Consider the following 70,398-nt stretch of genomic DNA (forward strand, 5'->3'; position numbering starts at 1 on the left):
ACCCCATCGGAAACGTGTAATTGCGGATAGCGCCCTCTAGCCAGTGTTGTAGATAAGATGATAAGGGTTATTGAAAATAACCCTTATTTTCAAGGTAATGATATACCCTTATCTTGTGGCTAGTCCAAGATAAGGCCCTTAATATGCTTATTGATTGCATCAAGTAACAGGTCACGGCTGCACAGCCGCCTGTCAGCATGGGTGCTGGGCCACATTTACAGAGGAGGGTTGGCTAATGGAGCTGTTGCTGGCAGAATACAGTGGTAAGGAACTTGATGATGGTGCAATGGAGGGCTCAGGCAATGATCACAACCTTTAAATGAGCTTCAAACCTTGGTGTCCCAAAAAGGAAATTCCCTTAATAAGACCCTTATTATCAGGACCCTTAATAAGGGCAAATTCCATAATAAGCCCTTATCTTGGAGACTGACCCTTATTAAGACCCTTATCTACAACACTGCCTCTAGCTGTGAATATAACGGCGACAACACCCCCGATTGTCCGGGGTTGTTGAAGTCGTTGGGGAGTGGATATGTGTAGTATTGATTGAGCCCGCTAGGGGTCACAGTGGCCGGCTGACCGTTGAGCGGAGGGCTTGTAAACCGAGAGAGATCGGCCAGAGTCCCAGATTGTTGAGGACCCGTCGCACCCAAGGGTGATAAAAGCTGCTGAGCAGCCTGAGCTCCACGAGTAACGCCACCAGGAGCCTCCTCAATGCTTGCCTGGGGACTCGGAACAGGCTTAACATGGCTCGCCCCAGCGGGCCTTCTCCCAGCTGAGGACCTCTGACTCCGTGTATTGCTCTGGGGAGAACTCGTCGACATGACTCCGACTCAGCGGTGGGTGAGGAAAGACGGAATATGCTGTCTGCTTTTATAGTCCTCCGGGCCGCGTGTGGCACCTCCGTTGGACCCACAAGTGGGGGCAGGGTGACTAGGTACAAGTCATTTCGGCGTGGAATCTTGATTGGTGTGGACAAATATGAGCTTGACTCGTCGCTCGTGAGATCTTGAGGAGGACACTAGAAACTCATAGAAGTTTTTCGGCGTCTCTGAATTGTCTGCGAAGTCCAAGATTGACTGCAGACGCGAGCTAGGTCGTTAGCAATCATCTCTTGAACCGTAGTCCGTGTGTCTTGTCAAGCCGCCCATACCAGTAGCACGCGTTTCGTGAAGTTACAAAGAGCGAGTGGAAGAACAGTTAGAAGACGCGCCTGTGACATAACGCCGCCACTTCAATTGTCTTTCCACCCCCCACGCGCAATCGGCGCTGTTGACAACAAAAACCTTTCGAGAAACAACGTGCCCACAACGGCGAGCGTCGTATCGTCGGGTCCTGGTGACGATGCGGATCACACTGGTCCTCTTCTTCCCTTTACCGTCAACACCATTGCCATCCGCTTCCTCCCTCCGCCGCTTGCAGTGCGACACACTCACAGCCCGCGGCATGCCCGTCGTATCACAACTCAAAGGCCGTGGGGCGACAGCTGGACGGGGATAGACGAAGAAACGTGCGATTTCACTCGTCTTGGCTCATATTCGCGACTGACTTCCGGCGTAGCATCCAGTACCCCAGCTCTACGCTCGGGCTTTCTTGTCATCAAAACGACCTGCACACCCAACGACGGCGGGACAATTTTGCCACAGGATGGGCAAACCGCTACCACGAGAGGACGAAGGAGCCTCCTTCGTGGCGGTTTGCAGCGACCATCGTGGGGCGGGACTGTAAAGGGGGAAGCTTGACGAGGAGTGGCTTTGGAGCCTGCGGTCAACGAGGACGTCTAGATTCAGGTGCATGAATAGCCCCCTCTTCGCTTGACGTTGCTCACTCTTCCCGCCACAGAGGCTAGCTCGCAGAAACTCTTTGCTCTTGCCGATTTCCTTCCCCGCCACCACCACAACGACCCCGAATGTATCTGCAAGCCCAACTACTGTGGCGACTTTACCCATGCAGGCGGGTCTACCCACCCTCGGTAGTCGGCAACGGGTGCGAGTGTAGCTTGTCGTTGCGTTTATGGAGTCATGAGGTATGTCTGCTATCTCTATCTTCTCCCCGACTCGTTTTCTGACCTCAGTCACATATTCAGTACCCATGGCTTTTCGAGCAGAGTTGCGCCACCATCCGAAGTCAAGATCGCTGCAACTTGAGAGGGGGTAATGCTGGTGAGTCAAATATTCGCGCGTGTGTGCCAAACAACTCATATTTCTCTCTCTCAAAGCCGACAACGGGTCTTCACCCGCTCCAAAATCTCCATCTCAATCTTCCCCTCCCCTCCTTCCGTCGCCGGCTCCATTGAAGCTTCCCGCTCACTGCAAACGGCACTGCCCATCCCGGCCTACTTCCCTCGCGCAACAACTCTGTGCACAAACATGCTCCGGCAGACAATGAATAGGCTTTGTTCTCTTGCTCGTCCACGCTGTCCTGTCTGCATGCAGCACATACTCTTCGCCACCGAATGCTTGGCTTTCTTAACGCACACGTTCTGCGGCCCTTCACGATTCGTCCGCGCGAACAAGACCGGCGCGTCGTCCATTTCCTCCCCGACCTTTTCCCCGCGCCGGCGGTCACGTGCTCATCGCTCCTTTAAAGACGGCGATAAAACTCTGCCACCTCCTCTCTTATGGCGATATCGACCGTATCTAGTGCTGTACGGCCATCTACAGATGCCATATATGTCGTATCTTTCGGGCACGGCGGGGAGAAGGCCTTTGGATAACGCGCTTTCGCTCGCAAATGGACTTTGGTCGCGAAGTTTGGAACAGGTGGCGGGACGATTGGATGTGCTTGACCGATCAGATGTCGATTTGAAGTCGCTGGCGGGTGGGTTGTTGCGGGACAGGTACATGTCTCTGCCCAATATTAGCTAACTTGCGGAAGAACGGGCTGGTATGGGCAGACACGTTGGCCGTTGTTGCTGAACGAACAGCCAATGACGCGCGGATGGGTGGATAGTGGGTGTGGTTTTTACGAGCTTGTGTCCCGCTACCTAGTAACAACCGTCTTCAGCCCTTTTTACTTGTGTGCAAGTCTCGCCGCAACATACCATCTACACAGCTAAGCTGCTCAAGCTCCTACGGTCAACCCTCAAACATGAATAAGACAGATAGTTGCCGCAAACTTCAGTGCTCCCTATAAATCGACTAAAGCCGGTCTAAATCCTTTCTCCAGATATCTTTGGCCTCTGCCATACCAGCCGCCACCCAGGCCTCTCTGTGTCATCAATGTCGCGATTACGCCACTTCAGGAAAATATGTTGGCGAGACTCACTATGGACGAGGTTTTCCGTTTGGGGTCCGTGGAGTAGATTTGGAGCTGTTGTGGATGTGCTGCAGATCAGTACTAGTCAAGACCACGACGAAACGGATGGAGGCCTCACACTTGCTCGTCACCTTTACCTCTGCCGCGCAAATTTCATGCGACGCCAAGTGACTGGCGCCGCCGTATACCTACTTACTTCGTTTCTAGGCAGAGTACTATGTCTCTACATGTCTAATACCATCATTGTGTTTCCCGCGTCTCCTCCAAAAATTCGCGTCTATGTTGAAATAATAACTACTAGTATTGGGTCTCTATTAGAAGCACAAACTGATTGTTCTTCTCCCACTCCCGGAATTCTGCTTGCAGGTCTTCGCCCAGAGGACACCGTACGCCTGTTGTGAGTTTCAAACTAAGATGGAAGAGATATGCAGAGTGGATTGCATCTAGATGCAGCTTCCTACACTGTGCAAACTTCTGCAAGACTCCCTCTGTGAATGCGAAACGACCAGCGAGTGAAAATAAACCAAGGCGGGGGCACCAGTGCCGGACCGGGAGCGACACGATCATTGCCGGGCCAGCTGGGAGTCGTCGTGTGGAAGGTGGAAGTGTCGGTAGACTCGGCTCGACATCACTTTCGTCATCGGAAGGCTCTTCAATTCGCTGTTCGCCGATCCATCGAGCAAGTTCTGTGCGCCATCCCTCATCACTCTGAACCAAGAGCCTTCCGCGCTCTGTCTCTTCCTCATCCTCCTGGTCACCGAGCAGGTCAGCGTAGCGCGGAGACTCCAAGAGCTTTTCGATGTTCTTGTGATTCTTTCGTTCGTTTCGTGGTTTGAGAAGCCCTTGTCGACGGTGCTCGTCCTTAATTGACGCACGTGCCTGCGAAAACATTAGAGAGTGAATACTCGACAAGTCTAATAGACCTTCGTGAGTTTCTCCAACTTGTCTAGCCCTAACTAGGCAATGGCACGGGTAGGCCATACCCGCGCGGGTACGCGGGTTTTACCCGCGCGGGTACGGGTACGGGTCAGCGGCGGCCTTACCCGTGGCTTGATGACTCAGCTGGCCTTGCTCCCTTGGGGTGTCCAAGATGCTCTGCGTTCGACTCTGCTCTCGCGCAGCATTTTTATCCCACCTTCCGGACAATAACCAAGATGTCTCTTCCTCCTTGCCTGCCCAAACCATGGGTAAATCCATACCCGTACCCGCGGGTATGAGTACTGTGGCTGTGCGGGTACGGGTGCGGGCAGGCCCTCGGATACCCGTGGGTATACCCGTGCCATTCCCTAGCCCTAACCGAGCTCGCCGGTCAGTCTGGATGAATTTTGCCGCCGCCGAAAATGCACGTTCAACCCCAGCCTGATTTACGACAACCTTTGTTAGTGTTCTGACGAGCCACACAAACTCCTTGAGGTCCTCGTAGGCCGCATAGTTCTCCCATACATCGTCCAGGCCAGTCTGCGTTGAGTTGATCAGTGATAGGTCAAAGCAATGACTAATCTTACCCAGATAGGCCCGAATACTTCAAGATCTTCCGCGAGAGTGTTGAAGCCAATACTTTACGCGCTATGTCACATTGGTAGTATAAGTGCTGCGTCATGACGGTCACTGCTCTTTAGCATTGACCGCTACGACGCAGGTATGTACTTCAGCTAGAATAGTCAATAACACAGCATTGACCGCTACGACGCAGTCTCTCGTCAGGATTCTTCCGGCGCTCAACAGGTTATGGGCCCCGCGATATAATCCTTAGACACGCTCGCATATTCATTCACTCTTCCAATCCTGTCGTCACTTCGCAATGCCTTTCGACGCTTCAAAGAAGACCTTTGAAAGCTTACACAGCTCACCCAGCAACTACAGTAAATGGAAACTTGATATTGAAGCTACAGCCAAGACCTACTGTAGTATTTTACTCGATTCGAATGACATTTTACGTGTGACATCGCATACGAAAATTTAAATTCGTATAACTGCCTAATTAGGCAACTCTTGGCGCCGGAGGCGCCCGGAAATGTCAATAATTACCATTTTAGGACGTGATTTTGCTGAAATTCGTGTGACATGCGAAAAAAATTCGTATAATAGCGGCAGTGTGACGCGTGACATTCGAAATGAGTAAAATACTACAGTACGGCACATGGCGCCACATTGAAGGACGCACCCGCGAATCCGAATTTGCGGACCCAAGCGCACCAACGGAGGAGGAACTTGAGAAGCATGAGCGGTGGGAGGACCTTCGAGACCAAGCTGCTGGCATGCTGTGGTTATGCTTGGATGAAGACGAACAAGAACATGTCAGGGATGTCCGCCAAAACCCAGTGAAAATTTGGGCCACACTCAAGGCTGTCCACGAATCCCCAACGGCCGCCCCCCGTTTTGCTGTTCTCATGGCAATGCTCAACACCACTATCGACGAGGGCGAGAAACTGGGACAATTCCTCGGGCGCATAACAAAACTTGGCGGCAACTGGCGAAATCTCCTCCCCGAAACTCTCACCATTCCCCAACTTGTCGAAGAACTCCAGTGTATCATTGCCATCCGCGGCATCTCAGAGACCCACAACAATGTTGCTTCGCATCTTCTGCAAAACAATCAGAAGCAATTATTCCTCACGACAGTCCGCAGCATCATTCTTCACCGAAGATAACCGTCCAAAAATCGGCGACAGCTCTGGAAGCAGTGCGACAGCAATGCATGGGGCAAGTACTTATACTCCATCGCTCTCTGGCCCGACCTCATTGTCAACTCCACTGCCGACTCCGCCACCAGGTCTAAAGGAGTGCAACTTCTGTGGCCGTCGTGGGCATGTTGAAGAAGAGTGTTGGGACGAAACAAAAGGCGTCTAAAATGGCAAAGGAGGGAAAAGGCAAGAAGAAGGACAAAGAGAAAGTCGAATCTGCAAGCATTGCAAGTACCGTTGCATCCTACGTCTGCACTCTAATTGACTGGATCGTCGACACAGGCGCGAGCCGTCATATGACCTTCCTCCGGCATCTCTTCATCTCGTATAAACCGTGCTCAATACCGGTTCGGCTGGCAGACAACTCAGTGGTATATGCTGAAGGAGTGGGCTCGGTGTTGATGCGTTTGAAAAATGGAAAAGATGTGGAGATAACCGAAGTCCTTCATGTACCCGCACTCCGCTCGAATCTTTTTTCCGCTCTGTTCCTTGTCCGAAAGAAAGGGTTCATGCTTCAAGCAGATACCGTGGGTCTGTCATTCATGAAGGGCGATATCACCATGACTGCAAAGTATACTGATGAAGATACGGCCACCTTGGAATGCCCAACACTTGTTCCACAATCAATTCGGGCCGACTATGCTACACAGAAAAGCACCTTGGCAGAGAACGAAAACCTTTGGCATCGCCGATTTGCGCATCTGAATGTTGATCGTGTTCGCAATGCGATTCAGAAAGAGCTGGTCAGCGGTGCGTCAATAACTGACAATGGCGCCTCAGACCCTATCTGTGAACCATGTATTGCTGGAAAAACAGCACCGTTCAGTCTCCCGCTTGCCACGCACACGTGCATCACGTCCTCTCGAACTTATCCACTCTGACCTGAAGGGACCCTTCCCAGTACAAAGTCGAGAAGGCCATCGCTACTGGGTAACATTTATTGACGACAACACTGCGGTTCAGAGCATTTACTTCCTCAGGCAAAAGAGTGACACTGAATCAGCATTCTGGGACTATAAAGCACATGCGGAAGCAAAACACCCAGGCCTTAAAATCGCTTACCTGCAAGAAGATGGGGGAGGGGAATACATCAGTGCAGAGTTCAAGAGAAAACTGGCTGCAAACGGGGTGGTTACTCGCGAAACAGAACCAGGAGAGCCACATCAAAATGGTGTTGCCGAACGAGCAAATCGCACATTAGAAGAAGGCGCAACCGCACTTCTTCAAGAATCCAAACTCCCACCTTACCTCTGGGAACACGCCCGTCAGCGCCCTAAACTATGCCTATAACCGTCTCCCAACCAGCAGCTCCCCTTCTGTTACCCCTTCAGAGTCGTGGAATCACCAAAAGCCTGATGTCAGCCATTTACGGATTTTTGGATGCCTTGCTTATGTGCTCATCCCAAAGAAAAAGCGAAAACCGTTTGAGTCGAAAACTCAGCTGATGATATTCATTGGGTATCCGGTCGGTACAAAAGCATGGAAGTTTTGGGACACGCGTCGTAAACGTGTTGTTGTCTCATCGCATGCGACCTTCGATGAGCGTGTATTTCCAGGAAACCAATGGCCGCTCGCAAATCCATTTGATCTACCACCCCCGAAACATCCCTTCTTGCATCAACTCAGCAATGTCCCCAACACTGCGAATGACACAGTGCCGTTTGACAATTTACCAGATTCAGGGGGAGAAACAAACTACGAATCTGGAAAATCCAAACAAAAGGTCACTGACACCGAACCGGCACCACAGCTATCACCTCCACCACAGCTATCATCTCCACTCCTCCCAGAAGTCCAGACACCACCACTGTCCCCAATGTCAACGCTCACAGACCTACCATCTGACTTTGAATCCAACTCGGATCAATCAACTCCACCCCCACTTCCGAAACGCCCACTCGCACCACAAGAATTCGATATTTCCGGCAAAGGCGGGCTCTATCGCATGCCCCCCGGCCTTGGACGTGGTCAGCGACTCAAACTAAACCAATTAAACCAAAAGGCACCGTGGAACTACCAAGGCACCTGGGCAGCAAACGCTCAACTTGAATCCGAGCCGTCAGATTTCGTATATCTCAGCCCTCTAGAAGCATTCAAATTCGCTTACCAAAATGCGATGCTATCAGCCCTCTCGACATCGACAGCCGGTCCCAACTCGTACGAGGAGGCAATGCGACTCTCCAAGGAGGAAGCAGAGAAATGGCATGCTGCTGCGCTTCGGGAGTTAGAATCATTAATCGAGATGGGAGTGTTTGAACTGGTCGAACTCCCCGAAGGACGAAAGGCAATTGGCAGCCGCTGGGTATTTCGTGTGAAGCTTAACGGAGACGGATCCATCGAACAATATAAAGCCCGACTTGTGGCAAAAGGTTACTCTCAGCGCCCCGGATTCGACTTCACGGAAACCTTTGCCCCAACCCCGAAGTGGGCGACACTCCGCTTTGTCCTCGCCACTTGCCGCAATGGAGGATCTCGAACTCTGGAGTGTCGATATCTCATCCGCGTACCTATATGGCGACTTATCCGAAGACGTCTACATGCAACTACCCGAAGGGTCCACAATCATACCTCCGGGTCAGGCGCTGAAACTTCTCAAATCGCTCTACGGCTTACGACAAGCAGGCCATCAATGGCACCTCAAACTTCACGAAGTCCTTACCTCGATGGGGTTCGAACGAGTTCGCTGCGAGCACAGCGTTTGGGTGTACACGAGCAAAGGATCAGGTACACGCATCATTGTACCGGTGTTCATCGACGACATGACGATTGCTGCAAAATCAAGCGCTGAAGCACATGCATTTATCGACGAACTCGGAAAGCACTTCAAACCACGTGACCTAGGACCCTCGAGTTGGCTGCTGGGAGTAAAGATTGTGCGCGACCGCCAAGCCCGTACAATATCCATGTGCCAGGATCAGTACATCCGCGACATCCTCGAACGAGCGGGCATGTCCAACTGTAACTCGGTAACAACGCCGATGGACCCAAAAGTACGCTTAAGCGCCGCCGACTGCCCGGAATCCTCGGAAGACCAGAAGGCAATGAAGAATGTACCTTACCTCCACATTCTTGGCGCCATCGCCTACCTTGCCGTCGCCACGAGACCCGACATTGCATACGCTGTTGGTGTGCTCTCCCGGTTCTCTCAAAATCCCGGTAAAACTCATTGGCAGGCTCTCAAACGAGTACTGCGCTATCTCAAGGGGACCATCGATCGAAAATTGACTTTCGGGGGGAAAATCAACCAGGGGGAGCTTTTCACCACATACAGCGACGCCGACCATGGCGGTAATCCAGATAACGGACGCTCAACATCAGCGTATGTCGTCATGATGGGCGGCGGCGCAATAAGTTGGTCGAGCCGCCTACAACCTTTCGTCACGCTCTCGACAACAGAGGCGGAGTATGTGGCGGCGGTATCAGCAGGCCAGGAAATACGTTGGCTACAGAATCTGGCACATGAGCTGGGGTACAATCAACCAGAAGCATCTACACTCTTCATCGACAACCAGTCAGCTATTGCCGTCGCACGAAATCCAGACCATCACGGTCGCGTCAAACATCTCGACCTACGATTCTACTGGTTGAGGGAGGTAGTCGCAGCAAAGTGGATCGTGATCGAGCACTGCAGCACATTGGACATGGTCGCTGATGGGCTTACAAAACCACTCGGAAGCGAGAAATTCCTCAAGATGGTGCAATCACTCGGCTTAACGTGACAAGACGCGCCGCATTGAGGGGGAGTGTTGAAGCCAATACTTTACGCGCTATGTCACATTGGTAGTATAAGTGCTGCGTCGTGACGGTCACTGCTCTTTAGCATTGACCGCTACGACGCAGGTATGTACTTCAGCTAGAATAGTCAATAACACAGCATTGACCGCTACGACGCAGTCTCTCGTCAGGATTCTTCCGCGCTCAACAGAGAGTGCTAAAGCGACCTGTTCCCGAAATATAATGCTTGAAGGCACGGACAACCTGTTGCTCCTTCACATTACGCTCTCCGTCGGTGTCAGTATTTGAAGGATGTTTCGATATACGACGATACATCTATATGGCATATAAGAGATATTAATATGCAGTCGGAATTGAGACGCACCCAGGTAACCATCTTCATAAGGTCAGCAGCAGAAAGGTTTGGGTAAATAGATATGGACGTGCTTTTCCAAGCAGCTTCCGGCCTTTGAGCGACCCGCCATCAGCGTCGGTGCAGAACGCGATGACTTGGAACCCTTTCGTCCTCTCGACCTCGTCGATTTTACGCGCAAATAGAGCACACAGAGAAGGTCCATCCTTGTTCTGGGCCGTGACCTCCTCAAGTTCCAGAAAGAAGCACTGCGCGACAATTAGTGTATAGGTAGTACAATGCAAATGACGCACCTTGTAGTCGACGTTGGCGTTCATGCCATTGAGGCTGTTTTTCGTACGATCTTTCCAGGCGTCAATGCTTCAATCTTCGATCAGCACAAGCAGCTTATGCGGGGACTGACAACTCACTACAGAGAAATCTGCTTCCCTCTCAACGCCTTATCCGTACGCTCGTCAACCTTCTCTGCTGCTGCGTTCAGCAAACGTCCAGCCAGGAGCTTTGGCGATGGCATAACATCAGCAGCATGCTGTCGAAACATCTGCAAGAGGCGAACGACTTCAATGTCGTGCCAAAACTCAAATGAACAGCCTGTCGAGACCGTTGCGCGTTCAAACTGCGTGTAGAACGGCTCGATTGCAGAGGGAGGGAATGGCATTTCGTGGGGTGCAGCGGTATAGTTCTCGATGCTTGCTTGGCCGGTATTCTGGCGCTTTGCTGGAGTTGGATTACTTTCATCATCGGCGGCACGCTTCTGAGCTGCAGCGGTGTCCTTCTTCGCTTGTGCGGCAGCTTGGGTAGCTCTACGACAGGCACGAGCCGCTTTGCGAGCAGCGTCTGTGGCGAGAGAGCATGGCTGGCTCTTGTGGTCGAGCGTCCCAAGAACATGGTTGACCATCCGGTCTTCGACCCCACGGATGGGAGCCACGAACTCGCGAGCTTCAAAAAGATTAGATGGAATGGAGTTGTTTGAGTGAGCACGCACCGGCTACTTTCCGCTCGGCCCTTGCTCGAGAAAGCGCCACCTCGTCAAGCCCCGTCTCGTCCAATGGATGTTGCTCGAGGTACGCGTCCAGCTCTCCCTTGCACCAGGCCTTCTTGTGCGACGAGTTGATGAGCGCATCGGACCCGTTTCCAGGCAGCTTCTCGAAGTAATGCCACATCTTGCTTTCGGGCATCGTGGCGGTGGGAAGGAAATTTTCAGTTGCCGGTTTGACGTGTGAAGGTTTCGGATTTCTGCGGACCGGAGGTCATGTGACACATTAAGGCCTTAAATAACCCCCATTGAAGAGCGGTGAGTGTCCTAACCCTTAGATTAACCCCACCTAAGGGGGCTTAGGTTAATAAGACCTTACGCCTTAGGGCGAACACTGCATTGCCCGACGCGTACAGTGTGAGGCATGCCAAAAGCTCATCCGTCACGAGTGGCGGACAAGGGGGGTTCATCATTCGAATCACAGATATAGGGTCGGAAAGTTTTTTTCCGACCCTCTGGGGACCCCCCCCTCCCCCCCTCCTGCCATATATAGTAATATGTTCTCACGATCAGCATCATGTGACCACTGATGCGATCAAAAGGTGGCATAAAAAATTCAATCTTTGGAAAACTTTTTTTTTTTGAAATTTTTTATGTATGGGTATGTGTATAGGTATAGGTATGTATGTACCTGAAACCTTTAAACACCCATGGAAGGCCATATCGAGTTATGAGTATGCTCACCTGCCTGATGATGACCAGGTCACACCATGATCAGACCTTGGGCTTTCCAAGCTTATAGGCCTGGAAGTTGATGTATATAATTAATTTACAAGTATGAGGGCTGAGAACTATAGGAATTGAAGTATATGGACTGTATTTTTGATGTCCCTATCCCTATATAAGCCTGAAATCTTTCATATATAAAAAGTTTTTTTTACCCCCTGGGGACCCCCCCCCTCCCCCCCACCCTATGTGCCTGATAAGGATCTTGAACCCCCCTTGGTGGCGGAAGGTCAGCCTGAGTCTCGTACGAGTCTACAAGGTACAAGTCCTCCAGAACTTCAAGTTGTGCAAGAATATTGCAGAGGTCGCTTATCGCTAAAGGTAGGCCAATACTGAGGGATGATAGAGATTTTCCGAGCTCCGAACGCTGGACGAAGCTGCAGAATTCCGCTTGGTTCCAACATGGGTGGATCGTTGTTACCGGCGAATGTTCCTTCAGTACCAATCGTGTCAGCTCGGGAAAGCAGAACGAAGCGAGCACGCGTCCCAGACTGTGGGTGGTATCTGGGATGTCTGCTGTCCGAACCCGCAGCGTCAGCAGCTTACTCGCCACCCTTTGCGGCTGTATCAGCGCCGTCGGCGGGTTGTTATTCAGCCCCAGATATAAGTCCAGCAGTAATGTGCTGCCAGATGGAAGGCTGTCCAGGCACAAAAAGCGGAGATGGGCCGGATCGAAGGCCGTCTTATGCGTGTAGAACGAGAAGTGTTGCAATTGGCTCCATGGGAGCGCGACGATGGAATTTGCCAGTCCGGTATAGAGCACCTTTTGTAGCCGCGGGGCATTCGAGAAATAGTCGATTGCGGGGGAGGGTGGCGACTGCAAATATTTCGGGGTGGTAATATCTAGAATTTCTAGGCAGTCTAGACGGTTTTGGATAGAAATAAGCAGCGGTGCTGTCTTGGCGTTGAAATCCAGAGTGATGTTCCTCCACCGGGGTGATTGCTTTATGAGTGCCTCTAGCAACCGACAAAGATGAGTATATCCAGCGCTATCCGTCCAGATGGAGGCGCATATTGCTTTGACCTGTAGAATCAGCGGATATCGACCGCCTCGAGACAAAGCTGTTTCAACTAACTTCAAGGAGGTTTCCAACACAGCTGTTGACATAGTCAAAAGACGGCCATTGACAATAAGCTGGCTCCAAAGACTTGGCGTTGCTAGTGCTACTTCCCGCCAGCGCGAGCAAACCTGGAGGGAATCAGCGTTTGCCAATGCCACCGTTAATTAGCCTTACTTGCATGGGAGCGTGAAGGTTTTGATTGACCACCTTTCTCAATGCCTCTTGAGAGTCTTGGATTGCATCCATAGTGTCGCACATCTCCGCAGGCGACACGAGTACACATAGCTCAAAGATGTAGGCTAGAGTCTCGAAGGGAAGCTGGCGGATAGGCGACGTCAGGAGGCTTTTGCACTGAGCTTCGTATAACACAGCTCGGGCGCGTTCTTCCTTGGCCGTCCGAACCAGTGCTTCGAGCCGAGTAATGTGAGCGTCATAGTCGGCAATAGTCGCAGCCACAGCCTCGAGTTTAGCAGGAATATCCGGAGGAGTTGGCAGATTCAAGCGGGTTACGGAGCAGAGGTTTTCGATTTGGGAGGCAGAAGGCAGGCCGAGCGCCTCTGGGCGGAACGAACAGACAAAGCAGTTTGTCATGGCGGTTAATGGTGAAAGTGTGATCCGTGACACATTCTTCTTCCGCACCTCCACCACAGCCGTTCCAGCCCCGAGGACCCGTCCACCCCTTCTCCTCGATTCATATACTCATCGTACACCAGCTATGCGACCAGCTAGGTGCGTTTCACGGTTCGCCACGCGAGGTTTAGCTGACTTTGCTCCGCCTCAGCAGACTCTACTTCTGCCTTATGCTGCGCGGCACTATTGCCCCGACCAGCGAGGGGCGCAAGCTCTTGGGCGACGGGAACTCAGTGTGTCCTGGTTGGATAGTGAATCGCTGGTCTTTATGGTGCGTCAAAGCACGATCTTGTCTTCCTCGCTTTCGTTGACACTCTTTCTGCACATATTCCCTTCCAATCCCCGTACGATGACCACAACGGGGGCAGCACATTCAATCCCGCCAACTTGCGAGCTCTACGCTGCCAGGAAATACTCGCAGGTCCCATGACAAGGACCAGTGACATGCCGACAGCAGGTGGAGGCCGCCAACTTCCTGTGCAAGGCGGAGTGGAGGGAAACGAGGAAAAGCGGGACGGCCTGGGGCTAAAGGCGAGCTGTCGGTGGTTGTGGTGCGTTTTCGGCACCTTCTCTACTGAATTGCACCACTTACTCCCTCTTCCTGCCTCAGCCTATCCGACTCTGTCAAGCCCAATGACAAATGACAAGAATACACACTATGGGGCCAACTTAGGTGGGAATACCACCCTTCTTAGGAGGGTTTCCCTCTTTTCACCTATTTTAGGCTGGTTTTAGGTTGCTTGTATAGACCTCATTTTTATAAAGATTACATCATAATTTTTTTCAACCTAAGAGTTAGGTGGTTTTTTATTGCCTAAAAGACCAATCAACCTAGATAGGTTCATTTGCCACCTATTTAGGTTGAAGAAAATATAGGGGGAAAATGGTTAAAAATAATTGAAATAAATCCTATCTGTGATGATTATACATCATATCATTAATCTAATAAGCTATCTGTCTGACTATTGCTAGTGAAGTACCTTAGAAGACATCTATCTAAAAACCTGCCTAACTAGGTCTGTTTTCAACCTATATAGGCAACCATATTAAAATAGTCACTAGTACTATATAGCAGTTCATATGCTTGTAATTGGAAGTCTTATGCTGACATATGCAAAGTAAATGATACCTTATAGTAAGAGACAATGTCAAGATAGTGCAAAAGTTTGAATATCAGATATAGTATTATAGCTTAGTGGTTAGCACAATTTTGTACTTAATATATAAAGACTGCCAGTTCAACTCCCCTGACTGCCATATTTAAATCATTACTTGTAAAGATATCTATAAACATCAGTAATACAATCCTATAACAAGACTACAGTATAAGGCTAAGAACAATCAGTAACATACAAATTGATACAATACCTACTACATCCTTTCTTTTCAGCACTGATACTCTAAAACAACCTAAGGAACCACCTATTCCTCTGGTTGTAAGGCTTAGGTGAGATGTGGCCGATTTAGGTCGGTTTTCCATCACCCCTATAGGTTGATTTATCACCCTGAAAAGCAACCTATGTAGGTGGTATATCAACCTGAGATAGGTGGGATCCCAACCTGATATAGGTGGTTCTATAGGTTAGAAACCCACCTGCTGGGCCTCCACAGAGACAAGAATATATATGTCGGAGGAAGAGCTTGAGTTGCAAATGGCTCATTGTCACAGCTTCCGAGGACCTGGCTGTGTCTCAAAAACCCACAAGCAGCCAATAACCTGGCAAGACATTGCTCGTTCTTCCCCTGCGCTAAACGCCAATCTATAGTAGCCCATTCGCTCCCGAACGGACTGTCAAGCCCTCGAAAGCGATATCAACCGACCCGCGCACACAATTTCTCCCACCTACTCGCAACGTTCCCCCCCCATCCACACTCACCAGATTGGCTCGCCCAAAAATGGAAGTCACGTGCGCGACATCCCTTCCACAGACGTCGAAGTATTGTCGTGCACGCGCCACCTAGCGCTATATCGACCGTATCTCCACCTCCACCCCACTCTCCTTATGCTACCCAATTCTTTCCGCCCCCACTATTCGACACGCTAGGTCGTTGTCAGACGCGTTTACGGCGCAGTCTATCCGGACGGCATGAGCTTGGTCTCAAGGGCGAGGAGCGAGATTTGCGGAAACGCAGGTGTATACTCTGACTCTGTGGATGAAAAAGAGGATCTTACGCATGTCTAGAGTGACACTGTCATTAACTTGGCTGTATTAGCCTCGTTTCTCGCGCAAACTATCGACGTCAATTCGATCTTCTCAACCCTCAACAACCTTCCGCACCTTGGCGACACTGTCCTTCCCTCGAGGTACCGGCAATCCAAACCTCGCATCTGGGCTTTCAAGGCCGTCGTCGAGCCCATTTATGTGTTTGCATTTGCGCGACACAAACGACATCCTTCGTTGACATCTGTCGCGAGTATTTGGTCCACTGCATGACACTCTCAAGGGCTATATGTCGCGAGCTTGAATCTGGCTGGACTGGACGTCGGGGAATTATTGGGTGTCGAGCAAACCGTCTTTCAAGCATACATCGAGCCGTAGTGGTAGTATTTTTGAAATATACTCCGGTTATAACCAGGGGACCCGATTGAAATATCCCTGGAAATAACCAGGTCCTGGTTGCAACCACAATTTGAATAAACATTCATTTAAAATAATGGCCGTAAGCAGAATCGAACCGGCAACTGTTCTGAGTGATCCGGAATGTCTGCTACTAAGCCAAGAGTGAATTGAATGTAAGGTGATTTGTATGCAGTCCTGCTTGCTCTGATCTGCCCTGTCTGAAGATTGCGGCGCCGGCCGGGGTCTTCCACCCCAGACCCCGACCAGGGCTTTGCCCTGGACCCACCCTGCCGGGGGCAGCAAATTTTTTTCTTAATTTTTTCTTAATTTTTTCCTTATTTTTTCCAGTAATTTCCTCCTGAATAAGCTCTGGGCATACTAGGTTGCGGCGCTGGCCGCGGCGGCCGGGGGTTTTCCACCCCGGACCCCGACTGCCGCGAGTCAGGTCCGTTTCAATCCGATTCCCTGGTTCCAACCAGGCACTTTTCAAATGGATTACAGGCAGGGGTGACGTTTGGACTATGTATCTGTGGACTGTCAGGGGAACCTCCCTTTCGGCCCGGAGACGCGCCCGATTCCGGTCCGACTCCGGTTCCGACTCCGGTCCGGCCCTCCATCTCGCCCGCACAATCACCGATCCGTCAACACCCTCCCGACGGTCGCCCTGGGACCTCGCCTGCGACGCCGCCCAAGCCTTCTGTGCCCGACAGCGGCAGCTACGGACAAGCAGTATATAGTCAGCTACCTAGCAGGCGGACCCTTAGAGTTTCTTCTCTTTGGATCCTCCCCTGCTAGGTCAGCTTCATTTGTATTCGCTTACCAATGTTCACGCTTTGGATCCTCCCCTGCTAGGACCTTGATCTCAGGCCTCCGGGGTTGCCCTTACATGGACTCAAATCCAAATCTTCTGTCGTTATGTCGCTGCTTACTAGTATATTCACTTTACTTATTCATTCTATCAGTATGGATGAGCATTTTGTTGTCTGTGATACACTATAATATCCTGGTCCTTCATCGTCAATGCCACGCCTTCCAGGCTGGGTATCCAGCGGGCATTGTGACCTTCACTTGCGTCGTCTGCTGTAGGAGTTTCAAGTCGCGTGTCTCTTCATAAGATAGTACAGATGGCGACAAGTCGAGATTGAATTGAGTAAGTTTCATGTCCGCGCCTGCAACACCCGTATTGTGAGCGCGCATGGCGATGCCGTCAATGAATGGGCGGAGGATCGAGCTTATAGTTGCCATATACACCATTTCAGGCGTGATGCGGAGGGTGAATGATTCGAGGTTTGGGAGGTTGCGGAGGTTTCCCAGGTCTGTTCTGCACCGTCGTGCGGCAGGTGGGTCCATGGCAAAGCGGTGACGGTCAGGTGCTTGAGTGGGGTGAGCGGGGACTCGAGGATGTTACTGAATTCATCGATGTTGCTACACTGGAAAAACAAGGAGACGATGCCGGGGATCGAATCTTTGACCAGAACGAAGTCGAAGCCGACTGGGTCGAGGAGTTGGAGTGTTTTGAGAGACGACGAGGATAGATGGGGTAAGAGGATGATGCTGGTGTCAAACAAGCTCAGGCGCGACAGACGGGGCATGACTATCTTCTTCTGGACCCCCACTTGTGCGGTCGAATTGAGATCCCTGTCGTCGTCGTCAAGCGCGGGGAGCGTGATGTCCTCCACTGCTATCAGGCTGGGTAAGATTGCCAAAACCTCCCTGCTCAGTGGTCTCTCGCGTCCGATTATGATCACGAGTTTCCGTAACTGGTGGACCGGGAAAGAGAACAGGGAAAGTTGACTTGGGGAGCCGATGGTCAGTTCTCGGACATAATAATATGCGTCTTGGAACAACGACAATGGGGTCGGGTCTGGTGTCCATACATTGAAAGTTAAGGTTTCGAGATGGGGGAAGTCGAGTGCCCATGAGGAGTCGAAGGAAGCGGTATCGAACATGAACGGTGTGATATACACAGAAGGTTCGAATGGAGAAAGGTCTGCTGCTACCCACTGGCTCGCAGACGAAAATATCTCGTATGGAAATTCACGAGAACTGGATTTCTCCGAGACCGATAGCGCTAAGTTGATAGGGAGCCCTTTAGCGCGCTCCAGAAAGTATTCGAACAGCACGTTTGGCGTTTCAAGTCCCAACTCGAGGTCTGGGGCCTGAAGACGAAAGCAAGTATATGTCCACAAGCTCGGGTCGGCGATTGCGATCTGCCGCCAGCGCTGGCAAACAGCAGTAATTACCAGTTGCATGCGGGTGATTTCGTTCCTGTGTGACGAAGAAAGGGCAGCCGCGAATATATCGCAGAGGATCTCGGCTGGGAGCGTGTCGATCGGGTAGATGTGACTAGCTGTGGATAGCTTGTCCTGGATTATGGCGAGACGGTCGTTGAGTTGTTCCAGCTGGAGTTCGAGCGCATTGATCGTTTGTCTAATTTGCTCTGCCTCTTTCCGCAGCAGAGAGTGACTATAAGTAGCGCTGGACAACTTGAAGCCCCCCAGTGCCGTGGAGCCCCGAAAGAGCTCGAATGTTCTCAGAAGACATGAGAGCCAAATCAAATCGTAAGATGAAGTAGCAGATACGCAAGGAATGCTGGATGCTGGAGCTGCAAGGTAGTGGCTCCCGGCAAGCGACGATGATCGTCGTACGGGTCACACGTCACCGCTTTTCCTCTTTCACTTGTCATACATCCATGCTCATTCTTTCTCTCTCGCCCCAGCCCGCCAGTAGCGCGGACACTTCTTTCTCCGACGGTTCATGAACTCCAATAACAACAGCCTCTCCTCTCTGCCTGCCACGTCAACGCCTTCCGGTTACGCCCATACCTCCCTGCACCGTGTCTACCACCCCAGACAGGCACATACTGCCAGCTCTGCATAACATGCACAATGACGGCGTCCTCTCGCATGGGTATTCCTCTTCACTTCCTTCATACTCAGCTGTTATTAATCTGCTCCAGCGTTCAGACCTTACCACAAGAAGACGCCTTGCGAGCGGGAGTGAGAAGACGAACAAGGTGCTGAAATGGACCGGGTGTGTGTCGTGAGGATGACTGCTAGTGTGTGAAGCTAAACTTCTCCCTCACTCCGTTTCGCCGACTCTTCCTGCCCAGATATATCGATTGCACGACCGCGGCTTAGCCAGTCTAGTGGTTTCATGTGGGTATTGGCCGGGGAGGTGGACGCGGGCTTGCAAGGGCATCTTCTGGAGATGAGATGGCCCGAAATCGGAGAAGCCTGAGCATATTGTGGTGTAGGGCTGGGGAGCACAACGTGTCCTTGCTGCTTGTTGTCCATACGCCGACGAGCAAATTCACTTGCGGGTTATCCAGTCTTTGCGCAAACGCATAAAAGCGCACACTTGGCAGTACTAGTACCATCTCCCTCTCGACCTAACGCCAGACGACTACCGCGCCGATTTCCAAATTCCTCAAGACCTCCCCTTCTAGGGCTCCAACTATTTAGTTTTCATTTACACCTCCAGGTAAACTAAATGGAAATGATAAGAAAACGTTTAGTAAACGTTTATTACCGTTTAAAAACAGTTAAAAATAGTAATATAATAATGTAAAATGATCAACAATTTTATGGTACATACTTGAGTTTATAAGGTTTATTCAACTGAAAGATGGCATTTTCTCACTTGTAATACTGTTCTAGATGGGCCTGTAGGGCAAGATTCACTACCTTTGGCTTATTTGATGCCAGATCATGTGATGGATTCCTTCAAGAAGAAGCCTACAAATGCAACAACTATCTATATTTATGTAGAAGGTATGTCCTACACTAGTGTGTATTTGGTAGCCAGATATATACCTGGTAGTAACATAGTTATGAGCATGTCTGCTATTGTTATCAGGGAATAACCATTTAAACCATTTGTTTTCATTTATTTACCATTTACATACCACAGTAAACTAAATGAAAATAAAAACGCTTATAACCGTGTACAAACATTTGTACACGGAAATGGTTGGAGCCCTATCCTCTTCTCGCCACGCATACCGCTCGCCAATACCACTGGTATCCTCTCTTCAAGTTCCGTCTCCACACTAAACCCCCCGCTCTCTCCCTCGCGTTCGCCTTCTCCACTAGCCGCCATCCACATGCCTTCCTTTGCAAGGACCGGCACGGTCACGTGCCACGCCGGCTGGCCGCCGACAGCCCGCGACACGTCTCGATAACCTGGCACAACACGTATCTATGAAGCAAGTGGATCTCGTGCTCGACCTCCCTCCTCTCATTCTTTCTGGCTTGCCGCTATCTGGGGTATCGAGCGGGCAACTCGTCGTTGCTCGAAAGGAGGAGGGAGGAGATGGTGGGCACAGTGGGCGAGGGCGACTGGTGTTATCGTTGTCAGAACTATGAGAAGAGCTAGCTGCACACCCCTTCCTCTCCCTCTCGACTACAGTCAGAGTCACCCGATTTCCGTGTCGACGACCCACATATATTTTCGCTGCACGTACTCGTTTCGGTGCTACCCACTATACATTTCATTTACTCTATCTGCTTGTCGCATTCTGCCGCGAGTTTATCCTTCTGAATCCTCCATTGTTTTAGTTGCTTGCACGGTCTAGGTACGGCGCCCTCCCAAATCCCCGTCGCTCCAGCCAAGAGAGTGACCCACGATATGCACTGCCTCAACGCTCCCATTTCCATTGTACGCGACCTGTTCGTGTGCGCCACAGCCATGAGGAACCCTCGGACCCAGTATTTTGCCTGAGTATCGCGAGTACTAGTCAGGTACTTATAGCTGTGTCTAGCATTCAATTATCAATCTTCTTTCGCCTCGCCCTTGTCCCCAGTCCGTTCCACAATCTCTGCAACCGCTTCCCAGCGGAGCTCGAACAGCTGTGCTTCAGCTATAGCGGTCAGCTCAGCCTGCGTGGCCTCGCCATCAAGCTCATCAACTTCGTCGAACCACGCATTGCCAATATGTTCCAACGCAGGGAACAGCGCGCCGAGAAATCCCGCCATCAGTGCTGGGTCCCCGACATGTGTGTGCCCGACATGCAGTTCCAGCATACTCGCAGATGGAATACCGACCGCCGGTAACGGCCCGGTGCCGCCGTCCATAGTCAGTATCAGGCACTGCAAGGCCGCGTGCCGCGCCGCGATTACCAGCGCTCCAAGGGTTAGCCGTGCGGCAGTCTTTGGATGGGTCAAGCGTATCCGCTTGAGCTGCTGAAGCTGCCCAAGGAGCCCGGCGAGCCCGTCATCGTCCAAATCGAGTCCGCCAGGAGCCGCCAGCGCAAGATTGGTCAGGCCAGTAAAACGCGCGAGGTGTGCCAGCGCCGATGCGCTCACCCGCCAGTCGCCTTCCCATCGCCCTTCCGCCTCCGACATCATGTTGAGAATCGTAAATTTACGCAGCGCCTGGATGGGTCCCGGCAGCCCTGCAAGCCCTGAGATGACCTAGGGCTCGGCGCCGTACCGTATACGGCTACGGCCGTACTTTTACGGCGCAATACGGCGCCTCCCGGACCGTCGCCGTACCTTACCGCCCCTTGGCTACTCGCACTACGGCTCCGGTACGGCTCCGGTACGGCCGTATACGGTCATACGGCCGTATTTCCCATCAATGTTTGATGGCGAGCATTCTACCCCTGCCGGTGGGTTGTTATACGATCTAATGTGTCCCAGACTGACCTTAGTTGCTTCAAAGGTCCGCGCTCGTCGTCAGTGCCCGTTGCGCACCTGCCGGCGCCACATGTGACGCAGCGGCGTCACGTCACGTCACCACGACAACGAATCGGGCGAGCGCTGGCCGGCGTCCATCACCGGTCAACAGCCCAGATGCCAACGAGCCGGTCCTCTGGACCCCATGAGGCGGCATTCGGCTCATGAAAAGCCGGCGCGTAGCCCAATCAGAAGCAACCGCCGTAGTGCCCGGGGTACGGCCGGATACGGCGCTACGGCTACGGCCAGTACGGCGGCTCGCCGGACCCGTACCGTACCGTACCGGCCGCCCTCGAGGGCTGGTACGGTACGGCGCCGTAGCCGTACTACGGCGCCGTACTACCGTACCACTACGGTACGGTGCCGAGCCCTAAGATGACCGCCGACACAAGTGTGGTGGTTGTTGACAGTTGAAACAATCACTCGAGTCCCACCACATCTCACTTTGATGGGCTGAGTCCCACCAAACTCGTCTAGCCGACGTCAAGCTGCACCGGGAGTGGGACTGGCACGAGTCCCACTCCCACCATTCTCGTATATACTCCGTAACGGAGTGCCTATGCCACCGAGGTGTAAAGTTTGGAGTTGGGGTGCTAACAGGAAACGGAGGAGGTTGGCGATCTCGGGGGAGTTGCCATCTGCATGTATATACTCCGTACTCCACGTGAGCGTTTGCAGGGAAGGGAATATGCAGTCCCAAGGTATCCATGTCGAAAACAAGGTCAAAATACGCGTGTCAAGTGTTGTGTCGCCAGGATGATAAGACAATGCCTTCACTAGCCGGAAGTACCGCTGTGGACGGTCTAGATCCTCAACGACAAATGGGCGCAGCTGATTCTGTAAGACTCGTGTCAACAATGAAGCAACTGAGAAAATTTTACTCGGTCTGAGTACTGACCACTGCTGCCCGTGTTCCGTCATTTCTCCCAATGATCTCCACCAAGTCTGGCGGAAAGCACCGTAGAAGATGTAACAGCGGTCTGCGGACAAACTTGTCTCCACGCCACAGCTCCTCGAGGGCAAAGTCGGAGAAGAGCCGACATGTGCGTGCCAGACGCGCAAGGGACGGCACGCTCATGTCTCTTGGCAAGTTGGCGAGTTGTTGCACGACCTGTAGCGCAATTTCGGGGGTCTCCAGGCAGCGGTGCATCGATGAAGATAACTGAAGATGAGCGAGTAAAGCAAGCTCGTAAAATGTGACTGTGATCGATCACACTTTTCCCTCTCTCTTCCGTACCACCATCCCGTTCTTGCCGTCTTCGTCCCCCAGCATCTTTCTCCCGTCTTCAGCAAGTGTATCCACCAGCAGATGCTGGTGCGTCTGCTCCGCTCCTCCTACACCCGCTCTGCTCATATAGCTTTCTCCTTGAAGTCACCGACCGACTACTAGTAGTATCGCAGAGCTGAAAGCTTTGGCACCACAGAGTGGATCTATGGACGCAGGGTGGGCGTGTTTGTACTCATCGGGGTATATCGAGGTGCGTAGCAGTCTTCTGCTACCCCACCTTCTCTGATTCTGCTGCACTTAGTTTTTTTCCTCGCCAATCCTCTTACATTCCTTCCGTAACCGGCGGTCCCATGATCGGCACGGACAAGCAGGCTCCCTAAATCTAGCTCGAACGTACACATCCTTTCCTGTCACCCTTCCCCAACTCGGAGCACGCCCAGCTGCACGCCTGCTCAACTACGCTGTCGTTACACCACCCCACATCTACCCTTCATCCATGCGGCAGCCCGCTCGCCGATACTCGCCTCCCCCCACACTTTCTCCTCCAAGTCCCTCCGTGGCCTGTCGCCGGGCTCGCCCCAGTCCCGGCGACTGCTGGCCCGCCCGGCGGGAATCACGTGCCAGGCCGGGGCTCCGACTTGTGCTTCGAAAACGAAGGCGTGGAGTATATACTCTCGTCACATCGCTCTTCCCTGCAACGTAGATCGGTAATACAATGTTGCTTGTTCCGTACTTATACTATATGCCAATGAAGAAAAAGTATCTCAGTCCACACTTTCGCAAACCACCGCAAAATTCTCCCCTTCTCCCCTCCGGTTGTTGTACGCCATAACCCAGGAGCGGAGCGCAATGCGCGAACGAATTACGCGAATTATGAACTTTCTCCGGGTCTCCGCAGGTGTCGCTGGAACGAGGGGCACCAGTGCGTTCAAGCGGTAGATGAACTCGTTGAGTCGAGCCAAGGTGAGGCGGAGCTGCAAGCTGCGGCGCAGATTCACGTTCTCTTCTTCAAGATCTTCGGCGCGAAGAGCGTTACAAGCCGGCTCCACCTGCTCAAAGACGACGGTATGAAGTCGCGCAAGCGGAATGTTGGTCTCGAGCGATAGCGGGGCGTGGTCTCGGTCTTCGAGCAAGGCATGTCGTTCCCCAGTGAATTGATGAACCCTGTGACATAGCTTGGCGACCACCGCGGAACCAGTCGAGGTTTCATCTCGGATTTGCAACTCGTGCAAGCCCGAGAGGCCACCCAGGATAATGCCGAGAAGGCTGGAGTTCTCAGAGAACATGCGATCCAAGCAAAGCACGGTGACGCTGGCGAAGTTCCCCGAGACCATAGCGTGCTGCACAGCGGGAATGCGATCCAAATGGAGAGTAAGGGGGCCGCGGAAAGTAAGACGTTCGAGGACAGGCGGCACGACATTGGCTAAGAGAAGCTCCCAATGCGGCACCTGGCAGTCAATTACAAGCGAGTACAGTCGGGGAAGACTCGTCATTACGGTCCCCGCTTCAGGTCTGAATGGTCCCAACAGTGCGGAAATGGTAAAGAGCTCGATGGCATTGACGTGGCTGAAGTCGAAGGTGGCGATGGCGCGCAACACATTTTGACAGTTGTTGCATGCAAGGATGCGCACACGAGTCCAGTCTACATTATTTTGGAGACACTTGAATGTACCAAGACTAGGGGTGGCGATGCGGATGAAGCGCAAAGGAGCCGCCTTGACCGCAGCAGCGAGCGTCTTGTCGTCGGTGTCGTACAGCCTGTTCTCGAAACACAGGGCGAAGGATTCCAAACGGGAGACATCGTCAAAGATATCAGTGTAGGCGATGCCAGGGCATGGAAGGTTTATGAGCTCCAGCGAGGTAAATCGCGCAGAGTGTTGACTGAATTTGAGCGAGCGGATTGCTGCGACGAATTGCTGCATGGAGGCGTTGAAGTTACTGTTCTGGGCCCAGAGCGAGACACACAAGAGACTGTTTTTGGAGAGACAGAGATGGCGGGACACGGTTGCTTTCATAGCTTTCGGGGTCATGTATGTCTGGTCTTCGTCCATGTAGACGTGAATGGTCGTCCAGAGGCCCGCGCTGGCGAGAATGATTTCGTTCCAAGCGCGGGAGACAAGGCGGAGGTGGTAGTGCGCCGTCATGCTTCTCTTGAAGAGGGTGTTTCTGTCCGAAGCAGTCATGTTGATGACCTCGCCCGAGGCCCACCACCCCTCTGTCGCCAGCCTTGGATAAGCTTGGTGGCGCTTGCTGTGGAATTCAAAAATGGCGCCCCAGATTTCGAAGGGAAGGGTGAAGGAGCTGCGAGGTTGAAGAGTATCGCTTGGTGCCACACGCGACATCGCTCGGAGAGGCGAGTGTGTTTCGGATGGCGGTAGAAGTCAAAACGCAGATCCGGAGTCACAGCGGCCGTCGTGTGACGTCTTCTCTTCTTGTACCCAAACCACCACCATCCGCTGGACAGCACGCCCAGACGATAATGACACCCGCTGAAGCGCCGTCATAGCTTGTCGTTTGGCGAAACGAAAGCAGGATATGCGTGACATCACAATTTCCTTCTTTCGTCTGCACTCCCATATCGTTGCCGCACCCCCCGCACAAGTGACCTGTCTCCACTCCAAAACGCGCCGAAGTCGGACTCGAAGGACATAATACCACTTTGGGAGAGGGTCGTTGGCAGAGAGAATAGTTGAGGAGGGAGGACACATGAGATGGCAATTTGCGGAGTATCGGTGCGTTGACGTGGTTTTCCTCCCTTTTTCGATGGCTCATTGCGACTTCAGCACTGGATCATACTTCCTTTCCTTTATGCCCCACGCTCAAGAGCGTGCGGCTTGGCCATGTATTGACAAAGACAATCCTGACGAGCCCACACACACACACACACACCATCCGTCCTTCGTCAACAGGGTTTTTGTCGCCTCAGTCACCTTCAATGTCATCTACGAGCACTTTCCGACCTAAGCAACCCCCTCCTCCTGGACAAATCGTCCTATCTCTCACTCAAAAGTCGTCTCTGCCGCCCTTTCCCCCAGATATAGGGTTTACAAGCCCTACCAAGCGTGTCTTGTCCACGCAGATCTTCCCTCCATCTGGCTTTCCAGCCCTATTTCATCTTTTCTTCCTCCCTCTTCCCGACCCGAGCGGCTTCGCTATCGACATCAAGGACCCATTTGTGGAAAGCAAAGCCACCAATAGGCTTGGTGGTGAACGGCGCTCAAGCGGTGTCGGCTGGCGTAGAAGCTGTCGTGGTCGTCGCAAAGACAGAGGAGAATGTGGTCTGGAGCGCGCGAACGAAAGGCGGGGAACTCTAGTATGTCATCAATTTCCTGCGACAAAGATTCCGACGCTAACGATGAATGGGCAGGCATATTGTAAACGTTCAGCTACGTATCCAATATCCCCGTCAACACATTCCTCGCATTCTTCCAACCAAAATAGCGCCCCCAAATTGGAGAGCATCGTCCCCCAGTCTCCTTTCTCGAAAAAATCCCACAACACAACCCCAATCGAACCTCACTTATGTCCTCATACCCCACATCCGTATTGAAGCCTACGCACGCGCGCGAATGTCCTTTTCGACACCTTTTATGGCACAGTCACTCACTCTGGCCGACAATCTTACTAGTACGAGTTACGACGTCGCGAATACGTGGATGCGGGGGCTCTAAGTAGGACGACACACCGCAATACTTCTCTGCCCGCATTTGGGCTGTCGTCGGGCTCGTTCTTCAGTGTTTGTCCTTGCGAGCGGCATAATCATTCGAAATAGGCTGACTCATTTCAAAGCTTCTGGCTTCTGCCACTTGTTTTGCTTGTAGATCGATGGATGCTCTATATATTTCTCGCCCTGATTGCTTATCCTTCTCGCGTATATTGCTTGTCTAATTCTCTCTCTATCTCCTTTTCAAGTTCTATTTTTCATTCGGTCGCATATCTCTATGCCATTGGCTGCTCATCTTTGTTTGTAACATTGATACCTTCCCCCCCCGCCTGCCACTGATATTGAGTAGAGTCTTGTGATAAATATGAAACACACAAAGCTTATTCGTGACAGGGAAGCATCCTCCAGCTGCGCAAAGGAAGCGCTGGAAAGCGTATATATTCCACAGCGCAGCGTGTTTCTTCCCTTCCCTCTCTTTTTCTCTCTTATCACCTGGGCACAGCGACAGGCTTGAACTTGGAATGGCGAGGCAGGGAAAACGGCACAGCGGGCGGCACCCGAAGCTCGCAGGCGGGCCGCTCTTGTGTGGTCTCTCGATCTCGCGGCTCCGCCCAGGCGGCAGCTACACACAGGCCGAGTGTTATGTGGGTGAGCATTTTGTCAAACGGTACTCACCGGTTTTTACTCACTCGAGACAACGTCGGTAGAATGCATCTTGCGCGCACGACGGACGGCAAGGGGTGTGCGCCGTGCGCCAGGGGAGTTCAGGCCACTGAGTGATCCACGATGGGTGAGCTCTTTGCAAAACAGCAATGTGGTTTGAGTTCTAACCAACAATAGGAATATTATATCAAGGTTCAGTGGTTCCTGGCGTGGTACTTGCTAACGCTACTTACAGTGGGCGGGTTATGATAACAGCAAGAATACGTAGGCTGTCCGACTCCCACTGGTAGCGCATTTCTTACGAGCGACTTAGGTGGGAACCAGTTAGCAGCTTAACCGCCTCTCAAGAGCCCGTCTGCCGCTTCTGGGACGATGCAGTCGGCGACGATCCGCAATATTCTCTGTACTTCAACAGTAAACCGGGCACGGTTGTCAACGCGAGCAACGAATGGATCGGTCAGTCGTTTGTTACTCCGAATCAGGTGCTAGTGGCCTTACTTCCTCTGTACAGCGGAGGAGAAACTCAGGTTTGCGCATGCGCTCGCGCGGAGGGAGGCTGAGTTGCAGAGGTGCGGCGGAGGGGACCCTAGGGTGCGTGTCGCGGACTATCTCAACTTCGCCAGCATGCTCATACAGTTGGTCTATGTAGAGATTGTGGAGCTTTGAAGAAGGAGCTGGGTGGCGGCTGTGCTCGGTGCGCGGGCCTGGCGAGCATTTGCAGTGGGCTGACGAAGCCGACAGGCACAAGTGGGCTCCAATTATGGGCTGATTCGCGACGATGCTGCTAGTGTCCGAGACGACATGACGCTCTCCTCGGTGAGTTCAAGCCACGGCCGCCATCGCTTTGCCTGAATATAGTGTGCAGGTCACTAACAGCCGTTCTTCGACCCCCTTTAGTGTCTCCGAGGATGCCCAACGGTCGACATGGAGTGCTGAAGATATGAAAATGGAAGTCCCCGAAAGACCTTCCGATATGAACACTGTGCTTGCATTTCATCACTCCCTTCTAGATCTGCTCTCCCATTATTTGCTTTGTCTGCTGTGTTGTGCATCGTTCTTGCTTGGGGTAACTGTCGTTTGGGGTGTCCGCCGAATGCATCGTATCTTTCTTGAGTATGTAAGTGAGATGTAACTCTTCTGTAGTTTCGGTGAATAGAGATGAGGTGTACTAGTAAATGAGCACAGTTAAGGACAAAAAGATAGCGCTGATGAACGGGGGAGTGGACACAATGAAAGTATCACAAAAACGCGAAGGCGACATCGATACTAATCGACTCCGAAGTCGCCTCAGAGTCATACGGGTGAGCGACGGGCACGAATAATAACCTGCGGGAAAAGCCGGAGGCGAGACGAAATTAGTTCTTGTGGTGCGTGGAATGCAGCACCAGCAAAGCCGACAAGAAACCGGGCGAAAAACGGCGGAACTGGTGCCATTCGTGTCGGTTCTGACAACGGCGAGCTCCATCGCGAGGGCGCGCGGGGTTGGAAGCGAAAGAGGGAAGTGGTGGCGTGGGTGGAACAACGCTGGGGGTGGCGAATGAGACGCTGAGCTGTTGTTGCAAAGACAGTGTGTTGACGTCGTGGCCCAGATGTTGTTTGTACGGGTTCGAATGACGTCGACGTCGCGGATATTCGAGTTGCTCGTTTTGTCCGCCAGGAGAACAGGACACCGCGACGCGGAACGAGGAGGGCAAAAGTGACCTCCAAAACGGGCAACGGAATCACGCTGGAAAAGCGGTGTATGATGGAGCATCGTGAAGACATGCCGGGCGGAAAAGGCTTGCGGCATAATAGGCCGAGCAGGGGAGGGATTCGTGTTGGACATCGTCGCCATATTCGGCAACAAGCGGCGTTGACGGCGCAAGCAATTGACGTCGGAAAGGGTAGAGCACCGCCTTGGCAGCAAGAGAGGACAATGCGGATGGAGCTGGTGCTGCACTTGTTGCGGTCTGCAAGAAATAAACACGAAGACTGACTGAGAAACAAGTCCAAGGACGTACCTCCGATACTGCAGACCCTCGAAATGAGTTGCTCAAGCCCATTAACAGCCTCCCGGAGCGTATTATCCCACTGCGCTTGGTCGTTTCGCTCGAACGAGGGAGGTTTCAGCCTAATGTATAAGGATACAGGCGGGCTGCCGGGCAGATGTTAAGCGGCAACTTTTGCGGGCTGTAATCGAGAGGCAGTTGTTCGTGGAGGTGCAAGGGCCGCCTGAGGAGAATGTGCGCCTGTAAAAGGAAAAAAAACGTAAGATGAGTAGCCGCCCAGTCGACAACACACCATCGGCGATCGCGTTTTGTCGGGTGACTGGGGCAAGGATAGTCGTAGGCCGACCTGCCGTCGTGAACAGCCCCAGGCCAGTATGCCCTCGTGAGCCTGCGCAGTGTCGCCTGTGACTACAGCGCTCGTCGCGGAGGGAATGGAAGGGGTGGCAGCGCTGTCTCGCGGCGAACTTAAGCTGACGAGCAAAGTCAGAATATGCATGAGGCTGGGCGGATGCGGCCACGCACGTTCATCCCGCTATACTCTAGCATAGGATATCCCCACCGCAGGGTGAAGGCCCACCAGTCCACCGCAAGGCGCCATCTTGAAGAGTGAGTCAGCGAGCGAGCGAGCAACGAGAGGTAGGCGGGACACACCAGACATGTCGGCTCATCGTCCAGCGTAAGGCTGCCGACGAATAGGGCAGCAAGAGGAGATATTGTGCTTGTCTACCATACGAGTGCGAGTAAGCACGACAACCAAATTGAGAGTACGATGACGCACTCTTATCCGAGCCCGCAGTCCCACGCTGACTGCTCCGCCCTCAGCACCATCCATTCTGATACTCTCCTCCCTCCCACCGCCGCGCCACAAGCATACTCGTGCTGACCGAGACTGTCAGCGGATTCCCAACACAAAAACACGCCAAAGAGACGCACCGCGCGGCAGACTCTCCATCGACGTCCTTCTAGGCCCTTCCAAACGACGCGTGTCCGGTGCCCCCAAGCGGGTAAGACGGTGGAGTCGAGATCGTCGTGGTCGTAGTGTGAAAGAGAGAAGGAAGATCGGCCCGGCGAGCATGTGACCTGCTGATCCGGCTCTTGCCTCCGCACCACGACCACCGTTCCCTGCTCGCGCGAGCGCGGCGGCTGCTCCGTTGTGCCACAGCCTTATCGCCTGCGGGAAGATACATTCAAGACAGAGACCCCCGTGCCTCAAGCCCGCGAAAGCAGCCCGCGAAAGGCCTAGGCGGCTGACCTTTGCTAGCCGCCCAAGGCGCTTCGATACCTTCGGTGACCGCGCGGGCCGCCCGGAAACGGTACTAGATGGGCGGGAGGGAGTAAAGGCCGTGGTGAGTCCGCGCAGGACACGGGCATAGGCAGCGGTGCGTCGACGTTCTCCTCTTTTGAAGTTTTTTCTGACTTATCGGTATCCCTATGAATACAGCGCGTGTGTCGAGAGCTACATTCTGGCTGCTCTCAGGTACCACTCATCCTCAAGCCCAATAACCCGCCCTCTGCGCGACGAGAAAGTGTAGTCGTCGTTGCGTTCGGCTTGCCGGTTCTCGCGCTTGCAACTAGCAGAACGATGGATGGATGGATTCGAAAACGGGGAACAACGTGCGTGATTGTACTTGTCGTTCGTATGGGTGCTCATTGCCGGTCCGCAGCTCTCCGACTACTGCCCTTCTCCTTGCCCCGTCTCGCTACCGAAGCGAGGGAAAGGAATGTACTCGACTTGAAGGTGCGTCCTCCGCCCTATCATGTGTGCTAGCCTTGACTATCCCACAGCTCTTCGAAGTTGAAGTCCTCGAAGATATATTCGGCTCAAGCCGCGTGGCGCTAGACAGATATTGCACGGCTAGAAGCAAGGGCTTGATGAGCCGGGAGCACTCTCGGCGACGCTGCTGCAGTACCTGCGTGTTCGGCAGCCATATTCGCTCTCAAACGGAACCTGCAGTCCTCGAAAGCGAGATCAACATACCGCCCCCACCATTCATTACCTCTATCACCATGTCCCTCCCCATCCACAGTCGATTGCCTCGTCCGAAAATGGAAGTCGCGTGCGCGATAACCCCTCCAAGGACGTCCAGGTATCGCGGCGTACGCGCGGCCTAACGCTATGTCGAGTGTATCTCCTGCTCCACCGTACCCTCCTCAAACTACACAATCATTTTGGCCTCACTATTCAACACGCTAGACCTTCGTTAGACGCGTTTATAATGGCGTCTACTAGTATCCGGACGGTATCGGCGCCGTTTCTGGGAGAGGAGCGAGATTTGCGAAAGCGGCAGGGCATACCCCTCACCATGTGGATGAAGGAGAAGATGTTGCGCTTCTCGGATGAGTCAGATAGCCTCGGGCTTGACTCGTTTCGTGAATCGTCCCCTAGAAAGACCATCCATCGTCATTTCATCCCAGCTCCGGCCTTTGCCTTCTGCGACTTCTACCACTCTCCTCGATAGACGCGGGTCGCCTTCCCGCCCGCGCCATACGCGGCTTCTCCCTACCTCGAGGTCGTGCTGTTTCATATGAAGCTGCTGGGATGATGGCCGCGAAGGCCCGGGGACGGTACATGGGCAAGGTGTGTATCATCCGCCTTGCATTTGCATTTTCGCTGATCCACCCTGTAGCGCTTCCTGCCCGGCAGTCCCTCTCCTCTTTGCACTCTTCCCTCCCTATACTGCCCGCGATTCCTCCAGATGCCCGTGCTTGCCCGCATTGGAGAGATTACCGCGTTCGCTGCCCGACCCGCGAGAGTCTGAGCTTGAGCTGCCCGACAGCCCGAGGGCAACATTCATTGGCCAGCCGAGGAAGGCTTTCTTCTGCTCGATGAGATGCGGGTACTCAGATGGAGAATGGTGCGTGTATCCTGTCGCCTGACTCTATGTTATCCTTATGCGCGTTCTCAGATACCCGCACGCGGTCCACGATTTCACGCAGCATAAGATGCGCTGCCGCTGGTCAAGCTGTATATGCCGCCTCTTTGCCGTGGTTCATCGGCACCGCAGTCGTGGGCAAACACCGACCCTTGAATTATTTCCCCGACGTACTCTACCATCCGCTCATTCGTCGATCCACACCCGACATCGCCACCATGGCTTCTCTCTTCCTATGCGTTTCACATTAGTGCTAAGTCTTGTCCGTTGGAAAGACCGTGACCGCGGCAAGATGCCTGGCGTCTTTCGTATATGTCGCTGCTCTCCTGGGGGAGCTCCGCGGGGAATACACCTGTCGAACACGAAACTATGGCCCGTCTTGTGTCTGTGGACCGTTTTCACAAGATGGACAGTGGCTTCGATACGGGCTGAAGTACATCCTGCCGCTGGGTACAGAGCTGGAGATGAACCTTGCGCGTTTTATGCCTCGGGGTTCATTGGTGGCCGCTTCAAGACGGGCACTCAGGCCTCCACCTGCGAAGGTCGGGGGAATGCCCCGTGGGCTATGTATCATCGCTCGACACGCCGATAGAGTATCATTATTCCTTAGTCCTTCGTACTCTGTTCTTGTCTACTACCGCCAACTTGCAGAATTGTCAAATCTCTGATGCCGCGCGACCATGACTTGTCGATACTCAAACTCCGCGGGTCTTACATCGGGAACGAATCCCTTGCAAGGGCCAACGCGGAATCAGCAACCACCCGCAAGATCAAAGGTGAGAGGGCATCTTCCTCGCCGTTGACATCGCTTTCGCTGGCAGTATGGAAGGGTGAGCAAGCGGGGCGAAAACGAGCAAAACGCGGCCAACCGTGACGACATGTAGATAAGTATACTGGGCGGAGCCGAAGGCGCTAGCCTGCCCTCCAAGACTCTCCGCCTCACTTTCATCCAGCTCCACATTGTTAAAGCAGCGGCTTGATAACATATACAGAACAAGTAGTTGGTAGCCAGACGGGGTTGGTGCAGTAAGAATACATGCAGCAGAGACGGAGGGAGAAATGCAATTGTTTTCAAGGGCAGAGTTGAGATAAGAAACAGAAATAGTAGTGAGAGTAAGGAGAGAGCCAATTCGATCCACTCGCTATACCCGCGAGCCAGGGAAGTATCGCTTTTGCTAGTCGCCACACAGGATTAGGAAGGTGATTGCCCGCTGCCCGCTCTTCAAAAGCCCACTCCCGCGACGATCAATCGCCCTGCCCAAGATGCTATCCATCCCGGCCCCGCCCGCCACCCTTCCTTCTCCCAAGCACGTCTGCGCTGACGACGACATGAGCAACGAGAGCTGGAAGAATGCAATGAGTGTCGCTACATGTAGGGCAACACGAGAGACACCCCACATGGCGGTACTCCGCATGGTCGTCGAGATGTATGGAGGGCGGTCAGCGCCGGAGGTCCGGCGTGGCACGTGACCTGGCCGATTTTGGCAAAAAATGGCAGAGTGGACAACGAGCGATGGCCGAATGGACAACGAGGGTGGTGGGGGGTGCGGGCAAGGAAGGCGGGTGATGCATCGGTGACGTGGGATGAGGACGCGGAGGGGGAGACATGATTATGGGCAAGCTCCCTGGCGAGCTAGCTTTGCGTTAGGTGGCGGACGTTTCGCCTCGTAAGTTGACCTGCATAGGCGGGAAACCGTCCAGGGTAATGTGACGAGAGATGCTAGAGCGGCTGCTTGCGCAACTGATATTGAGCGGAGAGCTATGGCCGTTGCCACAAACCTGGCCCCACTCCCCGTCTGTCTTGCGGCTCTTGCCCGTTGCTCGCGTTGGCGAGGAACAAAGTGGCCGTGAACCAGTGGTAGGAGTAAATTGCGGGCAGGAGAGCTGAAGGCAGGTGTGGCACATGGATGTGGTCGTGGAGAAGAAAAGGCCGTTTTCGCCCGGATCGGCACGTGATTCCGGCCGGCGACCGACCGCAGACCCAGGGCGGAGATCTGAGAGGCCGCGGGTGTCGACAAGGGGGCCTGGCTGCAGCAGCGCGATAACAAGAGCGGCGGGTGGACTCATTTCGAGCTTGTTGCTGGCCCGCACGCCTGCAGGCGATAGCGACTAAACTTGAAAATGGCTGGCCAAGAGGGAACAAGAGGGCGAATGCGAGTGCGGTTTGGATTGAGTGTGGGAGGTGTGGGAAGGGGAGACGAGCGAGCCGGCCGTCTCAGCTAACTCTCCTCCCTGGCCCATATACTGGCGCAACGCGTACTTTGTAACCCGCGGCCCGTCGCTGGTCGCCTTCCGAGTCTTTCCTCTCGCGTGGCAGTTCCAGAGCGCGGCCTTGTTAACAGTGTTAGCTGTGTAAGTTTTACGCTCGAAGACACTCACAAAATGTCTCCAGCGAACTCTGTCCTTCGCTCCTCGCGCCTGACACGGGCCACTTGCCAGTGTCCCGGTCAGTCTTCCCTCCACCACTCGTCCCAGAACCCGCCTTCTTTCCCGCGCCGCTAGTCGCTTGCGCATCGAGGTCAGTCAAGACCAACACGGCCTGCATCTTCCTCGCGAAAGCGGGCCCATATGTCGATGAAGCCGTTCCAGACGTGCACTGTGTTTGAGTAGTTGAGGATGCGTTGATGGGTGGTCTGCCAAGGCCCAAACGGACTGTGTTTTTGGCAGTAAAAAACTTTTTCGCTCACTGGCAGGCCAGCGCCGCGGCGGGAAGGACCCGGGTTCGGGGGAAGGACAGAGATCGTTGGAGACGGTTATGAGAGTGAGACGAGCGAGGTTGTGTCCAACGTTGAGGCCTCGGGGATGCGCCGCGCAAGTGTGGGGCGCTCGACAGCATACCGGGGAATGGCGCTTAGCGAGCATGTATAATAAGTAAGTAACAAGCAAGCACGGAGGGAAACGATAACGCACTAGTTCCCTCGTAGAAGGTTTCACGCTGGCCATCCCCCAGTACCAGAGCCCCAGTCGGACATCGAGAAGCAGGCCGACGCTGCGAGGGACGGTCAGCGACAGCGCACGTGCTCAGCAGCCGCACCTTCGATAGGTTCCGGACGGGCTCCCTTGAAAGCCCCGAGCCGCGCCGCGCAGGCGAGAGCGCGCGAGGAAAGCGCCGCAGACTGCATGATCGTGGTCGTGGTGGAGAAGAGAGAAGCGGCGATCGGCCCGAGGCCATGTGACCTCGCCGATCTTTCCTCTCCGCACCACGATGAGCCGCAGACGGCGCGCGCTCCGCCCTTGCGCGGCCGCCCTGGAATCGCTACGGCGGCCCTTAGCACGACCGCTCGATGCCTCAAGCCGCTGAGGGGGATGTGTGGACGGCGCCACGTGTGTCTTTCCTTTCCCTCTTTCCCCCCGCTCAAGCGCGACTCATTCCTCAGGACTGCCTTGGACATTCGTGCTGGCGCGCTGGAAGGGGCTTGGGATGGATGTAATGGTCCGGAAAAGCGCGTCGAGCTGGCGCGGGACGTGGACTGGGTGGCCAACGGTGCGTCAACGGCCATCTTGTCTTTTCGCATTCACTGACTAGTACTCCGTTGAAGACTCGCTCAAGAGTGGTTATATAGCTTTCTAACGGATACTACACGCAAAACATCGTCGCTTCATGCACCGGATGATTCAAAACTCGACGCGATGTCCTTTGCTTGCTCAAGCTTTCTGGCATCGACTTCTCCTCGTGTAGGAAGAAAGATAGTGGCGGTATCAACCTTCCCTGCTCCCATACTCCCGCCACACGCGCAACACACCTCTCCATACTCGACAAGTGCACCCGTGGCGCCCACCACCAACTCTCCGTATTCGAAGCCGCCTCTTCTCTCACTGTCGAGCGGTGAGGATGGCGCTAACAGCACCACAAGCGCGTTCTGGGAAACCGGCCTACAAGCAGTCGTACTTTCGCGGGCGGATGTTCATGCTGAACGTGAAGTTAGCGGAGGATGAGCTGGCGCACGACAGGGGATCGATATGGAGGGTGAACGAATGACGCGGGGATGGGGAGTGGCAGGTCGTTTAGGGTTATGAACAGGTCGAGCAATTCAAAGTGTGTAGCTGTGCGTTGACCCTTTTTCATCCTTGTCTATTCTGACCGACCGCGTACAGTGTTTCAGGTATTCCGAGTACACGAAATTATATGAGAGCGTGTAAATCAGAGAATGCGCCGAGGCCGCTGCATAGAATACTGTCATTGTGCGCGCGCACAGCATCGGTTACGCTGCGTGGAATGAACGTTCGCCCCCAAGCAAAGGCAGGAGAATACCGTTCTCTTGGCGGGGGAGAGGAAAGGGGCGCGTGACGATGCGGTAACCGGGTATCGTCCCGACTCCTACGATGCATCCACGAGCTGTCGCTCACATGCGAGAGCTCAGAAAGCTCTCGGCCTCCCATCGAGTGAGACGCTAGACGGCTTCATAGACGACCACTGATTGTTCTTAGGAGATTGCGCTTGCCGCATGCAAACCCGGTTGCTCCGATTTCGACTATCGCCGCTTTGAAGGCATCTGGTCAGGGGCAGACGGTACACTGCGTGGCCGTTTGTTTGCCGTTTTCTTCGCCATACTGGATCCATCTCGAATCCCGCCAGCCGCTGAACTAGAGACTCTATCTCGAGTTACAAAGACCCAGATTCGGCATCTGCTCTGGATTCTGGGGCATCTTTTCGTGCGCACCGGTGAACTCCCTGACGGGGTCTTTGAGCTATGCGGCTTTGTTGTCGCCTGGGTGGACTTTTTGTACGTCTTCCACGACTCTCTGCAGCTAACCGAAGAGCTTGTCGACATACTGCCTTCCAAGACGGTGTTGCTAGCATCCCTGGGACACTTCACGGCCGATCTGGAACATAAATGGCAAGCCAAATGCAACGACGATGTGGGGGGTATCCCGACGGACGCCGAAGGGCCATCTCACAAGATGCAGCAGACGCCTGGGTATTTTCGGCTCTTCATACCAACGTGGGAGTTTGTCATCGGCCAACGCGGACAGTGGGAGGGGGTGGACATAAAGCTGTTCAATGACTTCGTCTTCATGTTCCCCCTGATGCTTAACCACCGTCAGCTCGACGAGATCTTGGATGTGTGTAGGAATGGAGTCTCCACGTTGGTTGGATTGATCCAGACCCATCTGGCGTTGGTTGGCTCTCTCCAATCCCGATCCACTATGCATTTCATTTACTGCTCCAGACCGCTCAAGCTGGCGCTCCTCGTCAGCGAGGTACTCAGGAGTGCAAGCCCCACTGGGCTCATGGTCCTTGCGGAATGCCTGGCATCTCATCGTGCTTTCAAGGAGGTGCTGAACCTACTGAAAGGCACTCTCGACCCTCTGCCCGATGTCTCTCGGTCCGACCATCCGGGACACGAGTTCTGGCGCTCCACGCTTCGATACTCTCTCGATCTCATTCTCATAACGGTTTCAACGAGTCCCCATGCGCTCCGCAAGGCACTGAAGGCCAACGTTATTCCCCAAATTTTTCATTCGGCGCAGTTCCTGCCAGACGAACACCTTCTGCTGTGCCTTACGGAGTTCATCAAAACGCAACTGCCGGCCGGCGTCTGCTTCCCATCGATTTTGCCGCTCATTACCCAGTCCATCAAGGTCATCGTTGCCTCGCCGCTGGACAACACTCCCGACGCAAGACTGAATGAAGTCTGGGACAATTTCAAGCGGAGCGCGGCTTACCAAGAACAGATGCTCAGTGCCCTAAAGCACAAGCCTCCCTTCCTTCGACTGGCTGCCTGTGATAATCCACCGGTAAGCCTCTTCCCCGACAATGTACCTATCTCGCTGAATGTGTTATTTACCTGCAGTGCGGCCGCATCGACAATCGCACGATCTTCCGCCGGTGCTCTTCCTGTCGCGTCCGAATTTACTGCTCTCGTGCCTGCCAGAAAAGCGACTGGCGCGAGGGTCACCACCGCATTACCTGCGCTGCGACCCAGGCCGAATTCACGCGTACGTGATTTCTCTTTCTCCCAGCTGCAATGCTGCATCTGATGTCCACGTTGCTCCAGGAATACGCGCTACGTTCTCGAAGCGACAGCTCTGCTTCTTCCGCCTTATGGTGCACAGATTCTACGTTGACAATTCTGTGGTCCTGCACTGCCAAAGTGCTATTGAGCGTTTGTCCGCTAGCCAGCAGCAGGCCGCCGCCGGTGCCGACCCGCGCCCCGTAATCACCACAACAGTCAGCGTCGTGTGGGGCAAGCTAGAGCTCGATGACATGGTGATCAGCTCCGCGCTGACTCCTGCCAATCACGCCGCACTCCGAGCTGCCGTTCCCAACGCTGATGACTGGATCGACCGCGCGCGGCGGAGCAACGGCCGTCTGGTCCTTTATATCCTCAATATCCCGATCGGGCTGGACGAGCACAGCTTAGTCTTTCCGCTCCACATGAACATGTCGTTCTTGGAGGATACGGCGCTGCGCCTGGCTCGCGCGACAGAGGGGCCGGAGCGCAAAACGGACAACATCCTGGCGCTACCTCAGCAGTTCGTGGCCTGCCAACTGCCCCCGAAACTGTCCGTGACTCAGTAGTATAAGTAATGCCACTGTTCCTTATATTTATGTATATAGTTTCTAATGTTAATGGCAAACGAGCGCTATCCCACCGAGTGCTGCGACGACCAAGACGGGCAAGGCAGCTCGCCAGTGAGAGGAAGGAAAAGTACGCATTCGATTTGGAGAGTAACAAGTAAATGCCCATAGCACAATGGCGGAAAGAAGGAAAAACCATAGCTGGGGAAGGTGGGTGTCCATGTAGCGCAAAGAGAAGCTGATACAAAGTAAGCTGGAGGTGAATCAAGAATATAAGTGGAGATATACGAGCGGAATAATAAGTAGAAGAAGTATCGAGTCTAGAAGCCAAAGTTTAGTCAAAAGATATGTGCCATGAACGGAGTCGATTGAAGAGTGGGAAAGCGATAGAAATAGGACGAAGTAAAGGGGACAGCGTTGTTGGAGAACGGAGGGCACATACAAGATCCTACAGAAAGAAGCAGACAAATGAGTTTACCAACAAACGAGGCAAACTTCGCTAACTCACCTGCCATTTCCTGATTCGGCGAAATCCAAGTAGCAGTCGTTGCGGCTATCTTCCGCGAGCGCAAATGCAGCCAGCGACGGGGCAAACCCGTGGAGACAGCCGTCTCGAAGGACAGTATTTCCCTCCATTTGTCCATCCAGTTCGCCTCGTCCAACGATATGAAGGGATCGAATGCCTCGAATGCGGACATTGTGTCGTGCTCGATTGTATCGTGAAGCCAATCGCAAGTGCCCAAACGAGAAGCACCGGCGCTGGTAAACAGCAAAGCCTGCTTCAACGGGGAGGGTGCTAGCGTGTCGGTTATGGGGAACAAAAATGGCAACGGAAGGGGAAGAGGAGTTTGTGGGACAGAGATGCGGTCTTCGCGCTGACGTTTCGAAGACAATAAGACCAACAAGGCCATATGGTGGTCGGAAAGGAGTTGATAGAGCTGGGACGACAGCTAGGATTGAGGGAGGCGTTGTCGAAGCAAGAGGGCAATATCATGGTCGGTGAAGGCCTGGTTCCAAGTAAGACTAAGTTGATGATGACGGAGAAGAACTCGTCTTGGAGCTCGGTAAGCGTGTGGAGAGGTAATAGAGGAGCCGAATACGCACATGCAGCCGTGCTGGGAATGCAAGACCCAATTGCAGGTCTTCTCCTCCCTTCTTCCCTCCGTCCAGCCCGCAGTTGACGAGAGCGTCCACGCATCCGAGGATAGGCTTTTCCTTCTTCGGCCGACTTGCATAGGCGCATGTAAAGCAAGAAGCCGACTTGTCTGCTTGCTGGGAAGGAAGACGCGACGGATGGGGGCTGGGGATTACGGAGGCAGTGGAGACTTGCAATTGATTAGGGCAAAGAAGGAGCATAGGAAGGCTGTCGAAAGACGTGTTCAGCTCCACAAAGCGCACAGAAGCAAGTAGCGCAAACCCGCACCTTGAGCGAGCCGTTTCTCGCCCAAGACTTCAGCCTTTGGTGCTGCACTCCCAGACTAGTCGCTACTCATGTGCTGGGGGCCCATTGCACCGCTGGCTGGAGTGTCGGAGTCGCCGCACTCGTCGTTGCTGTTCGCTGCTCGTCGCGCCGAGAAGTGTCCGTTCTAGCTATAAGTGGGTGAGAAAGCCTTGGAAAACGGAGTAGCGCGAGGCGTACGAGGTCCTGGAGCGCCTCCATAGGCTGTCCGGCCGCTGCGTGCGTTCCACCCTCCGGCTCGTTGTGGTCGACAAGAAGCAAAAGAAAAATGGTCACGCTGATGAGTCAGCACTCCTCATCTGCTTCTCGACACCCATCGACAGACTCTGCGCATCTCGCCGGCAAACTGTACTTGCTTGACTCTGCGCATGGTGTAGTCAGCGCTCCGCGGGGGGCTCTTCGTGTCGTGGTAGGAACTGATAGTGAGCTGCGGCCTGAGCGAGCGAGGATCACGCTTCAGCTGGGCGGAAGACAGCCTGAGCAAAGACTTGCAAGATCGCCTATAGGTTAGCGGTCAACCCAAAGTGAAATGCTCAGCAAGAACGTTGGACTCTGGAGGTCAACAGCTATTATCCGCGCAACTACACGCTGAATTTAGCTTGACAGATCGAGCGGAAAGTAAATGCACTTACTTATATCAACCGCTAGAGCTCATTTCGTTCCCTGTCCGCACCTCTCCATCCTCGCCGTCGCTCTTTTCGCTGCATCCGCCCCAGCCAATGCAACCGCCATTGGAGGCCCGCCAAACGACGGACCAGTTCGGAGGACGCGGACTGAGCAGCTTGTTATCGAGCATCCTGAATGCGCCACCGCAGACAACAAGGACTGACAAGTCCCAGGGAATCATTCCCACTCTGCCCACGTTCGTTCCTCCCCTCGCATCAGCGTCGTCTGAGAGCCATTCCGGCGCCTCCTCCGAACGAGTACCCCCCCTCCCTGCGGCCCACCCGTGCTTCGACCTCACCCGCTCCTTCCAGCTCAATTCTCAGTATGTGTTAAGGGAGTGATAATTGATTATCGCTTACTCGTATTCTAGCTTCCCCACGAACTGCAACTACGAGTAGCCCCCAAGTTCAAGTTACTCCCTCGTCATCCATAGGTGTGTAGCCGTCTGTCTCTTTGACTTCATCTCACTTGGTTTCAATACAGCATCCACCGCCTCCTCCTCCACAATCCAGCCCGCCCCAGCGACTCCAAGCGGACTGGGACACGCCCTAGCGCTTGACAATACGAGATCAACGCTGGACATGCGGACACGAGTTTGTGAGTGAGAAATCAGCGACACGATGTGAATTGCCTTGCCACGGAGTCATGGCAAGGCAGATGAAAGCGGTCGATGTAGTCGATAGGGAGCAATCACTCGGATTCATTGTCGTCAGGGTATTTGCTGTGAGCGAGACGAGACTCGTGCCGTTGTCGCCGACTGGGAAGACATCCAGCATGAGCAGAGTCTACCCGTCAAGCCAGAGCTGGCATCCGCAGCAGAGCTAATCGCATATATAGCCCTTCGACGCAGAGACATCGTCTACGCCTCGCATACGACCGCAGGAGAAAACGCGCTCAACGGCGGTCTTCCCCCTCGAATGGCGGAGCTGAAAGAATTGGGTAGAAGTCGAATAGCATGGTATACAAGGATATACGCTCGCTAGAGCGATAGCTGCGGTGCTGGAGGAGATATGTCGCACTCTCTGCGGACGGCGAGGCGCACGTGACTTGCCAAATCCGGACAAAATTTCGAGTCGGTCGTGCGGGTGGTGCAGGCTCCGACGAGGAAAAGGGGAGCTGGTGGTGAAGGAAGGGGTGACGATTATGTTGCTTTGGGGTGTATGTTGTCGTCGTTGTAGCTAAACGACACTTCAGACATGAAAGCTGAGGTAAAAAGGAAATCGTACCTTCAAACGCGGCGGCGTTGTCGAGCAACAATAAGAGCGCTCGTTGTATTTCGGTTGGGCATCGCGAATCTCTTGAACGGATACAGGGGAAGACGCCTGTGTCGTCTGGCCAGCGCGAGCAATGTGACGATGCTTGCTTGCTAGCCAAAGCGCGCGACCCCGCCGCCGGGCCAGCTCCAAAGCTGTGGAGATGAAACAAGTACCGAGGGGTCGATATGGCATTAATGGCGGAGAGAAGTTGAGTATTTCGTGGATGAGTGGAAGATAGGTGGTGAAAATTGGCTCCGACAACTGTCGCTCTCTTCTCTCGACAGCGAGCGATATTCGGGGCATGTTCAGGGGGAAAACAGCTCCCGAGCCTTCTCTTAGCGACTGAGAAGTAAGGCCAAGGAGACGAGAGCCTGTTGGGGGAGACCGTCAGCAACGACATTGAGTAGAGAATGTGTGCTTTTGCGCACCGATATGCATACCCGTTCGTCGACCGCTGCCCCCTGAGAACCACCCCAAGATTGAAGGCTAACCCAACTTGCTGAGATTACCCAGTCCTTGTCGTCGTTATGAGTGCTTTCGAGTTGCTACACGGTAGCGCGAGAGTAGAGCTTTTCATTGCTATGCTAGAAGTCAGCGATAAATACGGGCCAATGTGCGCGAAGACGCACGTTGCTCCGTTCGCCGACATAGCGTGAGCAGCTTGAATGCTTGGTGGAGAAGGGCGAGCACCCGACATGCTCGTTGGAGGGCTTGACGAGTGTGAGGCCGGCGGGATCATCGAGGTCGCGAAACAGGAAGCGGGGTGTGTGACATGCACGCGTTTCTCTCTTCCCGACTCCATGGTCCCGCCAGTTGGCGGTCTCAACGACGGCACCCGCTCTTCTGCGGGCTTATACGACGAGATCCTAACGCGAGGCACTAACCATGGTCTTCCCGGTCAACGATGAAGACAAGAGCAAGATGTCGATGTCGAGTGTTGACGCGCAGTCTCGCAATCCGAGTCGGTGCGCGCGTCTCTCCCGCTTTCTCTGTTTGAAGCGACTGAAATGACGTCCTCTCAAGCTAATCTGGCTCACCGACAACGAATGCCGCGACAACACTGGTGCAAGCACTCAGCGCTTGCACAGCTCACAGAACGAGGACAAATGCTTCGAGCGGCGACACGTGTAGAGGACAAGAGAGGGGGAATCTGGAATTGGAGTCGGGAGGTGTGTGGCCCTTGCCAGCTCGTCCCTTGTCAAGTGCTAACCAGAGTTTTCAGCTCGTTTTCTTCTCCGTTTGAAGCAGGACCCGCTAGACCTCTCGCGAATCGTCATATTTCCCCACTATCTTCATCATCAACCTCTACCCCGCCAACACCCATCCGAGCTCCTCCTTTTTCGTCTCCGCCTTGCCTAGCACGGAGTTTGTGGCTCAACCAACCCGCCCTCATCTTGATTGGCGACTTCTCGCGTGGGGTCGCTGCTGCTGCGAGTCATCACAGCGGGCAGCATCTACCCAACGTGAGCGGCAACTTGAAGTCCGCCCGCACATTCTCTGTCGCCAAGCTTGCGCCTTCCTGGCTATAGCGGGCTGGAAGCCTGTATTCTTCACTAAACGAGGGCCATTATCGCAAATACCACCCACGGTGGCAAACGCCATACTCCACATCTGCACAAGTACCAGCTCCTGCCACTCCCGCGATTTGTGGGCCGCCTCTACGACACTTTTTTCGGTGCCTTTTTCGAAGGTCCGAGTAACTGCCGTCACCGTCACGCTGCCCACAGACGACTTTGCAGCTCTATCCCTGCGCTACCTTCGCCTCTATCGACTGTATGCAGTGGTGCATTAGATGCCAATAGAAGCCCCCAATTCTTTCCAGGAGCTGCCACGGGGGAGGAGGTCCTCGTTGACATCGTTTTCGACAACGACCACATTTATGGCCGGATTGGCTCTACATCCGTGTTGCAAGCCACGACCACCTAGAAATCTGTATCTCCCTATGCTTGCGCATATACCCTCACGCCTCCCAATGTTTTCGAATGCGCTTGGGCACCGCATTCATCCTCCGCGGTTGTTTGGGGCGCTGCTCTCCGGGTTCATGCCGGACAAGTCTGTCCAGTTGGCCCAGCCTTGACTTATTCTCAAACACTGTATTTACGATATTGATTTCGTCTACTTGCGCTCTCTTCGTTATGCTGCTATCGATACATACATCATTGACTCGGACTTCCTTACGATTATATTCCCCTCAGCGCCCATAGTACAGTTATTCATGACATGTTATTGACTCGGAGGTTGTGGAATAGAGATGAGATATCTGCTCATGAAGAAGCTATTAAGTGCTTCACGAGATAACACACTCACTTGAGGCCGCTAACTCTCTGGATTTCTTTCACAAACCGCCAGGCTCGAACGTCGGCGCCGGCATAGTTTCAAGACCTGCCATCGAGCTGCAGCACTGACGGCTGGTCCTTGATAGCAGGTCGTTCCACCTTCAAGTCCACAATGGGCCCAGCAAATTCGGAGCAGTGAAGCTCTCGGTCTGCTCGGGAAACCGACGTCGTTGCTCCTGCTCGGACCGTGGTTGTCGGCGCACGAATGGTGAGATTCGAGGGCGAAGCCTGCTGTGCGATTATGATTGCGGCGGGGAGAGTTGGTGACAAAGCCAGCTTCAGCAAGGTGAGTTTGGTGGCGATCGCGGTACCTACGATACAAGTCAGCACGAAATATGTATGCAGAGATGTTAGTGCCAGTGAATGATAATGCACATTGCATCGTGGCTCTCTGTCCCGGAACGGCTCTTTGGATGTCTAGAGAGTTGGGGCCAGGGCAGGCCCGGGACCAGGTGTCGAATCAAGTGGAGTACTCGTCGGCAGGTTGTCGAAAACGGCGTCAATGACGAGATGGTTGGGGAAGCAAGTGTCAAAAAGAGGTGCCGCCACTGTCGCGCAAGCTGGTGATGACCATTCAAGGGGGGTTGGGGGGGATATCCGACGCAGCCTGATATGTAAAAGAGGGCAAGTATCAGCGGTGCGGAAAGCGAATGCGGAATCGGAACAACAGATGCTTACAGCCCCTCCTGATATAGCTGCTGTTTTATTAGTATATGCGCCTCCACCGCCCTTCTCCGAATGCCCGAGTACTTTTGCGGGGGCATACTGATTTGTGCGATTCACGCAGGTCGTCGTTGATAGGCAGGGGCGGTGAGGATGTACGAGCAGCGCGGGGCTCAGAAGCTTGAATGACACAGAGCTCATCTTGATTGGGAGCCATACGAAGAGTTAGAGGATGCACATCTGCCGAGAAAGAGTCAGAAAAAGGGACTACTAGTACAACAAGGACGCTCAGCTCACCGAGATGGTTGACGACATATTATCCAGCCATAAGATCCTCCCCAAAGTGCCAGCGAGTCCCGAAGGTCGTGTAGCGTGTGGAGGCGTGCAAGGCGAGGTGGTGGAGGCTCGGAAGGAAAGACGGGCCGGAGTCACGTTGCGTCACCCGTCAATCCTTCTTAGTCTTGACTCCCACCCCGGGTGGGCCTTGCCACTGTCGTGTGCAATGCTCGAGGGAAAGCACTGCTTCCGGGACGGACCTATGCGGCGCGTGCCATTTGCGTGCTTGGCGTACTCGAAGGCTGCGCGGGTGTCTCTTAGTGCGTTTTCACGGCCGACTGCAGGAAATCTGACTGACCTTCCTCCGCTAGGTGATAAGGCGTGCTGCCCCCACCTTTGAAGGCAAAAAGTAAAGACGGAGATGGTGGGAAGAGGAAGGAAAGATGGGTCTTGTTGGTGCGCTATGATGCTCGCTGGTCGTCCGGTTTCTGAGTGAGATGCTGCATAGCACGACTGTGTCGACCACCGACATGCACAAGCTCTTCGAGACAAGAACGTGGCAGGTTAGCGAATCGCTAGTCTTCTTGGTGCGTCTAAGCATGCTTGTCGCCCTCTCTATTGTTAATGTTTTCATCTCCTGTTAGAGACAACGACAACTGGGCAAGGACCCTACCCTGCGAGAATTGGCTGCTCGGGGCACTCGCAAGTCCCACGACAACGACTCTGAAACGAGTTGCCGATTGAGCTGTGGAGGGCGGAGAGGAGCTCTGTCTGAAACGACTTGAGTCGGTGCGTCTTATTATCCTCATGGCAACGAATGGTACACTCATTTTGTGCTCAGTCGGGCTGGAAAGCCTGAGCACCATGCCTGCCTGTAACAGCGTCAACCCAACATCGCCCGCACATTATCCCAACACCTCTTCTACCCTGTCTGCACTCTGGCGACTGTCTTTCTTGACACATATGTGCCGGAACACCTCACCATTTTCGCCCACTTTCGCCAAATGACCACACACACGCAACGCTGCCAATACCATATTCCCTTCTTCCACGACAGCATCTCGCTCCTCCACATCTACGCAAGCGACAGCTCCTGCTATTCCCGCCATTCGCAGAGTAAACACCCGCTTCTACGACGCTTTTTTTGGTGCCTTTGCAAGTCACATGCGTCACCGTCACGCTTCCCACATCCGACTTTGTAGCTCGCCTCCTGCATTACCTACGCCTCTATCGAGTGGATATAGTGGTGCATTACACACTGTTGGTGTCACACAATTCTTTCTGGGCGTCGCGATAGTCCAGAAGGTCCTCGTCAACGGCGTTTTCGACAGCGACCACACTTAGACCGGAATTGGCTTAGACTGTATATCGTGCGCCACACAATTCTTTTCGGGCGCTGAAACGCGTGAGGACGTCCTCGTTGTCGCCGTTTTTGACAACGACCACATGTATTCGAGGAATCGACTTTACGGGCACATGAAAAGCTGGGACCACTCGGGAGTCTGAATCTACGGATGTCTGTGCATGTACCCTCACGCATTACGATCTTTTCGACCTTGCTTCGGGACCGTGTTCGTCCTTCGCTGTTTTGGGCCCATCGCTGCTTCCGGGGTACATAAGTATCCATATCGCCCGGTTGACCCTACTCTCATTCCCGCCCACGATATCTTATATACATTCTCGACATTCTTCGTGCCTTCTCGACATCAGTTGCGTCTACTCTCATTGTTGTTACTTTTACTCCATCGACTCCGACTTCTCTTTTACCTTGCCGCTGCTACCGAATGCCTAGCTGAGTTATAACTTGCCTTGATAAGCAACGCCGATATTCTAAGCTGTACGATATTCTGGCAACGCCTCCTCGTCCACAACCCGCATGCTGGTATTCGCGCCGTTCATCCTGTTATAGAGCATGCGCAAGAGCTCCTCCGTCGTCGGCTCCGGCTGTCCCCGACCAACCGCAACTACTGAGACGCTGCGCTGCTTGACAGACAAAGGCCACGGACTCAATTCTTGCAAGTCGGCGCGAGCCTCGCCGCTGGCCGGGGTTGGCGGCGGTGCTGCCCATGACTCGGAACTTGGGGACTGCGAGGGAGCTCTTCGAACGGGCAGAATGCGTCGCTTGGGGTTGGGAGCGGCGGGGCGGGAAGGCGAATGCCCATCGCCGGCAGAGGCATCTTTGATATCGAGGGCAGAGTTGGGGAAAGGCATTGTCAGCTGACGCATATCTCTCCGTTTTCGCCTCCAGCGGAGCAGCAGAAGACCCAGCAAGCAGAGGGCAATGATTCCGCCTACAATGGCGCCTACAATAGCGCCGACAGACGCCTTGGCTTTGGGAGGCGGGGTGGGCCCGGGAGAGATCGAGTTGGTCGCTCTGGGTGGCGCTTGTGAGGAGAAGCCACTTGAGCTCGGAGATGCGGGGTCATCAAGCGCAAAGGAGCTTATCAAAGCTTGGATGGCGTTGGTTTGGTAGCCCGTGTCAAACTTGGTGCCCGCAGGTCCACTCCAATACGCGCCATAAATATTACTGTTGTTCTGTGTTGCGAGATCCGCGACGGCGTTATACTATGCTCCGTGAAGGTCTCGGTTTGGAAGGAGACACACACGCACCTGGACAGCTAGGTATGCGCGGATGGATGGTCTCAGGGAGGGGCTGGTTGCATTGCGGGAATATGCGGCCACCAACGCGCGAGGTATCATCATGTCGCCTGTGTGACCAACTTGAAAGACGGTCATTTCTGAATGCTCATGGGCACCAGAGTCGAAACGCACCGCCGTTCTGGATGATTCCAGTTTCATTCTGCCAGCTGTTCGTCTTGAGAGCGGCGCTTATCAGCTCATCGAGCCTGTTTGGATGCCTTCAGTGGGGAAAATGGAGGAAACCAGGCACAAGACGGACATGTCGCGATAAGTCGTGTTCTGCGAGACAGAGTACAAGACCGCGAGCCCTTCGATCATAGGCCCCGAGTCGTATGCGAATAGGCCGACCTTGTCCAGCGCACAGTTGTCCGTGGCGCGAGCAGATATCCCGTCCCTAACGAGACCTTGGTCGTTGTACAGATGCGAGCGGATGAATGACATGGACTGGACTGCCGCGGCAAGGTACATTGCGTCCGCGGTTGCTTCGGCCAGCATGGCCGAAAGGCTGCAGGAAGGGACAAATGAGATTTTTTGCATGTGCGGTGGATCATGGAGGGACGAACATGAAAAAAGCGCTGTAACAGGTGTCAGTAACACACAAAAAACCCGTTCTCGCTGATACGCACCCTGTGGCAATCATGACGATGTCAGAGTTGTTCACATCTTTGTTCTATGCTATGTTAGACAACATGATGAAAACATAACACACAAGGGGAGCGCACCCAGAATACCCCGCCAGCCATGCTAACTGTGCAATGACCATGAGCTGGGGTTGCCTCGGTGGAGAAAAGCACATACTGCCTTGACATGACGAGCTGAGGTTGAAACTCTTGGACGCGATCTTTCCCGCGTCAAGCGCTGTTTGCGTGAGGGTGTACGGGACTGCTGCCCACCACGACTGTTTCGCATACTGAAGAAAGATAGGGACATTGTAGGTTTTGTAGGCGATAGCAGCCCCGTGTCCGAAGGTCCTATAACAAGTTCAGATGTCGCAAACAAGATAGAGACTACACACAGGCCATCGTTGAGCTAATCAACCAAGTCCCCGCATTATCACTGGCAATTGTCCTGATGTTAATGAATGACGCTGAAAGTTTGAAGTTGGAACAAGACCAAGAAACAACGCGTGAGTACACTCACTACATTGAAGCCCGAGAAGTTCTTTGCTCCCATGTTGTCGAGCACCGTCTTCGCTGAGCCATAATATCCTCCCAAATCCGCAGCGTACCGCGACTGGTTGGTGAGCTGATCGAACTCCACGAGTTGAGAGTAGAGCGTGCCGGATCGCGGGTAAGAGTGGGCTGTACAACGCTGTAGGTGAGCTTCTGCACTCGGTGAACAGCTTACTTGGATCGGGGAACATAAAGTTCGTGCTATCCAGCTGCGAGATAGCCTGCGAGATGGCCCCGTGGGCGACGCTGATCCGGTCTTCGAGCGAGGTTGTGATGCTCGGCTTCTGTGGGTTGGGAATGAGCCACGACAGGCAGCGGAAGAAGGCACAAACCCGCCAGGATGGGCCGGGTAGCTGCGCGGCCGCCTGTGCCACCAGAGGAGTGAGGACGAGGGAAAGAGGAAGCATGAGATGTGGGCTGTGCCGGCGCGGATCCCGTTGGTTGCCTCGAAATTCTTCCGACAAAGGGCTGGTAACATGCTGTGGTAGTTAGATGGGAACCCGATGATGCTCACCCGCATGAAGCTTCTTGTGCGCTTTACCTCTACAGTAGAGGGCTATTAATGCTCGTTGAGCAAAGATTCGAAGCTTGCCGCGTGGCAATTCCTCCCAGGCTTTGTGATAGTCATACTTGGCAGTCGACGAGTCGTTGCTGAGTGACTTGTTAGCATACCAGATGATATGAATACACACGGGGGAGAGATGCCAACGCGTGGTGGTTAACTGTTTCTCCCTACCGACTCTGCAAAATGAGAAAACACGCGGAATGTATGCGTGTTGTTGACCCAAAAATTGACGATAATCTTAGTCCCTCGTTACGACCGTCTTACCATCCCTCGATTCATCCTCCGGTTGCGACGGAGCGCTTAGTTTCCAGATTTGACGCATGATTGCCTCATCTTCACACTCTGTGCAGACGTCGTTGTCGTCGGGTGTCATTTTTGGAACAGAGTCGGCATTGGGAGCGTGATGTAACTGAGAGAGAGCAAAAAGCTAGGAAGTCCGACACGAGTAAAGACTAGCACCATCGATTCTCTCCCTAGCCTCACGGGCGATGCTGTCCAATACAAAGGTCAGCATTGAGCAAACAAGGTAAGAAGCATACCTGGCTCGACATGGCCGCCTGCATGAGGGGAAGTTGGTTCTCGCTGTTCGCGACAGCTCCTCCTCGATTATCCTCCCCGTCCGACTCTCCTTTGCTTGAGTAGATGCTGGATCCGAGCCCGCAGTCCCGCTCTGAGTCATCTGCCTTCGACTCCATCCATCCCACCCTTATTCCGGCCAGCGCAAGCAGACTTGTACAGTCGTACTGAGCGGGACGGTCAGCACAGCAGCGACACGAAATGGCAAACAATTAACGCACCGTGAGGCTATCCCAGCATCTTCCAGCCCTCCCGAGGGAGCGCGTAGAGGAGAGAGAGCCACTGCGCGGGGCGACAGGTGTTCGCGGCATGGTCGTGGTATAAAAGAGAGAGGCGAGATCGGCCCGAAGACATGTGACTTCGCCGATCTTTACTCCGCACCACCACGACGACCGGCGCACACGCCACTGCCTCCTTCCAGCGCCACGTTAGCTGGTCATCGTCGTCAGGAGCGGTGTCCCGCTCCCAAATGCGATGAGCACGGCGTGTAGGCCCCACGTAAGTCCCTTCCTTGATGTTTTCTGTTTTGCGTGCTGAAGCGCGATTTCTGCCGATAGCACTGCACACTATTCGAACCCTTTTAGACAGGAGTATAGAGGGCTGGGAAAGAGGTGGAGAGGTCCGGGGTCTGCTGTGTCCCGCAGACGGTGCGTCGCCATCTCTGCTGCTGTGTGAAAGTGCTAATTCATCACAGACCGGCTTGGGAGCAAGGGCTCTTTATCACGTTTCCGCGGGAGGTAGACTGCACGCCACACCGTACATATCTACGCGCCACAACGAATCAGCAGGCAAGGGAGGCCAGCAGGCGACAACGTGCGTGCTTGCCTATTCCATGAGCTTCTCGCTGACGGCGCAGACGGCGAAAGCTTTTTCTGACGGGGCCCTATTACCTCTTCCGCCGGCTTATTGCCATCTCTCGCTCGCCATGCACGCCTTCAAATGACAACAGGCGCGAGGCTATGACGGCGGCGGGTCTACAAACTTGCGAAGTGCTGCGGGTTGGCACGCAGGAACAGCGGCGCCTGTCTGGATTCGCGAGGCAGCTTGCAAAATTCATCACGCACTCCACGAATGCTTCTCCCCTCCCTTTCCAACCAGCGAAAGCCCTACCCGCCTGGTATTCCTTGCTCATTGTCGACGATTCTCCACAGGACAGTGCAACTTGCAAGCTCTTCCCTCGCGGGATTACCTTGTCATCGATACGATGGTACTGAAGAAAAATCATGACGCCTCATGCCCGTAGGACCCACGCCCGAGCGGCGCCACATGGTAACGGGTGAGCTCTACTCGCGTTTGCCTACTGCTTAAAGGCGGCTTGTTTCTATAGGACGACCACAGGGAGCATATGATGGATTGAAGGGACTGGAGATCGTTGGGCCAATGCAGGAGGTGGAAGTGCATCAATGCGTTATCTTGGCTTGTCGCGTTTCCTCCTTCAAGTTGGGCAGGGCTGTTGGGCTCGAGGCGGTCACCCGCTGCTGGACAGCGTCGGTGTCTCTTCTCTCGCGCTCGTGCTCGCGACCTCTTTGGCGTCAATCCGAAGGATGGTCCATCCCGCCATAACAGCTCGCAAGCACAAGCCCCATTCCACGACAACTACCAACGTGCGTGATGTGTCTGCTCATTTGTATCGATGCTCACTGGTCAGCAGCTCGCCGACTGCTGCTCTTTTCCTTGTCGCGTGTCGCTTGCGACGCGGCTTGAAGCCAGCACGGACACCCTTAACGAGCGGGAAAGGAATGGACTGTAACGAATGTGCGTTCTTTGATTTATCGTTCGTGCTTGCGTTAACGATCCGGCGGCTCTCGCAGTCAACGCGCTCGAGAAGCTCAAGTCACACTGGCACTGTGAGCGATACAACCGTTAAAGGCGTCGTCTTGCACCCAAGAGCCGCCGCAAGAGAGACGAGAAGAAAGCAGGCGGGCATTACCAGTACTAAGTGTCCACGCCATCAGAAGACTGACGAATCGACAGAGCCAGAGGCTGAGCCGGCGACGTACTTGCCTACGAGAGGGATGCGTTGATGCAAGATTCTTCCTTGGAGCTCGGTGGGTCGTCGCCGTCTTTTTAAATCGGGGGAGACTCATATCCATTTCCTGTCCCTGTTTTGCATGCAGCATAGGCGAACGACGAGTTCGGTCAGTGATGATACGCGCTCACCTGGAGTAGAGTGTACAAAGAGGCGCATGTAAATGAAGGTTGTGAGATAAGTGCTCTGGCTTCGTGTTTCGTTGCAACGACTTAGGGTATCAACAAAGCAGCATTGGAATTGGGCAGTATGATATTGTTTGGCTTGCACAATACTGATCTATGGAAGCTTTTGCCGGCACGTTCTCACGTCTCAGGCCACTCTTTGGCAAACCAGCGCGAAATAGTCGTTCTCTTCCCTTTTGGTATTGTATTCCCAAGACCAAGAATGCAGCGCGATCCGCGAATGAAAGCCACGAATTACGAATCTTCTCCCACTCTCCACACGTGCTGCAGAGACCAGGGGCACTAGTGCGTTCAAGCAGTAGATGAACTCGTGGATCCTAGATAGGGTAAGACGGAGCTGCAAGCTGCGGTTCAGCTTCGCATCCTCTGGAAGATCTTCTACGGGCTGAATACTATTGCGAGCTGGCTCCACGTGCTCAAAAATGACGGTCTTGAGTTGCGCAAGAGGAACGTTGGTCTTCGGGTTGGCAGACTGCGGCAGATAGTCTTGGTCTGCATGTCGCGCCTTATCGAATCGATGGGCCCAGTCGGCGAGCTTCGAAACCACTGGGAAACCAGTGGAAGTTTCATCTCGGATTTGCAGCTCGTGCAGGCATAAGAGGCCAGCCAGTATGATGCCGAGGGTGGAATCGTCACAGGTGATGCGGTCAAGGCAGAGCGTGGTGACGCTGGCGTAGTGCCCTGAGGTAATGGCTTGCTGCACCTGAGGAATGCGATTCGGATCGAGAGCAAGGGGGCCGCGGAAAGTAAGATGCTCAAGGATGGGCGGGATGATGTTGGCTAAGAGGAGCTCCCAGTTTCTCGACTTGCAGTCGATGGTTAGTGAAGTTAGGTGGGGGAGGGTAGTTGTCAGACTCGGAGGCCCTTCCAGTGGTCGGCGGGGGGGCATCGAAAAGGCGAACAGCTGGATCGAATCGACATTGCTGAAGTCAGAAGTGGCAATGGCACGCAGCATTTTTTCACTGTCGCTGCATGCTAAAATGCGCACGCGACGCCAATTAACGTGCTTCCGGACGATCTGGAATTGACCAAAATAGCGACTAGCGATTCGAACGAAGCGCAAAGGAGCCACCTGTAGCGTAGTAGCAAGAACATGCTCGTCATTGAACGGTGTGCCGTCAGAGCACAGTGAGAGGGATTTTAAATGGGAGGGATCAGTCAGAATATTGGTATATGAAACACCAGGACCCGAGAGGTTCAGGAGCTCCAGTGAGGCGAATCGCGCAGAGTGTTGACTCAGTTTGAGCAAGCGAAGTGCTGCAAGAAATTCAGGCATATACACCAAGGATTCAGCCCAGAGCGAGACAGAGAGAAGGTGGTTTTTGGCTAGACGGAGATGGAGGGATACGGCGTTTTGCATTGTTTGTGGGGTCATGTATGTCTGGCGTTCGTCCATGTACACGTGAATCGTCGTCCAGAGGTCTGCGCTCGCAAGAATAACCTCATTCCAAGTGCGAGAAACAAGGCGGAGGCCATAGTGCGCCGTCATGCCTCTCATGAGGAGAGAGTTGCGGTCCGCGACGTTCATCTTGATCAGCTCATCTGAGGCCCACCATCCTTCTGTCGCCAGCGTCGGATAAACTTGACAGGATTTAGCGTGATATTCGAAAATAATGCTCCATAACTCGAAGGGAAGGCGGGGCCCGCGGGGGGAGCTGCCCTGTTTGAAGGTAACGTGTGGTGTCAGACATGACATCGTTGCGAGAGGCGAGCGTGCTTCCAAGTTAGCGACGTGGCAGTAGAAGTTAAAAGGTGGAGAAGCTGAAGGAGGTCACTTGCTTCTGCGGAGCATGTGACCTGCCGATCTTGGCTCTGCACCACCACCAGCGCCGCTTCCTCGTGCTTGCGAGTGCTTCCCTCGTCCAACTGCCTCGCCGACGGCGTTTCACCGTCCATTTCAGCGCCTAGCCGCTTTCGACAAAGCGCTGCTGCTTTCAAAGTTCACTTCAAGTTCTTCCGCCCTTTACACGCTTCAACTCGTGCAGCCGTGCTCTAGGACGACGGCGGACATCTGTGCTGGCGAGCTGGAGGAGATACTGGATGGCCTGGGTGTACCGCAAGAGTGGGCTGCGCTGGCTGCAGGTGTGGAATGGATGGGTAACGGCGCGTAATAGCCAGCTCTCCTTTTCGTCTCCTTCGCTGACTTTTTCACCATGTGTAGACGACCGCTTCTTCCAAACCGAGATGGTGACATCCTGTTCCATGCTTAACAAACCCGAACGACGACCATATTTGCTCTGGCGGGGGAGGAGGAGGTGCGGCACTGAATGGGGAGTGTGGACGTGCTTCGGAGCTGACGCGGGACGTGCTGAGCTGACGCGGGATGTGCTGGAAGGTGAGTCAACGGTCTTGTTTTTCATGTTACGTCTGCCGACACTTAACTCGTATGCAATGCTCGAGCGCTTCATTTTGCCACTCTCCGACGAATCCACCCCAGACTCCCCGCCCCATAACGCCTCCTTCTTCTGTCTTGTCAGCGAGCGAGCGGGCTTTTGTGTCTATGTCTCCGGCCCGTGTGCCTTCGCCTTGCCAAGAGCAGGCAGACAATGTCACAAGAATGCTCACCCTCCCTTTCCGGGCCCGTGTTTCACGACCATGCCCGGCTCTAGGCGTCCATTGCTCTGGGAGGACGGGGCAACTTTCCAAGAGAGGGAGGAAGAACTACTAGTATGCTGTGGTGCCGTCGAGCTGCCTGCGACGGATAATTCGGGCTGTGGCTGGAACGGCCTTCATTCTTGGCTTGCTCCGGCCGCAACTGAAGAAGCCTCATCGTCTGGATCGAGGAGGCAACGGGCATCTTCGTGTGTCCAAGCGCCTTTCGTCCGTGCGGGAAGCAGGCCATAGACAGGGATTCGGGAGAGTGTTGTAACGCGTATATAGACTAGTCACTATACATTCCGGTGAACCTACAACGATGGAGGATTCGGAGGGACAAAGTCCCAGCAGAATGCGACAAGCAGATAGAGTAAAGAAAATGTATGGCAAGGGGTCCCGAAACGAGTACGTGCAGCAAGAATATATATGGGTCGTGGACGCGGAAATCAAATGTGGCCGTAGTCAAGAGGGAGAGAAAGCGGTAACGGGATCGTCGTCGAGGACGGCGGTGGAAGCGAGGAGGTGAAACGAAACAGAAGGAATAGCGAGAGGTAATGAATAGCAAGTCGCTTTACTTAACCCTTTAGAAATTTGGCGACAAGAACTGCTACGCAGGCCTCGCTCGCGCAGATTAGCGCCAAACGGGGGTGCGCAGCTAGCTCTTCTCGTGGTTCCGACGACGATACCATTAGTCGTCCCGCCCTCCTCCTCCTCCGCCGCCGCCGCCGCCTCCTCCTGCCCCTCCCTGGCACGTCCGCGCCGCGCCGGCCGCCGAACGCGTCCCCAACGACAGGCTGCCCGCTCAATACCTCAGATAGCGGCTAGCCCTAGAGATGAGAGAGCGCGAGGCCGATGTGCGTAAGCACGAGATCCACTCGCTGAAGCAATACTTGTCGTGCCGGGACATTGAGACGTGTCGAGGCCCATCGGCGACGGCCGGCGCGGCACGTGACCTGGCCGATTTTGCGAAGGAGCGCCGGGGGAAGACGCAGACGCATGGCGGTTGGTGACGGCGAGCGCGGATGCGGGGGGCGGAGAGAGAGGGATGGATATGTGGTGGAGATGGTGAAGACGGAAGGGGAGGGGCGTATTGGCGAGCGGTATGGGTGGCGAGGAACCTGGAAGGGAGGTATTGGGCAACAGCGCTGGGCAGTCGTCGAGCCCGAGGCAGACGGTTTGAGGTCGGCGGCCTCTTGACCTTCCAGCTCAACTCGTTCATTCCTCGGCTTCCGTTATTGCTCGTGTATCGTTTGTCATGCACCGGAGCAAAAGGCGATGAGACGCCAGGCTGTAGATTCTCGTCAGTCGATTTTCGCTGGCGGAAGGCTAGAAACGGACCAGTCGCCATCTTGTGCACCTTCTGAGGGAGGGGAATCGGTCCGGGAACGGGTGGAAGTCCGACTTGCAGCGCCAGGAGGGAGTAAGAGGAATGGCCCAAAGAGGGAGTTAAAAGACGGAGTAAGACGCAAGAAGTGGGCGGCGGCTTAAGATACACACTTTATACATCGTTCTGACTCGTTTATACTCCGAGCGCCCGTCGCGAATGAATGTAGAAGAGCTCGGGGACGTCTTCTTGCTGGAGAGAAGGACCTCGCCTGCCAAACTTGGAGAACAAGCGTGCAGTAGAGAACGCGGCTTTCGAGGTGGTGGGGGCGTGAGTTTGGGGCGGGTATACGGCGTCGGGTGTGACTGAGTGAGTGGGGATATCTGTAGAGTCAGCATAAGTGACGACGGAAGAGAGGGAAGATGAAGGATTTGAAGCACGCACCTAGGGCCAGCAGAAGAGCAGCTCCACGTCAACAACGGTGTTTTCCTTCCCTCCAGTCGACCAATATGGTGTGCGAGCTTGCGGGGAATCGAGTCAAGATGGCTGGTCCAGCGAATCAGCGCGAGTTTTGTAAGTGGAAGTATTCACGCGCACCGAGTGCATAAGCGCTGCATTTCCGCTTATGGGGCGTCTCAGATCTTCGCATTCGTTGTGTCCGAGTTGAGAGAGATGGGATGGGAGAGGAAGGCGAGACGCGACATGGCGGAGAAGACGAAGAAGAGTGGCTTGTGACGTCACAGCGGATTCCTCTCTTCCCTCCCACTTCCGGGCCGAGCAAAACAACCAAACACGCTGCATCCACAGGCAGACATGCTGCCTACACGAGGTGGCTACTCCCAAACGCCCCTTCTCTCTTCCCCTCATCGCTGTCGCTCGTCAGAGACTCCCCCGATACCTGGACGGCGAAGGGCGTCGAATCCACCTTCCGTGTCAGCTTCGACAAGGACTCCTCGCTCACTGGGACGACCGATGTCTGCGGATGGGGCTGGCGATTCAAGTGGGACTGCTCGAATGGCCCCATCGCTGTTTACTTCGACCCGCACCTGGTGGCGAACGCGGAATACGGACGCGTATCGTGCACTGTCGTAACGACGGGATTGACGGAGTATTCCTTCGACTACTCTTTGATGTTGTTCTCCCTCAGCCTCCCTTTGAGCCGTTCCATATCACAATCCCTGGTTCCAGAGCCCTTTCAGGACACCGAGGCTCGCAATTTGCGAATTGGCTTGTGGACCCGTGCCCTGAGTGGCAAGAAGACAAAAAACCGCAAGAGCTCCACTAGTACGACTCCAACGTTTAAATTTACCGTCTCCTTTGAGGCCACCTTCGCCCTCACTCCTCCCAAGCCTGTCACCATCCAGACCCGCCTCCCGTTCTCGGACGAGCCCCTCCCAACGCGCATCCGCGCCTCTCTTGTCGACACGATCCATGGCGGCGAGCTCATCGATGTCAAGTTCTGGGCATATTCACGCGCCCGGAGCGGCTACGTCTATGCTCCCCGTCCGCTGTACGGGAATCTCAGGCTCATGCGCGGGACTTCGAAACAGTTCGATGAAGGTACTTGTGCGCTCATCTGTTTTTTTTAGTGCTGATAAGGTTGAATGTCCAGATCTCGACGACATCTTCAGCGGATTTTCCGAATCGGGGCAGACGGACATCACGAATGACCAGGCTCCCGAGAATGTGTTTGACGCGTATGACTATATGTCCGACAGCGACCTCGAGGACGGCGAAGAATTCGATGGCGACACGGATATTCACGGCCAGGAATCAGGTAAGCGAGCCGTCGTCCTCTCTCCCATTACTCAGACGAAACACAAGTAGAACCGGATGAGAAAGAGCAGCCCGTCGCTGGACCGAGCATACAGCGCTCGACATCGCCTGATGTCATTGTTCAACAAGAGCTCCAGGGGCGTCGCGGCCATCGCGTTGTCATCAAGGGACATGCTTATAACACGTGAGTCGTCTTCTCATTGAAGGCCGTTGAATTAACAATGTCACATAGTTGGAAAGCGTTGATATACTACCTCTACACAGGCAAGGTGCATTTCCGTGAGGTCGGCGGGAGGGCTTCGCGTTTCGACCTGAGGCAGCCAAGAGAAGATGAGGCACCGGAATGCTCGCCGAAGTCGATGTACAAACTCGCGGACAAGGTGAGGCAGCTTGCAGTCTAATGACGTCTGCTGAGGATCCAACAACAGCACGGCCTCGCGGAACTCAAGCTGCTCGCGTTCGAGGCGATCCGCGCGCGGCTCTCGGTCGACACCATTGTGCACGAAGTGTTCTCCAACTTCACTGCCATGTCCGCCTTGCCGCTTCTCTTCTGCTGCCTCCAACTGACGAGCACTGCAGATTCGACGAGGTCAAGACAATGCAAGTCGCTTTTCTCCGCGCAAACTTGCACACGCCAGCCGTGCGCAAGTCGATGACGTTGAAGCTGGTGGACTTCTGCGCGGAGCGCGGCTCGTCGGCGTCCGCGGCGGTGCTCCAGGACGTCATATTTGGTCCAGCTGAAGCCCCTGCTAGGTTCCAGACGCCTGAGGAGCTAGGTTGGAATGACTTCTACGGAACTTGAATGAAATGATATTGCCTTATCCTGACTCTGCGAGGGTGTTGGGACGAGAGCGAGCTTGGACGGTCCTGGCGGCATTGCCATCGGCGTCCTGGGACTCCAGGGCCTCTGACATTGCCGCATAGATCTCCCCGACCCAGCGATGGTCCACACGTCTCTTTCCCGTAGCCTGAAATCACGCCCCCCGTCCGAATTGCATTCAGGCCGAGCAGCAAGCGCGATGGCGAATGGCTTGAAGGCAGGTATAAGCATTGCTGTCCAAATTGAAGGCGGAGGACGTAAGCTTTGCTCCCGTTGGGATGGTTTTTCTATATGCGCCCGCCACCACTGCGCCCCGTTGGTCGGATTGGTCCCCGAGTACTTATTCGTGGAGAGTCGAGTTAGCGGGTCGTCGTTATTGGGCAGCGGAGGCGCGTGTACAAGCGGTGCAGAGTTCTGAAAGTCGATTGAGTCACCGTACTGAGTAGGAGTAAGAGCACATCTGAGGGCGAAACGGTCAGCAAACAGAAAGTCGACAATAAAACCCTTGGACGCACCTGGACATCCCACCCCACACTATCCCGGTCTACACTTCCCTTTTAGTATACGCAGACTCGGAGCGCTACGGTCGCGCTAGCGTCCCGCAACAGTAGGTAGGAACGAGGGCGCCCTGCTTTGAAACGGGACCGTCGGCGTTGAGGAGCACGATGTGGGGGGGCTGAGTAGCTAAACGGGCTCAGCCGGTGCTGTGCGTTGGCATGCGCGCCACATGCGAGGATATAGCCCGCGGATGACCGGGCGGCGGAGGCGGCTCGCCGGAGTGGTGAAGGACGGGACGAAGGGAAGACCGGCCGGCCGGCCACGCGCCGCGCCACCCCCGGACGTGTCAGTCCCTCCCGTCCAGAGAATCGGTCGGCCGGGAGGAGTAAGAGCACATCTAAGTAAAACGGTCAGCGAACAGAAAGTCGACAGTAAAACACTGAGACGCACCGGGATTTCCCACCACACACTAACTGGCCTTCATATTCTCTCTTAGTAGCACGCGGAGCGCTACAGTGGACCGGCGGCGTTGACATGTAGGAGACCGTATAGCGCACCGGGTTGTCCATGTGCATCATGCGCGCCGCATACGAGGGAGGGTATAGCCCGCGGAGGAGCGGGCTGGCTGGCAGCGGGCGGCAACCCAGAGGGGTGGAGGACGCCGGGGAAGAAGAGAAAGGCCGGCCGGCCGGCGGTCACGCGCCGCGCCACCCCGGACCCGTCGGTCACTCTCCTCGAGACGGTCGTGCCGCGCAGTAGTCTTTCACGCGCTCGCAATTGGCGCGCTCGGGGCGCAGCGCAGGTCGCAGGCACATGGCGGGCGAGACGAAGAAGCATCACGCTGATCGATCGATCGGCGGGAACGCGTGACGGGCGTCATCGCTCCTTCTTCCGCTCTTCCACCACGGATGCGCGCGCCTCCCTCCCGGCGTGCATACTACAGTGTGTCCACGCCCATGTGTGGCGCGTTTGAAGTCTGCGGTCTGCCAGGTGCGCCTTTGTCGCTGACCGCGAAGTCCGACTGACTGATTTTCTTGTGCTAGATCGAGTGGCGCGACGATACGTGGCACGACCGCTGCGGCGAAGGATACCAAGGGGAAAGCTGCGAGGAAAGGGAGCACGCAGGAAAGATGGGCGCTGGCTGGCTGGTCGGCTTGGTGCGCGATAACGCTCGTTTGTCGCTCGGCGTTTTCTGACCTTGCATCTTTTAAGGTATTCTCGGATTCTTGTTACCCGGGCACAATGCGGCGCCTCCTGCATCCCCTGCGGCTCACTGTCCCACCCCACCCCACCCCACCCCAATGCTGGTCTCTCCTTCTAGGCCGCGGATGACCGCAGGACAAGCTGGCGCGGTCCGGCGAGCACGGTCGGGGCCATGGGGGGAAAGGCGCGTCAGCACGGGCCGCGTTGCGAGTTTCCGTCCTCAGTATTGGCCTACGTCGGCCCACCTCCTCCATCTAGCTGCTTTTGGCTGTCGGTGGGTCGGATTGCGGACGGGCGAAAGAGCGAATGAGGTCTTCGGTGCGTTTCCTGTCGTTGCACGGGTGTGGAGGGCTTCTCACTTTGCTTCCAGCGTGCGGAGTATGTCGTTCGCCAGCACCGAGTTTTGTACCAGCGAAAGACTTCGCGTCTGTTTACTACCGACAAGTCACAACGAAACGAGCGATTCTATCCCTTCCGCGTCTCCCTCTCCATCCGCGCCTGCGCGAGCACCATCTCCAGCGCCTACTACCCCCGCATGTTCTACACAGCCGGCACCACTTTCCGTTGTTTATCTCTGGGAGGAAACGCCTCAGCGCGAGGGCGTTCGTGCCATGAGGCACCGGCTGACTGAAAACAGTCACGGTGGCAGCGGACCCAGACGGGCGGGAGAGGGGGAGGAATGTGGAAAAATCGGCGCGGGCCCGGGCGTGACGCAGGCTGGTCTACGGGGCGTGCGTTAACGCGTGTTTGTCGTCTGCGTTTTTTCTGACCGTTTACCGTTACAGGTGCTGTTGGGTTAGCGCTCCCCGAGTACAACGCCCGCTGGTCCTGTATCCCCCTCCGTGTCGTCCTCAAGACCGCTCACGTCTTCGCGCCAACGACCAACCTCTAGGTCGCGCAACGAACGAGAGCAAGATCAGTAGCTGGGCGGGGGCGGCGACCCGTTTTCAACGCCCGTGGGCCGTGTGGTGCGTCTTCGCGGCCGACTGCGTGGACTTGGCTGACTTTCCTCGGCTAGATTGAAACAAGTCGCGCGCGACGATGCCTGCCTCCAGCGCTTGTTGGCGAGGGACCGTAACCGAGGAGGGCGGGCACAAGAGGGGGAGGAGTATGCGGGAAGGATGGGCTCTTGGTCTGCTAGGTGCGCGACAGCGTGCTTCTCTGTCGTCCCCGTTTTCTGACGTCAACCTTTCATCCTTTACAGCGGAATCTCGCTCCTCGAGACCAACGGTGCTGGTGCCTGCATCCACCTCGGCGTCGAAATGGCTCGCTGCTGCTGGCCGATGACGCCTCCAACGGCGCGCGGCAACGCGACCGCAAGGGTACCAGCTGGCGGGGGCGCGGGGGAGGGAAAGCGCATCAGAACGGTCTCCGCGTCAACGTCGTGTGTAGGATGCGCACGGAGATGGGCGGGAAGAAGCGGGGAGGGGGACTAATGAGAGACGGGCGCTGGCTGGCTCGTCTGCTCGGTGCGCAACAGTGGGCTTGTTTACCGTCCCAGTTACCTGACGCTTTGCCGTTCCTTCGCAGGCGTTGTCGGGCTGTCGCTCGAGCTACTGCGAGCGCAGCGCCGCCCGGATATCCATCCTCGCAGCTGGGCATGCGTGCTGGTCGGCGACGAGACGGACGACCGCCAGGCACGCTGCCAGTGGGGCGGCGCGGGTGGAGGGAAACTGTGCGTTTTCCTCCTCAGAATCGACGGGCGTCTGCTCATCAGAGTCATCTGTGCATGCTAGGCATGTTTCTGTGTGTGCGTTCTCGTCAGCCGGAACAGAGCGGGCGGGGAAGCTTATTGGTGCGTCTTGAAGTCAAGGTGGAGCATGCGGCGCTGGACAGGAACGCCCGCGTGGCCGCTTCCCGTGCCGGTGCAGCGCTACGCCTCGCTCCCGCCGCTCCGAGTCGTGAGTCCGCTGCGCGCCCGCGCACGGCGGCACCCCCCGCAGCCCGTTAACCAAGGCCGACCTCGCGCGGTTCTGCGCCGCCGCGCCCGCGCTGCCCATCCCGCCACCACCGTCGCCGTATGGCGAGCCCCGTGTCGGTGTCGGCCCCGACGCCGACCAGCGCGTCCCCGCCCGCGTCGGCGTATCCCAGGCCGCCGCAGCCGCCGTACGAGCCCGAGCTGCGATTTGCATACGCCGCGCGCCCCGGCGGCGCGCGCGCGAAAAAGCAGGCGCTGTCGTGCTTTTTTTGTCGGGAACGCAAGATCGCGTGTGGGCGCCCGGACGATGGGACGATCGACGGGCGGTGCAAGTGCGTCTGCCTTCTCTTCTCTCTTTCGTCGTCGTGCTGATGGGAAATAATTAGTCAGTGCGCAAGAAGAAACATTCCATGCACGTACCCCACCATTTCCCACCGCGGGCAGCATTCGCGGCTCAAGAGCGCCGCGCGCAAGGTCGAGCACGCACAGGCCCAACAACAAGCGACGGCCGGGCCGTACTCGCCGAACAGCGCCAGCGCCAGCGCCAGCGCAGGCTCGGACCGGGCCGACAGCGCGTCGCCGGCGCTCGATGGCGTGCAGCTCGCGCACCCGCAGTATCGCGCGTCCTGATCGCCGTGATGGGCGGCATCCGTGGTCGAATGACCAAATCCAACTATGGCTATGAAGCTCGCGGCGCTGTCCGGGTTCCGGCCTCCGGGTCAACTTGTGCCTGCCGGGCAGCGCGGACGACGAGGGAGCTAGAAGCGAGCGCGACGAGCACGGGGCCGGGCCGGCAGTGGCTGGGCCTAGGCTGGGTCGGCGTGGAGTGGGAAGAAACTGGCTACTGGCAGGAGGAGATCCGGACGCCCCAGAAGAAAGCAGAATAGGAAAAGAATAGGCAAGCGCGGAAGCAGTACACCCGGTTAGAATGTGAATGCGAATCGAATCGACGCCCGGAACGGGATCCATCTGTCAGCCTGTCGAGGCGCGGGCTCGACGGGCGTGTGCGTGTTCGGTGTTTTAGGAAGGGAAAGAAGGACGTTTTGTCTCCACGCGGACTCGGAGTCACGCGCGCGTGCTAGTGCTGGTGGGAAACTGGAAGTGCGGAACAGCGGGGAGGCTGCGATGGGCGTCCGGGGTTGGGTGCAGGTGCCCGGCGATGTCGCACTCTCCGTTTCCAAGTGCCCGTGCTTTTGGGCGCCTGGCCCGGGCTGTTGTCGCCTGCCAGTGGTCAAAGTCCGCTGCAACACCCCCCGTTTAAGGAGGGTGTTTCTCTGTGCCCATCGAGGTTAAGCGGGGACCGCGCCGATCGCGCCTCGCCCGCCGGGACACTGGCAGCGACGCGTGTAGCCCGGGCAAGCGCCGAGCGGGGGTGCCAGTGACGTGCAAGGATTGGACGCGGATGAATCCAGTGGGCCTAGTAGTAGCCGCGTGGAGTGGGAGTGGCAGGCCAGGAGGGGATCTGAGCCGGGCAGAGAAGGCCGGGAAGTGGAGGGGGCAGTGGGGATGGAGAATAGCAAAGCAGCGCGTGGGAGTAAGTAGTTAGGGGCATAGCCAGTTAGAATCGCTGTCCGGAACGGGATCTATCTGTCGGTGTGTCGCGCGTCGCGGTGCCAGCTCGACTGGGGGTGTTCGAGGCACAGTAGTAAGTACTGTAGTGACTGGAGTCTAGTAGAAGGACACTGCGCAGACAAGCTGTACATGTCCAGCGCAAGAGAAGCATGGCCCGGGTGGCCACAGCACTGCCTGCTGCACTGGCCAGTATGTGCTGCGGCCGCTCGCCATTTGTGAGCACTGGACGAACGGCTGTTGCTGGTGACGTGGCAGCAGGAAACCATCATTGTGGCGATGCCCATGCGCATGCGACCATCAGACAGATATCAATCTGATGTGTATGTGGGGGGTCAGATATACGAACACCACATCTCTTTCCGTCTCCCCGCCACCTATCGAGGACAACGATGAGCTCGCTGCACGACATAGCAGCCGCCCAGAGCACCCAGCTTCAAGTTATTCAAATGAGCGTCAGCGGTATGGCTTTCTGCTCCCATTGAAATACTAACCTGACTGTACATGTGTTTCGAAGGAGGGACTGGAGGGAATGGCGGGCCTGCAGGGGGAGAGCAGGGAATGGGGGACCTGGACAGGGTCCAAGCTTCTCGATCAGCACAAACTCCGTATACATTGACAGGTGTGCATGTTGAGATCCCTCTTTCTATTATTCTAATGCACATTTTCCCAGTCACAGTCGCGACCACGGTCACTGTCACGGTCATAATCATGGTGACAGCCACGGTCATGCATATAGTAAGCTTAACTGCTCTGCTGGTGCATGAAATTGATCACATTCACAGTTATGAGCTCTCCTATGTATCAAGGATGTCCTCCTCCCTGTGACTTCTTCACTGGTAGAGAAGATATCTTGGATGAGCTTACAGAGCTATTTGGAGCGAGCAGCCATGATGATAGGAAAATTGTCCTTCTTCATGGTCTTGGAGGGATAGGAAAAACGGAGACAGCCCTCAAGTTCATTGAGATGGCCAAACACAGGTTGGTTATCCAGCTTTGAAAATTTCCAACCTACTTGACATTACAAAAGGTTCACAGACCAGTTCAAAATTGATGCAACAGATAGCAACACCCTCCAAACAGGCTATATGGATATTGCAAGAATCAAGAACCTGGATATTTCAGTGGCTAAAGCTCAAGCTTGGCTAGTTGGGAACACAGAGGAATGGCTGCTTCTTTTTGATAATGCAGATGATGTGAATATCAATCTTAGAGAATGGTTTCCACAATGCAATCATGGGAATATTCTGATCACATCACGTAATCCAGACATAAGCATCCATACAGCTGACAAGTCAATCAACATTACTGATTTCAGTCTATCTGAAGCTCTCAATTTGTTCTTCAATATTTCGAAGGTCAATGATATGGATGTAGCTGAACAAATTGTCAAAGTGAGCGACTTGTTATTATCACCCTGATTGTTCACTCAATCGATACCAATAAGGAGCTGCATCTTTTCCCTTTAGCTATTGTCCAAGCAGCAGCATATATTGGACAGTCTCGTCTTTTGAAAGCAAAGCCAATGGATTATCTAGAAATGTACAGGAAGAACAAAACCAAACACTGGAATGCAAGGCCAAAGCAAGTCCCCTGGAACTATAAGGAGACTGTCTACACAACATGGAAAATTAGCTTTGACAACCTTCCTATCCATGCACAAAAAGTGATGCAAGTGCTTTGCATGATGCATTATGATAGGATCAGTCCAACTATCTTTGCGTTAGCATCACAGTACAACTTGGATTTGCAGGATAATGATCAAAATGATCCAGAGAAGATTACTGCACAGCAGTTACAACCTGTATATGATTTCCTTGCTCCCTTCCTGGACAGTGATAGACACTGGGATGACTATCAATTTGAGGAGGTTATGCAAATGATTGAACAATATTCTTTGATATCAGCGCAGGGTGATAAGTACTCAATACATCCTTTGGTACACGAATGGACCAAGGAAACCATCAATGACATGTGCACACAGCAACAGCTGGTATTGAACCTGCTTGGAATGGCTGCTCACACTTGTTATCATAATGGACCAGAAAACCAATTTCTCTTAGCTATCCACTCCAGAGAGTTGAGCTCTTTAGTTCCACTTCCACTGGGCTTTCAGCAGGATCTTAGAGAAATATATGCAGCAGCAGGTCTGTGGAAGCATGCAGAGATACTGGCAGTAGAAGTGTTGCAGAAGTATCAGTGGTATGTTGGAGATGATGATATCAGGACTATTAATGCAAAAATGGCATTAAGTGAGATTTATGGGTATCTAGGATCATATTTTGAGGCCCAAGCTCTGGAAGGAGAAGTGCTAACTCAGTGTGCATATACTTTTGGCCCTGATCATCCAAAGACCATCCATGCAAAAATCCATCTGTCTATGACATATGTGGAGCTTGGAAATTATCATAAAGCTCAGTTACTAGATGTGGCTGTGATAGAAGATCTCACACGCTGCCTTGGTTCTAATAATCCTGATACACTTGCTGCCCAAGGGACGCTTAGCTGCAAACTACATGAGGTTAGGCAGATATACTGATGCTCTGGTACTGGTGGAAGCAATCTTGGAGCAGTATATAAATCAACTTGGCCCTGACCATCCACAAACAATTCATACACAAGCTCACTTAGCTATGACTCATAGAGCTTTAGGTAATGATTTGGAGGCTCAAATCATTGAGAACATGGTGCTTGAAAAGCATTCACATTCACATCTTCCTGATTATCCACAAGATGATGAGTCTCAAGTTAGCTGGGCTGCAACCTATGAACATATAGGTGATTATGCTAAGGCTGAGGCACTTAGAGAAGCAATACACCAGCGGCAGACAAATCTACTTGGTCCTGATCATCCACTCACAATTGCTACACAAGCCAGAGTTGCTGAAACCTATAAAAGCTTGGGTAAGTATGTTGAGGCTCAGGCATTATATGAGACTATACTGAAGCAGCAAAAATACTCACTTGGGCCACAGCATATAGATACTATTACAGCACAGGCTGATCTAGCTGAGATATATACTATACTTGGCAAGTATCATGAGGCTCAGATGCTGGAGGAAGAAGTGTTAAAGCTCCGCATGAATCTCCTTGGGCCTGATCATCTTGATACTCTTGCTATACAAAAGAAATTGACCTTGCAATATCTTCAAAGTGGCAATTATCATGATGCTTTAGTATTAGCAAGGACAGTATTGGAGCAATATACACGTCTGCTTGGCTCTGAGAATCCAGAAACTATTCTTGCACAAGCTACCTTGGCTTTAGTCTATATCGAGCTAGGCCAGTATGCTGAGGCTGAGGTGCTAGAAAGGGAAGTGGTAAAACATCGCTTGCATATGCTTGGTCCCAATCATCGACATACTATCCATGGACAGGCACACCTTGCTAAAACCTATAAGGCTCAACACAAGTTTACTGAGGCACAGATGGTGGAGAAAGCAATACTAGAAGGATGCACCTTCCTGTTTGGTCCTGGACATCATGATACTATTAGGATCAGAGCTGATTTAGCTGAAACATACAGGCATCTAGGAAATCATGATGAGGCTGATATGCAAGAAGCAGAGGTGCTAGCATGGCAGTCAGGACAATTTAACTCTGAGGATCTATCTACCTATTCTTAACTACAAGGCAGTTTCCTTGTAGCAGAAGAAAAATAGATGTCAATATACTATCTATCCCCTTTCACACTTATTTTGTTTTTCTTTACCTACCCCCTCTCTTATTTATACTGATATATGATCTATATTCACTCTGACCCTCTGAGTTCACCTTATACCTTAGTTGTGAACACTTTACTAACATCTGAGAAGAGTGTGTGAAACTCTGATGGAATAATTATCACACATTACTGTCCTACTTTGAGCAAGGGTCTGCTAAAGCAGAGGACACCCTGATAACACAAACCACCCCACTTCAAATGCTTATTTGTCCATGCCAACAAGTAAGTAATATGATATCTAGGCTTCTGGTCATTATTTGGAATCAATTCTGTCAAGAGCAACAAAAGAAGATAAGATCCAACTTGCCCACTTTGATTGCTGTCTGGGGGAAGTCACGGTCGGAGAGAAAATAACTAATTTTTAAGCATCTTCTATTTTTGCTTTGTGGTCTTCCTTTCTCTTTTTTTGCATTATATAGAGGAAAGGTTGAGACAGAATTTCGATAGGCATGATTATTCCGGATGACCTCTTATGAGCTGAAACAGCGGCATCAGCACCTCTCACCAATCACGGCATCCAAAACAGGTCATGTGGCGTTGGAGTCCTGGGAGGGAATACATTAATGGGATGGGCAGCTGGCATATCGGGTGCAGTGCCTGTCCCACTCCCAAGACGCTGTGTGTCTGCGGTCCGGATCAAGGAGAATGAGTGGGACTGCATGGGAAAACGAATGGGGCAGGGCGATGAGCCGTAGTGGTAATATTTAGCCTAAAAAGCTCTAGGAATAGCTAGAATAGCGCTAGCCTAGAAATCTAGGTATTCCTAGTCCTCATATTCTAGCAGTGTAATTACTATAATATTATTCTTTATTTATGCATTTTCTGCCTTTATATTGCCTTAATTTTGATGGCATTGTGGTCCTTGATATATATTATTGATGTGGAACAATTTTTGATGGCCATCAGTAGTTTTGATCACTGTGTCAAGCTATATCATTTTAGTCCCAATTAGGATAATCCTGGACACAGGCCTTCCCCACTATATACCGGGTCATCGGCCTGAAGAAAAGGAGTTAGCATTACTATATATAGTATTTTTAGCATCATATCTATCAATTTGATGTATTAATAACCCATTTCTAAAGTCTTTTTTTGACTGGGAAAAGTCTTCCTAGAGTTTTAGGCTATTGCTATTCTAGCTATTCCTAGAGCCCAGGCTAAATCTTACACCTACGGGTGGGGCGATATCAGTGATGGGATAACCCTGTGTGGGGGATTTAGGTAAGGACACAGCAGTTCGGGGATCACTTAAGCGTGGGGGCCATGGTTTGCGGAGGGGCTAGCAGTATGCTAAACGGGAGACACGGTGGGTGGGGCGAACACGGGGGGCAAAAGGAAGATGAAGCCAGACAAGTGTCCGGCATCAGCACGAGAACCATGTTTGGGAGGAGGGCTCCGGGGGTGCGGCCCGACATGTGATACCCATGCCACGCCCGCCGTCTGGGAAATCTGTTGTTGTTCCACTTCTGTAGTGTGGACGAATCGGATGGCGGATGACGTACAAGCACGCCCATATAAAATCGGGCTTGTTATATCCCATGCATCTTCGGACGCTCCAAAATTATCCTTGGAGCACCACAGGGTTTTTACGCGATGAAGGTATCTGAGCGTTTCCCTTCAAACATTTAATCTGCACGCAGACTCTCTCGGACCTGTTCGGACCCTCCGACCATCAACTCGGATCTTTACCCATTTGGACTTGCGTTTGTTTACTTATATCCTTTATGCGTTCGCCTTGTTTCCTTTGCCTCATGTACGTCTTCTCGTTCCCCTTACTTACTATGCCTTTGTACTTATCCCGCAGGGAGATCCTGCGGACCTCATCGGATCTCTCTGCGAGGTCATATGCCTTATGCCTACCACTTAGTATAAATACTTGTACTCTACACTCCTGTACTTCAGTTTCGTTATTAACGTTTCTTGCCTCGCTCTCCACTCTCGTCGGACTCCTCCCCGTGTTCTAAGCCTTATTGCCTTTGGCTTCTCTGAACGTATCCGCAGGAGTTCACATATTTGTTTAGACTTGCTTTCGGCCTGCAAGACGTGTGGTCGCTCACTCTGATATAGTGTTGTGATAGCCACTCGGTTCTGCCTCGGACTTTCTGTTACTTCCTTTCGGTTCTTGCACGGCACTTAACAGGGCTAGATACTGGTGTTGTTAATAGCCAAAAGAAGAAAAAATAAATTCCTAGAACGAAAAAAGAAAAAAAGAGAAAAAGAGAGCTTACCTAGGGATTGCATATGTCTGAGCATAAGCCTGACGGACATAGCCAAAGTCTTGGAGTAGTGGCCACGCTGCTTACCGGATGTTCTGGTTGTCCCCGTCTCTATCGCCCCTACCCAAACCATTCACCATCTACTATAAAATTTGATTGCCACGATTTTCCTTAACCCTAGACAAGAACTTCCTAATTAGGACATAATTTGAATTTGTATTTTCCGCCGGCAGCCTGCTGTCGGACTAGCAAGCATATTCATTGCATGGAAG

The 70,398-nt window shown here is 53.9% G+C and overlaps 7 protein-coding genes across 7 annotated transcripts; 4 read left to right on the forward strand and 3 right to left on the reverse strand.

The window, feature by feature from the left end:
• Window positions 1-25,884: 25,884 nt before the first annotated feature.
• Window positions 25,885-26,499, forward strand: MIND_01422000 (uncharacterized protein; the record flags this gene model as incomplete). Its single annotated transcript, XM_037370605.1, has 2 exons — window positions 25,885-26,262; window positions 26,317-26,499. 2 exons carry the CDS (start codon window positions 25,885-25,887, stop codon window positions 26,497-26,499), a joined length of 561 nt encoding a protein of 186 aa, XP_037212986.1.
• Window positions 26,500-30,850: 4,351 nt separating this feature from the next.
• MIND_01422100 (uncharacterized protein) lies at window positions 30,851-32,023 on the forward strand (the record flags this gene model as incomplete). The annotated part of the gene is made up of 5 exons (XM_037370606.1): window positions 30,851-30,878; window positions 30,929-31,002; window positions 31,050-31,321; window positions 31,680-31,842; window positions 31,892-32,023. 5 exons carry the CDS (start codon window positions 30,851-30,853, stop codon window positions 32,021-32,023), a joined length of 669 nt encoding a protein of 222 aa, XP_037212987.1.
• Window positions 32,024-36,460: 4,437 nt separating this feature from the next.
• On the forward strand, window positions 36,461-38,660 carry MIND_01422200 (MYND-type domain-containing protein; the record flags this gene model as incomplete). Its single annotated transcript, XM_037370607.1, has 4 exons — window positions 36,461-36,520; window positions 36,566-37,876; window positions 37,933-38,077; window positions 38,137-38,660. The coding sequence occupies 4 exons, from the start codon at window positions 36,461-36,463 to the stop codon at window positions 38,658-38,660; spliced, it is 2,040 nt and encodes a 679-aa protein (XP_037212988.1).
• Window positions 38,661-38,998: 338 nt separating this feature from the next.
• Window positions 38,999-39,571, reverse strand: MIND_01422300 (uncharacterized protein; the record flags this gene model as incomplete). The annotated part of the gene is made up of 2 exons (XM_037370608.1): window positions 38,999-39,108; window positions 39,169-39,571. The coding sequence occupies 2 exons, from the start codon at window positions 39,569-39,571 to the stop codon at window positions 38,999-39,001; spliced, it is 513 nt and encodes a 170-aa protein (XP_037212989.1).
• Window positions 39,572-41,606: 2,035 nt separating this feature from the next.
• MIND_01422400 (uncharacterized protein) lies at window positions 41,607-42,780 on the reverse strand (the record flags this gene model as incomplete). The annotated part of the gene is made up of 5 exons (XM_037370609.1): window positions 41,607-41,963; window positions 42,012-42,412; window positions 42,470-42,495; window positions 42,551-42,625; window positions 42,671-42,780. 5 exons carry the CDS (start codon window positions 42,778-42,780, stop codon window positions 41,607-41,609), a joined length of 969 nt encoding a protein of 322 aa, XP_037212990.1.
• A 7,392-nt stretch (window positions 42,781-50,172) lies between these two features.
• MIND_01422500 (uncharacterized protein) lies at window positions 50,173-50,598 on the reverse strand (the record flags this gene model as incomplete). The annotated part of the gene is made up of 3 exons (XM_037370610.1): window positions 50,491-50,598; window positions 50,233-50,436; window positions 50,173-50,184 (listed from the first exon to the last, which is right to left on the reverse strand). Exons 1-3 carry the CDS (start codon window positions 50,578-50,580, stop codon window positions 50,173-50,175), a joined length of 306 nt encoding a protein of 101 aa, XP_037212991.1. The 5' UTR covers window positions 50,581-50,598.
• A 6,481-nt stretch (window positions 50,599-57,079) lies between these two features.
• Window positions 57,080-58,980, forward strand: MIND_01422600 (uncharacterized protein; the record flags this gene model as incomplete). Its single annotated transcript, XM_037370611.1, has 6 exons — window positions 57,080-57,962; window positions 58,015-58,179; window positions 58,230-58,362; window positions 58,411-58,558; window positions 58,607-58,707; window positions 58,758-58,980. 6 exons carry the CDS (start codon window positions 57,080-57,082, stop codon window positions 58,978-58,980), a joined length of 1,653 nt encoding a protein of 550 aa, XP_037212992.1.
• Window positions 58,981-70,398: the final 11,418 nt, after the last annotated feature.

The sequence above is a fragment of the Mycena indigotica genome, assembly GCF_014461135.1.
Source record: "Mycena indigotica strain 171206Taipei chromosome Unknown Mind.scaff0019, whole genome shotgun sequence".
NCBI classification, from domain to species: Eukaryota; Fungi; Basidiomycota; class Agaricomycetes; order Agaricales; family Mycenaceae; genus Mycena; species Mycena indigotica.